Consider the following 72,089-nt stretch of genomic DNA (forward strand, 5'->3'; position numbering starts at 1 on the left):
TGAACATTGTTGAATGCTTTCTTCCATACCTTCAGAAAATATTGATATGTAATAAATCGACCATGTCCCTCGGCACCTTCTGCATATTCTTTGTATAAGTTGTAGATTTTTCGTCTTAAGAAATTATCTGGAATATGTATTGTCTCTCTATTTGGCATACACTCTCCATGCTTTGAAAATAAATCCTTCATCCATGACATTGCAGTATTTGATAATGGCCCAAAATGTCGTTTATGACGTACCTCTGAATAAAATGTGGGATCTTTTTCCAATTTTTCTTGGATTCTTGAGAGACGGAAAATACCCATTGAATGAAACATTTTGAAAGCCTTTCTACAGATAAATAAAGACCCAATATGATAATCATAACCTGACAATGTAGATTGCATGCACCCCACTAAATATGAATTTTGCATGCTTTTATTCATTGACAAATATCTCTTCCTTTTCTCTAATGCAAACTTGAAATCCATATGTTTCAAGCAATCTTTTCAACAATATTCACTTGAAATGAGAGTGTTGATAGAACTTCTTCTCGTTAGATATTCTGCTCTACCCCTTGTATAACTAGAACATCTTGGATTGATACGAAAAGGTCTGCTCCTACTCCTCGATATAATATTTCTTGGAAACATCTCCATCATTGGATCATCATTTGTATACGAATTTTCATCATCATTCTAGGAATGTTATCCTCACTATGATCATCTGTGCTTTTGAAATGCTGACTTGGAGGATATTTTTCATCTTCCCCTTCTTCAGTGCTACTGTCATAGTCCTTAGAATTAGGACTAAATGGAAAATTTGACTCGATGTTTATTGGATATTCTTCATCATGTGCATTGTCAGTGCTGCTCTCATAGTCCATAGGATTAGGACTACGTCGAAAATGTGACTGTTTACTTACTGAAAATTCTACATCATTCCCTTTGTCACTGCTACTCTCATAGTCCTTAGGATTAAGACTAAGTGCTTCATCCAGTCCTTCGTCACTACTGATCTCATAGTCCTTAGGATTAGGACTAAGTGGAAACTGCAACTCTTTAGTTATTTGAAAATCTCCATCATGGTCTTCATCATTACTACTCTCATAGTCCATAGGATTAGGACTAAGTGGACACCATGATACTCTATTCATTTGAAATTCTTCATCATGTTCTTCATCACTGCTGCTTTCATAGTCCATAGGATTAGGACTAAGTGGGCACTGTGACACTCTATTTATTTGAAATTCTTCATCACTACTGCTCTCATAGTCCATAGAATTTGGACTAAGTGGACACCGTGACACTTCATTCTTTTGAAATTCTTCATCATGCTCTTTATCACTGCTGCTTTCCCAGTCCATAGGATTAGGACTAAGTGGACACTGTGACACTCTATTCATTTGAAATTCTTCATCATTGCTGCTCTCATAGTCCATAGGATTAGAACTAAGTGGACACCGTGACACTCCATTCTTTTGAAATTCTTCATCATGCTCTTCATCACTGCTGCTATCATAGTCCATAGGATTAGGACTAAGTGGACACCATGACACTCCATTCTTTTGAAATTATTCATCACTGCTACTCTCATAGTCCATAGGATTAGGACTAAGTGGACACCGTGACACTCCATTCTTTTGAAATTCTTCATCATGCTCTTTATCACTGCTCCTCTCATAGTCCATAGGATTAAGACTAAGTGGACACCGTGACACTCCATTCTTTTGAAATTCTTCATCATGCTCTTTATCACTGCTGCTCTCATAATCCATAGGATTAGGACTGACTGGAAACTATGACTCTTTATTTATTTGAAATTATTCATCCTGTCTTTCATTAGTGTTGCTCTCATAGTCCTTAGGATTAGGACTAAGTGGAAGATTTGACTCTCTATTCATAGTGGAAGAATTTCTGTTATATTCATCAATATGAATAGAGTCGTTACGTGACGAAGATGTTGAGACTTCATAAAGAGAAACTTCACTATCAGAAGAATCTATGCCTTTCAAACAAAAGCGGTTGAATGATACAAATGCAAACTCTCCTAATGATAATATATAGCTTAAAGAATGAAAATTTCCCTCAAAATTTTCCCTCCAAAAATTTTATTTCATGTATTTCCCTCCATAATTTTCTTCTACAATTTATTGAAAAATTTTAACTAATTTTTTTTATGAAATAAATCTTTTAAATTAAAATTGTAAACTAAATCTTTTACCTAAATTAATTTATTACTTAAAATTTATAATAATTACTATACAATTGAATGGTTTTATTATTATTATTGTTATACCTTCTAAAACAAATTAATCCCACATTCATCGTGCTATTAAACAATTTCGTAATGTTCGCTTTATCATATTTCCCTATATCGCAATAACAAAATTTACATGTTAAAATTTTTATAAAAACAGATTAATCCCACATTAACTGTATGGTAAAACAATTCCATAATTTTTGCTATATAGTAAATTTCATTTTCACTATTCCTCACATCACATCAAGGTTTTTCAAGGTTTGTTAAAAGACTTGAAGAAAATTTGTGGAGAAGCTGCATTGCTATCAACAACATATTCAACGGAGGATTATCACATTGAAAGGTTAGTTTCTTTTTTTCTTGTGTGCAAATTTTAAAATTAAATAAGTTTAATGAATTTACATTTTTTTAGAAATTAAAAATTTCAATGATACAGATTTACCCACTATGTCTGCAGTGGGCGTGATAGCCCGATCATACTCCCAGCAGCCCAATGGGCCTGTGGGGGAGGGGCGGGCGGGTTGGCTACCCAGCCACTCGCCCCACCCCGGCGGCCCAACGACCGGCAGGGCCAGCAGGCCGTTGGGTTGCTGGGGTGGGACGAGGTGGCTATGGGTTGGGTGGGCGGGCAGTCGTTGGGCCGCCGAGGTGGGGTAGGGGGGCTAGCGCCCAACTCCCCACCCACTCCGGCAAGCCGATTTCCAGGGTGGGGTGGCAGGGGGCTGTATTTTTTAAATTTCTTACCTTTTTTTTTAAATTGTTATGTTTTACAAAATTAATTATCATTTATCGTTTTGTTTGTTAATTTAAGCTATTATTTTTTTGTAATTTACTGATTTATATATGTGTCTTTTTTTGCAGGAAAATGGCATCAAAGAATATTTATGTGAATCTTTCTAGACCAAAGACTATTAAAGGTGGATCGCCAAGAAGCCTTGTTTAATGAACCAAACCTGAGCTAATAGCTACAAATATTTCAAGTGCCTCAAATGATAAGAAGACGATTTCATACTGGAACAAATCAAAAGAAGTGAAACTTCTAGAAAATATATGGTATGTGAAAGAAAGAGAAAGCGGAGATGTGCAGATATATCTATATGTTGATATACCTGACGATAGTGGAATTTATGAGGTGTTGGGAAAGGTCATAGACATGTGTTCGGTACTGGACACTGAAGTTGTTTATATACTTACAAAACCGCCCAAGTCACATGAAGGGATTAAATCTCAATTATTATATTCATTGTATGACACGAGAGGGGTATATACAAAGTTGTGTAAACAAATCGTAAATGAGATTACACAAAATATCGTAAGTATTGTTATTTATATTTGTATTTTGCGTTATTGTAACTGTCTCATTATATTTTTATAACTTAGTTTTTATTGACATATGATATTTTTTTGAAAGTGTTTTAATTATGTTAGGAGGCATTCATTTCATAGAACATGATATTATGAATGTTTTCAGCAATTTCTACTCAGTGTTATAAGAAGAGATGGAAAACAAGCAAAAGGTAGTAATTCATGATGCTACAAAAATACATCCAAGGGATCAGGAAAAGAAATGCCTCTAGTGGATAAATCTAGCAAAGGTAGACAGGTTACTTTTGAAGATGACGAAGTTGAAACTGACACTGAAGAATATGTTGTCATTACTGAGGATGACATTGGAACTGATGTTAGAAATGAGAAGAGTCATAAAAGACCAAAAGTAACAATTTCCAAGAATAAATCTGTTCTAGTTAATGATGAGAATGTTATGAGGAAGAAAAGTAAAGTTGAACTTTCTCAAGTAGTCATTACCAATAGTGAAGATCATAGTGAAACTTCAAAAGAAAGCAGAGAAATCATTACACCGGGAGATGATTTAGAGGATGGAATTATTAAAACAAACAAAATGCCATTCGACAGAACTTGACAAAGATAAACTTAATTGAGGGTGGTCGTACATTTCAGCTTAATGTGAGACAAATCTATAAGGCAAGTGAAGGACAATGTAAATATCAAAATCAGAAAGCCACACCACCTGCATGTTCACAAATTGAATATATTGATGAGGTACAATCCATATGCTCATGTGGTTAATTATGTGATTCTTGTTGATCCAGTTCAAGTTCCTAACAAAGAAGCATTTGATAAGTCAAAATGTTTTGAATATAATTATTATGTGCTTGGGGGGGGGGGAACCATTCTGTATAAGTTCAAAGACAATTGATGGAGGAATATCCCAATAACCCACATTTTGGAACAATGAAATGTATCATTTATGTTGGCTTATTAGATACAGAAGCAAATTTAGTGGCATGGGATCATAATTCAAATAATAAATATAGGATGTCTATGACTTTCATCCAAAGGGTTAGATTTATTCATAGTGAATTTGAAGAAAATTGTGGTGTGGATAAGATAAATGTTATTGTAAATTTCCAAAAGGAATGTTGTATGGAAATAAGCTATCAAATTGAGGAGAAAATCAATTCAAAAGGAAACAGAGTAAATATTGATTTATTTAGAGGTATTGATAACATTTTCTAGTTGGCATTTAGAAATGGAGAGATATGGGAATTGATTAATGATATTTTTAGCATGTGGGAGAACATTGGCATTAAAAACTAGAAGGCCAAAAGGTCTAAACCATTGAAATTTAGCAACAGTAAATCAGGTCCTGAAATGAAGCAACTTCTAGAAGATATGACTATCACACCCTGGAGAGCATTGCAAGGAGTGAAGGATGAAAAACTTGTCAAAGAAATATTATCTCGTGTAAGGTCAGGGGAATTATCATTGGCGGAAATGTCTGAGGAATTTCAAAAGTAAGTTTGTTGAATTATTTTTACCTATTTCTAGATTATAATTTCTTTTTAAATATAACATATTGTTCTTGGTAGTATTTGTTATAAATATCATTATATTAACTTTTTTTACTTTATCTATGCAGTCACAAAGTTTACATGAAAATACAAGAACAAATGGTTAAATTGTTGAATGAAGATAGTTGGGATGATGTTGTACGCAACTATCCAGATTCAAGTTCTACATCAACACTAAATTTTTTTATCTTGCATTTAAAAAGCCATGTTGATTTATACATTCATTTTTATTCATCTGTATACTATTTTTATTTTATAACTTATACATATATTTTTTTTATTTTATTAAAAATGATGAAGGATGCAAATGGAGCACTAGATAGTTTCAGAACCTTTATTGAAAAAATTAAGATCGAAAGACTGAAGAAGCAATGTCTTAGGAATGTTGAACTTGATCCAACTCTTACTCATTTCATTTGGAATGGGCTTGACACTATTCAATATCAAGTAATAAAAGGCGATTGTGAAGACATTGCTAAACTCATACTTAAAAGGGATTATGCCCTAGTTATTGCAAATATTCCCCATGGTTTCAATATCCCAAACATTGACTATGATAGTGACCCTTATACTTATCAAGCTCTTAGTAAAGTGGTTGCGTGATTTCTAGAAGTCACATCATCACCATTATGGATATTTGTGACATTTCATTCAAACACACCATTGGCAATGTTATTGTCAAGCTTCAAGGGGAAAACAAAGTCAAGGATGCAGCTTACATGGTAAGACATTGAAAATGTATATTTGATTAATGTTAAAAAACTCATTTATGTACAAGTTAATTGAACTTTTACTATTTCATGTTACAGGAAAAAGTCAAATCTTCTTAACCGTGAAGATCAACCATTTATAAATGATTGTGAGTTCATCCATATTGATAGTTGGACAAAATATGATAGATATATGTCTATGATTTTTAAGTGGGTAGATGTAAAGATTCATAGCCAAGTATTGGCTTATGATGTTGTTGTGAGAAAACTAACATATGAAGACAAAGAAGCAAAAGGAGAGATAGTTAACATTTATCAAAAACCACAGTTATTGATTAACTATCTTATAGACATATGTTCAAATGAAGGAGATTGCGTTCTGGATTTATTTTCTGGGTCAGGTAAGTTTTATTATATGGAATTGAATTTCAATATCTTCTTTCTTAATTTATAAATCATTATACTAACTTACTTCATTATTTCTTTTGTGCTTGATAATTAGGTACAACACTAGCATGTTGCCTTTAAAAAGGAAGAAATTGCATTGCCATTGAAAAAGATCCAGTACAGTGCAATTTTATTCAACAAAAAATTAATGCTCTTCAATTTCTTCCAGATGCAATGCAAAAAATTGGGTTGAAGAAAGGGGATTTTAGTGAATCACGTGTGGAAAAAAAGGCAAAGGAACCTCAACCACCATTACATGTAATGATTGGAAAGACATACATTGGGAGATTCGCAAACATCAAAGATCCATCAGAAAAGGAAAATGAGCAAAATGAAGCAGAAAATATTGTGGAAGAAGACAATGATGAAACTCTAGAGGATGAAGAGTATGGATTACGTGATATTGTTGATTAAATTTAAGTTATATTTGGAAATCAAGCTCATTTTTTATAACTATTAATTAGTTATACTTGTAATGTTTTGACTTTGACATTTTATGAGAAGAATAAGCATTCAATTAATGTTGTTATGTGTTCAATATTTGTATTATATGATTTTTGCTTTAATTTTTATGTTAATCATTATTTTTTGAAAAAAAAATGATTATTATTATTATTTTACATGAAATTCTTAAAAAGAAAACTGTTATTTAACCATTTTTTGTTAAATTTTTCCTATAAAAATTGTGATTTTGACATGTCATTTCTAACAAAAAATTATCAAAATGTGTAATTTTTTAGTTATATTTATGTTGAAAATGGTTATTTTTATGTCAATTGTTAAAAATTATTGTTTTTTAGAGACAATTATTTGATGTGCATTGAAAAATTAATTAATGATGTATAAATATGTAGAATATCGAAACTTTAAAATATCGACCTTCTTCTTTAAATATGTAAAACAATAAAAAACTCACTACAAAAAAATAAATAAACAAAATATCTATATATATATATATATATATGAAGAAGAAGACCACTTCAAAAATTGTTAAATTTAGAAAATAATTATTTAAATTTCATACATTAGAAAATTTAAAGTAAAAAAAATAGGTCTTTTAAAAGAAGGGCCTGATGCAGAATCACCACTTTTTTAAATCAGCATGAAAATCACTAACATTCTAAAAAGTAATGTACATAGAAAAAATTTAAAGTGCTAAAAACTATGCTTAAAAAAACATGTATATTCTGCATCACCCCTTTTCAAAATCGGGTCACTTTTTTGCTACCTCTATGAAACGGCTAATCGTATCAGTTCTCGTTTCAAAGTTTACATTAATTTGCCAAACATGCCTTTCCTCTTGAGGTTTTCTGTGGTTATAATTTTTTTGTGGAGAAGCAACCAACAAAATATATTAACTTTGGGTGGAGCATTAGAAGACCATAGCTTGTTCCAAAAAGAGGAATTTTGAGGCACCTGTGAGAAAAAGAGAAACTCAGAATAACCTTGAGTAATTGTTTAGGAATAATTCTTCTGACCCAACTTATCCAAATAATTTTGATTGGTAGGAGCATTACCAGCCAGATTTCGAATTTAATCCTTACTCAACCGATTTAGGTGGTGTGGGAGAATGTCGACATTCCACCCCTTCCAAATTTCATCCTCCTTCCAGCTATAAATTTGAGCAAGAGTTGTAATTCCCCTATTTCTCAGAAAATCAATAAGAGGAAGAAGAACCATATACCGAGCTAGGGGTGGGGAGTGGAGGATTGAGTCTTCCCAAACTCTGATTCTCTCTCTATTCCCAATTATCCAACAAATATGTGAGTTAATCAAGGAGGATGTAGTAGAGATAAGCTTCCATATGGGAGAGTAATTCAAAGTATGACAGTCAACCTCAGACTCTTGAGGGTATTTTATTTTAAGATTTGAACCTGTCGGGCATTAGGCTGAGTCTTTATTTTCCATTTTAATTTAGTGTTGGTTTCTATATTAATCAACTCTAAATCTCCGATACCAAGCCCACCATGAATTTTTGGAGCTCTCATTATTGCCCATTTGATGTCATCTTATTTAATATAATCTTTGGAGCCAACAAAGCAGAGAATTGAAACAAAGGAATGGTTGTCAATATTGCTTTAGAGATAATTGTTCTTCTTGCAAGATTGAGCGAAAAAACACCGCAATTTTCCATTCTTATCTTGAATTTATCCAGGATTCCTTGCCAGGATCGACCTAAGGGTTTTTTTAAGAAGATATGAATTCCCATATATTTGAAGTCCTCCCATTTCCTTAGTGCGTTGAATCCTAAAACCTCCTCAATTTTCTTCATTCAAACTAGGCTAATATTCCAAGAGTAGATTTGGGATTTGACCTCATTAATCCCCCCCCCAAGGGAGCTAGAAAAATGTCCAAGACATTTTTATATCTCTTAGCTATTGTCACAGAGGTTCTCTTCCTAAAAGGATTGTATCATCATCAAATTTCCCATGGCTAATGCTTTTAATATTCTCGTAGAAGCAGATTCTAGGAAGACACCCCACCTTCCTTTCAAAGTCCAATATCCTACTCAAGGAATTTTCCCATTATGATATATATGAAAGGTGACAAAGGACACCCTTGCTTGAGCCCCCTAAATGCTTTGAAGAATTGAGAGCCTCTCCCATTAATTAAAGGGGTGATCAATGGAGAGCCAATACAAAGAGCTATCCACTAGATGAATTTTTCATGAAATCCCATTTTCTTCATAACTTGAAATAGAAATTTGTGCCTTACCCTATTAAACAAATTCACCATATCGAGCTTTATGATCATTCCTTGATCTCCCCTTCACCAACTAGAGTCAATTTCCTCATGTATCATAATCACATTGTTGAAAAAATTCCTTCCAGGAGTTAATCCACCCTGGTTGTCATTAATAATATTGGGGAGGAAATTTTTAAGTCTGAGGGCCAAAATTTTAGCAATAATTTTATATGAGACATTGCATATGGATACTGGACAAAATTTGGAAAAGGATGATAGGTTATTTTCTTTTGAGATAAGGGCAAGAAAATAAGAGTTGATCTCATCCCCCGCGCAAATATTCTTGAGTGAATAGAAAACCATTATGATAAGGTCTCTATGAATGAGGTTCCAAAAGTGTTGGAAGAACAATGTTGGGAATCCATAAGGCCAAGGGGCCTTGTTAGGGTGAAAGGAAAAAGTAACCTTTTTTATTTCTTCACTTAAGGGAGAAACTATTAAACTCCCATTCATTTTTTCAGTTACCAATTCAGGAACCTGCTCCAACATACACATATCCTCCTCAACTATTTGTTGATCCAAATCATGATACATGTCACTAAAGTGAGCAATTGTTTCCTCTTGGATAAGTTCGAAGTCTTCAATTCAATGCCCGTGATAGTGGATTTATGCAATGTTGTTCTTTCTCTCTTTGTTTTTAGCTTTATTGTGAAATAACTTCGTATTTCTATCCCCTACTTTCAGCCATATGCTCGTAGAGTTCAATATCCATATTTCTTCTTCTTGACGAAGGATTGAGCGATATGATTGGAAGGTGTTGAATTCCTGGCAAAAAAGCTCCTTTATTATCGGGTTTGACTCCATTTGAGATTGAGTTTTCTCTACTCTACTCCCTAGAGAGTGGAGAGAGGATTTATTGAATGTTTCCTCCTTCTTCAACCACTGCTTTATATCTTGCTTGAGCCTCTTGATTTTCGATTCCCATATACTGATAGGGATGCCTTCCACCCACTGGTTCCAGGATGAAGTTATTAACTCATGAGAACCAGGATTATGGAGGTAAAGAGTAGAGAATCTAAAGCGAATAGGTCCATAATTTTGCAGGGTGCTCATTTTGAGCATGATTGTAACATCCCCTGGTTGATTTTCCATGTAAAAAAATATAATACCAAGGTCATGGGACACATATTCCAAAATGAATGGTGGGAAAACATCACATTGGGGGTTACTTTAGGTTTGTTTATGGCTATGGAAATTGGAAAATGAAAAGTGGCATTAATTGCTATTTTATTTATGAAATAAAGAAAAATAGGAGAGAAGGAAGGTGAAGAGACATAGATTTGCATGAGAGGGAAATTAAAGGAAAAATTAAGGAAAATGAAGAAAAAGGGAGACATAAATGATAAAAAGGCACTTAAGGATTAGTTGAAAAAATTTACCCAATTTTAGAGCAAGTGTAGCAAAGGAAAGAGAACAAGCACTTGGACAAGCACACAAAGGAAAGGGAAAGCAAGGGAAAGAAAAGGAAATCAAGGAGAAGGTTGGATCAACAACTTCAGCGGGTATATTTTGTAGATAACATGTTGCATGTTTGATTTCCTTGCTGAGGTGTGAATGCATGGTAAATGAATTCAATTATCTAGTTCATTAGTTTTCATTGGCATCAGTTTTGCCTAGTTTGACAGTGCTTTCAACCTTGCCTTGCCATTTCTTGGATAGCCATGGTGTGATGGGGTTCATTCTTGGTTGAGATTTGGATTTCCAAAAGGTTTTGGAACCAGGTGAGGTGGTCTCAAGAAAATTCTGAAGGTTTGTGGGTGGAGATAAACTTCTCCAGGAAGCCCTCGACAGGTGGGTGGAGACAAGTAAATTCCTCAAGTTATGGTGAAGAAATTCCGAGGCATCCAAGATTGGTTTTTTTTGTGATCTCTTAACTAGATTTGGAGAGATCGTTGTAGTTTGAGGGTGGAGGTGGTTTAACCTCTGGATTCCATTGGTTTTTTATGCCTTGTTTTATCCCATGATATCCCACATTCATTCTTGGAATATGGCACGAGGGTGATTGGCTAAAATTAAGATTTGGTTCAACCCAATTTACGGTCGAGTGGTACGTGGAATTCCCTGACTTGGTTTTCTTTTGCATAAGTTAATAAGAGTTATTTTCCTATTGTGATTCATGAGAATTTATACTTCTTATTATGTGTCTTTGATGGTTGTTTTATCAAGGTTAATATTATGGTTATATGTTGGTTATAAGAATGGTTTATGATGTGCTCTGACTATGGCTCTTGTTATGATTTGATAAGTTAATGAATGGTTGATGAATGCATGGGATAAAAAGTGTTATTGTAGCTACTTGATAGGGAATTAGACCTTCTCGGCGATTTCCAGATGAAGTTCACAGATTTAAAATCAGATATGCATTCATGACCTCTATTTCTTATGTTAGCAGCGTGTTTGACGACATGTATGTTATGGATTAGGCATGTCCTGAGTCATTTTTTGTTCAAGTTTTGTATGAGTAGCCTTTTCATTATGTCATTTATCATTATAAGAATTTATAGGCAGTTCTGAGCAGTGGTTTTCAGTCTTACCTGGAAAGGTGACTCAAATCTTGGGATCACACCCTCTGAATTGGAGATTTTGCGCTGCAACCACATGGAGGTAGTGTCGTGCATGTGGTTGAATGGTCATAACCACACCCTTGAAAGCATGTGCATGTTGTTGGGCATCAGGTTAAATAAAAATAGCTTCAACTTAGGGTTTGGTCACCTAGGGTGGTTCTTTGGCCCTTGAGTGCCATGTAAGCCTTGAGGGATGTCTTTGAGTTTTCAATTGTCACCCCCATTTCCATAAATGAAGCTTGGAGGTTGGGTCATGTCGTAATGACACTCCACTTCCAATTTAACTTGAAGGCTTGTAAAAGCGGGTAAATTTCAGGGAGGATGTGTTACAGATTGGAATCAGAGATTCTAGGTTCAAACTCTTGGACTAGGTGGGATAAATGTATATGTTTATGCATGCATAGTAGGTGAGGCATGCATTGTGGTGGTCATTATGCAGTTTTTGTCATCGTGATTTTGATGGTTTGTTTTGATGTTGATATGTTGGCTGAGATGGAGCAGGAGATGACCATTATTAGAGTGAGGTTGTAGCACTAGACCTCAAGGTTGCAGCACTAGACCTCGGGGTAAGAGTATATCGTCATACATGTGTGTATGTTGAGCATGCAAGTACGATGGTCAATGGTTGTTATATACATTATGTTTATGTATATTCCTGCCATTCTATCATTGTTGTGGTTACATGCATGATAGATGTTAGTTGTTTAGTGTGGTGATATGTGCATGTGTCGGTTAATCGTGCCTCTTAATTGACTTAAGTTATATGCATTGTTGTCATACACATGATGATTATGGTCATTGCATTTAATATCTTGATGTTATATGTATCATGTTAATATGGATTGGCCTGTGCAAACGGTTATGGTTATGATATTTAGGTATGAGTCGATATACTTGTGATATTGCATCGTACTAATCTGGACTGAATTATGTGGATGTGATAGCCTCTCCTGAGATAAATTGAGGTATGTGTTTGAATATGCCATCTATTTGGTTTATCTAACAAGGTATTTTTGTAGGAGATCAAATATTAGGGATGAATAGAAAAATAGTGAACTACGGTTCACATGACTCCCCTTACAAGCATGACATGAAATATTCAAAATGGAAAAGTGGTATGTTTTGAAGTACACAATGTATGAGAAATGAAAATTAGGTTTTGGAAAGTGTGGTTAAACTTAGTAGATATTTGGAGATCCCATTTCAATAGTTGGACATTAGAGATCAGGCCATTATAGTAGCTTCCTCCTTCTATCTTAGTGTGGACAATGGATAGTAAGGGGTTATGCTTACAAGTTGTTTGAATGTTTGATTAATTTCATGACATGAGTGACTTCTATAAGATTTCATAAACAAATGATCTTGTTTTAAGATGATTGTGCTAACATAATATGTGTTTAGACAACTGATATCCACTTGAGTGTAAGTGGGTGCTAGTTGTAGTATTATGACTAATGACTATGAATTGATTATGACATAGTTGTTAGTCTTGTTAAAGGTTGATTTCAAATTAATAGATATGATATCTTGATATTTGGAACATGTGATTGACATGTGTGAATAGTTGTAGGGAAACATGCTTGGTATTAGCGTGGTAAGGTAAAAATTGATTTGTTTATAGAACTAATGTTGAGTGGTGTAGGCATAATAACTAGTTTCTAGTTATAGATAGATTCGTCAAGAGAATTGGAGTCCCTTGAGAGATGATATATGTACATGTTCAGTTACAGGTCAACATGTTGGGTACAACAAGGTAAGGTAACTGATACGTTGTTATGTTTATTTATGCATTGATAGTTGTGTGTTTATGGCAGTATGATCTAGAGGATTGCATGGAGAAAGAGACTTCCATGAAATCTTAAAGAAGGATTAGGTTAAGCTTTCCTTTGGAAGCATTGGGAACCATGAGGATTGGGTCATGGTGTATGTTAAAATTAGTTTTGTGCTTTTAGTGCTTTGTGATTTTTTTGCGCTTGATTTGCGGTTTTGTTTATGTCTGGTGCATGGCCATGCCACTTTGTTTGTGGTGTCATATTGCTATTGGTTTTTCATGGTTTTCTTCTTGTTTGATTTTTCACTTTCCTTTTATGTTTTGAGTGTCTTGCGAATTGGTTGGGGAAAGAGAAAGTTAATGGAGCTTAGGAAGAGCTGAATGAAACCCAACAGGTAATGTAAGACCCAGATGAAGCTCAGTGCATGAGTAAAGGGTAGTTGAAGGCAAGGGTATGATAGCCAGTTGGATTGGTTGGGTCCATCTGGATAAATGGATGATGTAGGAAAATCATAAGAAAGGTAACATGAGAAGTAAAGTAAATGTATTTGAGGCATGAGATGCCTTGGCTATGTTGGGAACTATTATACTCAATGTTGTGCATGTGTTGCACAAGTAAAGGGAGTTCTCTTAACCTTGACCTTATGATATCTGGTAATTATGTTGTGATCATGATTTTTTATATGTATACATGTATGTATGTATGTCGTTGTTTGACAGGGTCGTCAAGGATCGTTCTTGTGGAGGAATGATTGCTTATGTAGGGGAATGGATTGAATAGGTTCCTGGTTTATGAGGAATTAAGTGGGCAGAGTAGCGCTGACAGATCTATGAGGTCAATATCATGTGGATATGATTTGATATTATTTTCTTATACTATGTCTATGTTTATCTTATGGATAGGTAATGTTGAAGGATATAACAACGGAATGAAAGTAATGTGATCTGCAACATGCTGGAACATGCATGGAAAGTGGAAAGACACTAGAAATAAGGTTTCCTGGTGTAGACAATGTGGTATTTGGATGTGCAATATTGTGTTGCATACATATGGTGTTGTGTACACGTTGTGAAGGTGGTGTTGTGTACATGTGGTGTTGTGTACACATTGTGTAGGTGGTGTTGTGTACATGTGGTTTTGTGTACATGTTGTGCAGGTGGTGTTGTGTACATGTTGTATATGTGGTGTTGTGCACATGTTGTGCAACTGGTGTTGCATACATGTGGTGTTGTGTACATGTTGTACATGTGGAAATGTGCACATATTATACATGTGGTATTATGTACATGACGTTCTTGGGATGAGACCAATATTGAGTTGTTGATATTGAGGGTTGAGGCGGTTTAGTTTCTAGATGCCCTTGTTGTTAATATTGAGGGTTGAGGTGGTTTAGTCTCTAGAATCCCTTGTTGTTGATATTGAGAGTTCAAGTAGTTTAGTCTCTAGATGCCTTGTTTTTTATATTGAGGGTTGAGGCGGTTTCACCTTTACATGTCCTTATTGCTGATATTGAGGGAGGAGGCTGTATAGTCTTTGGATTCCCTTGTTTCTTTGAAGAGAAGAGAAGGATTTGGATGCTTACTGGGTTTGGCAACCGATCCAGTGTGTGTACAAGATTGAAGAGAAGAGAAGGCACTGGGTGCTTTCCGGGTTTGGCAACCGATCCGATGTGTGTACGGACATAAGAAAGAACAAAGGCAGCAACAAAAGAATCATTAAAAGATAAGTATCATTATTTTATTTTAGTTTTTAATTATGCATGTGATTTATGATTATGATTTATGATGGTTGTGTTTTGAGCTAACCAGATGTGATATGTTTATACATGATGATTTGATCAAAGAGCTAGTGTGACTTGTTGTGACAAGAAGTAAACATAATTGCAATTGTGCCTTATTGTTGGGCCACCAATGAGGCATGATTTGAATTTATTACAATTCCTTTTTAGTCTAATGAAAATTATGTGTTTGGTATTAGAAAGCAGGGAAATGCCTAGTTTGGGTGGTTGAAATAGATTGCAAGAATTAGAAGCAATGACAAAAGGAAATGGAACAGGAAATAGTATGTTGGTAGAGCACTTCAGGAGTAGGGTCATTGTGGGACACTGGTATCCAATAAAGTCCATTGATTTCCATGAACATGCTATGACCAGTATGATGGTTTTGAGTTAGGGATATGCCTTGGTTTTTGGACCTTTCGATGTGAGGAAACCTTGCCAAGGGATGGACCCCTAAGGGACTATTTAGAAGAGAAGGGGATGCAAGAGAACTTGGAAGGTGAGTGACTGCACAGAAGGGGGTGGTTGAATTTCCCAAGGGATTGTGTAGCAGAGAAGGGAAGGTTGGGGAATGAATTTTTTTGGTCATTAGCATTTCTAGATGGAATCAGAAGCACATTTGGCGTGTGCCCTGTAACAATGAGCCAGTAATTGTTCATCGAGGGAACATGTAGTGCAAGGATCATAGCATTGGATATTGGATGCAGACTTTAACTTTAGCAATGGATTCTGGACTTCCTTGGAAAGAGGTGAATCCTGGTATTACTTTGAGGGTGGAGGTGTGAGCCTTTGTATTCCCCTTTTGCTGATGTAGGCATCACATATTTTTATTTGTTGGTTAGAGAAAATGTGTATATATATGTGTGTGTGTGTGTGTGTGTGTGTGTGTGTTATTGTAAATATTATGTCAATCTGGATTAATAAAGCTCCATATACAATATGTATGTTGGTTGGTTGAAGCAAATGTGCATAAGTATATGTGGTTTTTATTGTAAATACTACAACGAGTTTTGTTATAAAGGTCCATAGGCAGTATGTTTTGTTTTCTAGTTGTTTGTTTGTCATAGGTGTCATAGAATACCAAGGATGATGTTCCCGTATGGGGGAGGGGTTTGTAACAACCCCTCGTTGATTTTCCATGTAAAAACATCTAAGACCAAAGTCATGGGACATGAATATTCCAAGTTGAATGGTGGGAAAACATCACATTAGGGGTCACTTTCAGTTTGTTTATGGCTATGGAAATTGGAAAAGACATTGAAAAATGAAAAGTGACATTAATTGGTATTGTATTTATGAAATAAAGGAAAATAGGAGAAACGTAAGGTGAAGAGACACAAATTTGAATTAGAGGGAAATTAGAGGAAAAAAATAAGGAAAATGAAGAAAAAGAGAGACATCAATGATAAAAAGGCACCTGAGATTCACTTGACATATTTTACCCAATTTTAGAGTAGGTGTAGAAATGGAAAGAGAACAAGCACTTGGATAAGCATGCAAGGGAAGGAAAAAGGGAAAGCAAGGGAAAGCAAAGGAAAGAAAAGGAAAGAAAGGAGAAGGTTTGATCAACGACTTCAATAGGAAGATTTTTCAGGTAACAGGTTGCATGTGTGATTTCCTAGCTAAGGTGTGAATGCATGGTACATGCATTCGGTTATTTGGTTCATTTGATGTAATTGGAATATGTTTTTCCTAGTTTGATAGTGGTTTTAACCTTGCCTTTCCATTTCACGGATAGCCATGGTGTGATGGGATTCATTCTTGGTTTATTTTTGGATTGCTGGAAGGTTTTGGAACTGGGTGAGGTGGTCTCATGAAAATTCCCGAGGTTTGGGGGTGGAGATGGTTTTTTTCAGGAAGCCCTCAATATGTGGGTGGAGACATGAAAATTCCTCAAGTTATGGTGAGGAAATTCTAAGGCATCCAAACTTGGTTTGGTTTTGTGATCTCTTGGTCTATTTTGGCGATATCGTGATAGTTTGAGGGTGGATGTGCTTTAACCGTTGAATTCCATTTTTTGTTTATGTCTTGTTTTATCCCATGATATCCCACATTCATGCTTGGAATATGGGACAGGGGTGATTGGCTGAAAGAAAGATTTGGTTCAGCCCAATTTATGGTCGGGTGTTACATGGAGGTCCCTGACTTGGTTGGATTTTTCATAAGTTAATAAGAGATATTTTCCTATTGTGATTCATGAGTATTTATACTTGTTATTATGTGGCTTTGATGGATGTTCTATCATGGTTAATATTCTAGCTATATGTTGGTTATAAGTATGGCTTATGATGTGCTCTGGCTATGGCTCTTGTTATGCTTTGATAAGTTAATGAATGGTTGATGAATACATGGGCTAATAAGTGTTGTTGTAGCTACTTGAGAGGGAATTATACCTTCTTGTTGATTTCCAGATGAAGTTCAGAGATTTAATATTAGATATGCTTTCATGACCTGTAACTCTTATGTTAGCCATGTGTTTGACAAAATGTCTGATGTGGATTAGACATGTCCTGAGTCAGATTTTGTTCGAGTTTTATATGAGTATCCTTGTCATTATATCATTTATCATTCTAAGAAGTTACTGGTAGTTTTGGGAAATGGTCTGGAGGCTGGCCTAGAAAGGTGGCTTAGATCTAAGGACCGTACCCTCTGAACTAGAGATTTCGGGTTGCAACCACATGGAGGCGGCATTGTGCATATTTGTGGAGGGTCATAACCACACCTTGCAGGCTTGTGCATGTTGTTGGGGGTTAGTTCAGATAATAATAGCTTCAACTTAGGGTTTGGTCACATGGGGTGGTTCTTTGGCCCCTGAGTGTCCTGTAAGCCTTGAGGGATGTCTGTGAGTTGTCATTTTTCAGCTCCACTTCAATAACTTAATCTTGGAGGCCAGTTCATGTCATAGTGGCACTCTACTTCACATTTACTTGGAGGGCTTGTAAAAGCAGATAAATTTCAGGGACAAGGTGTTACAATGATAGGTCTATGATCCTAACCATTCCAAGGGAGAGTGGAAGATTGAAACTTGAGGTCCAGTGATAAGAGGTTGTCTGATATCAAGAACTTGTCTAAATGAGTAGAAATGTGACCAAGGATGGTCCTCCTATTATTCCAGGTATATCTTAGCTTCATAGGCTCAATGTCAATCAAATTAAGGGAACTGATTAAATCTTCCATAGCTTCTTGTTGCGGGTCCCTAACCAACGATCCTCTCCTTTTTTCATTTGGTCTAGCACTATATAAAATCTCCCCCATTGATACAATTTATATCGAATGAAATGTCTTTAAGATCCATTAAAGAGCACCAACATTCCTGCTTTTCATGATATTGCATATGCATATACAAGTTTATAATTGTGCATACCTAATTACAAGCCAATATTTTGAAAGTGGTCACGATCCAAAGCTATGCCTTCTTGAAGTCTAAAATTTTTAACTGATCAAGGTGCCATAACGTACTTAGGCCTCCTGACGCCCATGGAGAGTTGATCACAAGGTGATGGATTTTGTTCCATATCATGGTGTGCTTTGAAATAAAATATTTCTAATTTACTTTCATTTGTTGGAAGAGGGATATTACATTTTTTTTCTTTCAGAAGCAAAGGTTTTGCTTCCAATATTCTTTTATTTGATCCCAAACCTCTACAGTTCTAGGAAATAATATCCATGACATACTTTTAGGTTGAGGAACCCCCTTTATGGGGCCTATTGATGTGCCTTTATTTCCTTCTTTGTTTCCCAGGTCAGCTAAATAATGTGAGATCATGCTCTGGAAACCCATCTCCTCATCCTTCTCTGCTTCAGCTCTACAAATTTCTTTATTAGTTTTTCTTTCAGTGCATCTTGCCCTTCATTCCATATCTTTGACTTTTTTTGCCTCCAATTTTTCATTTACAGAGCTAGCCGCTCTCGAAGGACTTGTGGCTTCTTTTGTAAAGAGATTTTTCTTTTGTTTCCTAAGTTGGGGGAGGATTGATCACTGGGGTTGGCTCAGATTTATGAGATGCAACTTCTTCTTCATGTAAGTTTGACAACATCTCAAACTTATTCTGATTTCCTAGATCTCCACTCGATTGACTAGTGCCTTCATTATCTTGATTGGGTTTGCTAGGGTTTGCATTGTCTTTAGTTTTCTAGGAGGGTTTCCCCTGTTGTAGAGGTTGTTGGTTATTAGGGGAATTTCTCATTTCAGATTGCCCCCACTAATCCCCCTGTTCTCCCTGATTTTCTTGACTAGCTGTAGTTTTGGAGCAATTTCTAGAAAAATGGCCATAATCATGGCAAGCTCGGCACTTAAATCGAAGTTTATCACAATCAAATTCCAAAATGTGAGTCTAGCCATCCATACACAAGTTTATTGCGGTTGGGAATACATATTATGGCACAATGAAATAATCCTTCGTTCGGTACAACACAATTAATGTATCTTTCGAGGGAATTCCCAATGATTCTGAAGGTAGCGTCGGTTCAGCAGTGCAACGGTAGGTAAGGAAGTTTAAACTAGACTGGAACTACCATAGTCATGTCACAATCTGGGTTAAATTTGGGGTTCCATTTGTCCAAATAAAGCTCTTGAGGCCCCATAAAATAAGGTCTGCTTTTGAAAAATTAGGTCCCTGTCCTCTTTGTGCTCAAAGAAAAAGGTGAAGAAACCCTTTTCGATCCATGTTCTTACTGATCTTAGAGAGGGCAACAAACAAGAAAATTGGCCAATCCATCCTCGATTTGCAAGTTGAAGAGCCTAGGACCGAGCTTAAGGAGCAGAGATTACCACTTTAGGGATATCATCCAATTTGTTTAACAAACTTGGAGGATGGAACCTTCTGAAATTTGGTCCCATTGGAGACTAGGCTTTTGAAAGCAGAAACCTCCTACGTGAGAGGATCTTGGATCAGACTAGCCATGATGGGACACTCGACCAAAAGAAAATAAAGAAAGGCCGACCACAAATGGCTTACTAGGAGAGAAGACTCACAAAGATGTTTGAACATATTGAGGGGCCTTGCTTTGAGCTTAGAGAGAAAAAGCCAAAAAAAGTAAAAAGACAAAAGTTTCTAAAAGATAATCAGCCTAATAAATTATTTCATTGCAAATTGGTCATTAAACTATGATAAAAAATTTCCATCTTCGAAAATATATATTTACTAAACTTTAATTTAAAATTATCTTCAATTATATTTAATTATTTTTAAATTATATTTATTAAAAGTATATATTTAGTGAACTTTAATTTAAATTTTCAATTATATTTAATTATTTTTAAATTATATTTATTAAAAGTTTTATTTACTTGTTAATATTAAGGCGATGTCTTCTATCATTGCCATACCATGAAAATTGTCTATTTAATAATAAAATATTAAAGATGAAAGGCATGGTTGGTAAAGATGGTATTGCTTAGGTTGAAATTGATTAGAATTGATCAAATATTTAAGAAATCTCTTCTATCATCTTTACATTAAAAAATTTATATATTTATTAATAAAATATTAATGATAGTAAATATTATTGTTAAAATAATATTGTTTTTATAAAAATGATTATCATTTAAATTTTTCTTATAAAATCACTTAAATTTTTTTATTTCTAAATAAAATATTAAAAATAAATTAATTGTTAAGATAATATTCTTTTATCATAACTTATTATAATTTAAGAAATATTTATAGGATATCTTTTATCATTGTGTGTAAGAATAATTTCAGCAAAATCATATAAAAAAATTCATTTATCTAATCATGAGAGGGAAATTCTTATTTATCAATAAACTTATATATATATGAATGATGGCTTTTATTGAATTTTTTCCCATTATTGTCATCTTACAACTATATATAAGGTATTATTTCTTATTACTATATTACAAAAAAAATATTTATTAATAAAGATTTAAAAATAGTATTTATTACTATGTTATTTGTTTTTATCAAAATTTATTATAACTCAAAAAATATTTATAAAAGTTTTTTTTATTATTATCAAATTATGAAAAAATCTTATTTATTATTAGAATATGAAAAATGGAAAAAATTATTTACTTGTATTTCTTTTAAATTATTAATTTTTTTTATTTAATATTACATATGTGATATTTATGGTATAACGTTTTTAGCTTTGTTTTGATAATGTATTAATTTTTTTACCAAAAATTTATAACACTTATGTTGTTTATTGATAATTTAATATTAGAAATTTAATTTTTAATTTATTATTATTATTTAAATTTATTTATTTATAAGGTAGCTCATTAAAGTCTTATTATGAGCTCTTTAGTAACTTCCATTTTTGCAACTTACTAATTTTTTGTTTTTTGTTTTATTTCTTTTTATTTAACCTTTTTTCTTCCATTTTTCTATTAAAGTAACTTATTATTATATTAAAAACATAATTATATATGCTAATCATATTTCTTAAATTTTATTTGTATTATTCTTTTAATTTAATTAAATTATATTTAAACTAAACAAAAAAATATTAGCTATTTTAATTTAAAAAATATTTATAAAATATCTTCACGCCCTGGAATTCTCTATTTATCGATGAATAATTAAAAACAAAAGATATTATTCTTAAATAGGGAGTCCATACAGGTGAAGATGGTTTTAGATAGAGGAGGAATGACCTGTTGAAGAGTTTTGTGAACCCAACGTTTCGGACTGCCAAGTGAGTCCATCATCAGGGGAGCGACAATAGATAATCTTTAATCAATGATGTATCCATTTATGATAAATCATTTATCATCACCATATGACTAAAATTATTTGTTTATAAATAAATATTAAATATTGAAAACATTATTTTATTAAAATGGTATTGTCTTTTTCAAAATTTATTGATTTAAGAAATATGTGTGAGATATCTTTTATCGTTGCCCTATAACAAAAATAAAATATTAGAGATAGAAGGCATTATTTGTTAAGAGATGTATGTGATGCCCGTAGAATATTTATTAGAGTTTGGAAAATATTTATGAGATAAGACAATATCCAATATGTGCAATGTCACTTTTTCTTCAGAGACAAAGCTGATGGTTAAAATTGATTTTACAATTAGGATTTATAGATCAGTTATTAAGATATACATAGAAAACTATTCTTTTATGAACATTTTTAAAGGAAATGGGCAAAGAAACTAGGAAAAGTAATTCCATTTTTGAAGGGCAAAGAAACCAGGAAAAGTAATGAACTCAGATTTTAAAGTTCATAATCCAAGATTACTATATTAAAGTTCATTATATGAATTTAAAGATTTAAATTTGAGTGGAAGAAATTCAACCAATTCATCTAATCACCCAACATAAATTTAATTGATATTTTTATTTCTATTTTTATATATATTTGGTTAATATATAGCTCCAAGGATTAGCTCAAGTGGTCTAGAGCCAGACATGAAGTTCTTTGATATTGTTGCTAGTTGTTGCTGATCACAAGTTCAACTCTCTTTGATTCCCTTGGGGTGAGGCCCTGTAGTTAAGGTTGACGATTTCCCTAGTTTACAGTCGGCCACAAAATGTGGGGAAGTACTCCAGGGTTTCCCATGCTTTCATTCCAAGTAAAATAACATATATATATATATATATATATATATATATATATATATATATATATATATATATATATATCCAACAAAGGAACTGGTAGGGGGTTTTAATATTAAAATAAAAAACTGGAATGAGGTCAGATTCTCCAGCGGTCATATCCTTCTGCGGTCTGATTCCTTCTCTTTTGAAGTCGTTTTCCCCAGTGGATTCGGATCGTTTTCGTCGAAATGGATATGTGAAGCAGTGCTTGAGCTATAGGAGAATTTCAGACAAGTTACGTCGACGATTCGGGGTTTTCTCTGTCTGCTTTCCGGGACTAAAGTAGCGGCGCTCTGTCCTGTCAGCCAATTGGACTTAGCCGGGATTTGGGTACTGGCTAGATTTGGCACCTTTTTCAGAGGGAAACTTGCAGGTTCAATAATTCTGATCCGCACTCACTGATATGCATCTGAAAAATTTGAGTGAACAAGTTTGTTTGTACATTTTTGGTTCTAGATCTAATCTTCTGCAGCTAGATTCAGATCTAGGTGGCTAGGTTTTAGATCTAATCTTTTACGGTTAGATCTAGATCTAATCTTATCTTCTGCCTTATTTATCTGCCGCTCAGTTCTACGGGCAAGTAAAATATGGCTCCTAGCTTTGCGAAAATCGCTGCTGGCCCATCTGTTTCTGGAGGGCAAGCTCCTGCTCATATCGTCAGTGAAGCCCTAGCTCCCACTGTCTAGGTGGTCTAGGCCTCACTCGATGAGGCTTTGAAGTTTTCTGAAAGTGCCCTAATCTGCCGGTTCAATGGTTTTTGGCCGCGGCTGACAGCTCTCCACAATTGGATCTCGGAGATATGGAAGCCTGTCATTTCTGATGAAATTAATATCTACCCTTGTGCTAGGGGTTTCTTTATAGTAGATTTTGAAAATCCCGAAAGCAGACAATGTATTCTAGATTCCGGCCCTTGGTTTTGGGAAAAATCAGGCCTATTCATGAAGCCATGGAACCCATCATTTGATCCCTCTACAACAGTCATAAATTCCGCACCAGTTTGGGTGAGATTGCCAAGCCTACCCTTGCATCTCTGGAATCTCTTCTCACTAAAAGCCATTGGAAATGCAATTGGGAAATTTTACTGCAGGTGCCCAGAAACATAGGAGTATGTCAGAACCACCTATGCATGCATTTGTGTTGAAATGGACTTCAGCGCCAGATTCCCAGCTGAAATAAACCTAACAAGTAAAGACTATGTGTGGAACCAGAAACTCGATTATGAAAGTGTCCTCTTTAGATGTCGATCCTGCTTTGAAACAGGCCATATAGCCAAAAATTGCCCAAAAGCCTCCCAGAAAAATTCTGCTAGAAAAAACCACCACAGATCTACATGGTGGGAAGGAGCACAAAAAGAACACTACACTGTCATCAAAGAAGAATACTCTAGAGGAAACTCTGAATCACAAGAAATCGGGCAAGAAAGAAACAACTCTCAAGACAAGCAAGGAGAAAGTCCCGCTCACAAATCAACAGTTATGAAGATTCGAATACCGCACAAAATAAATCTTCATTTAATAGCGAAGCAAATCTCCTAAACCAAACTTCTTCTCTGACTATCTTCAAAAGGACGAACACAATAGATCGCGAAGCTAAGACACCAATGTCCCAAGAACCAGAAGAGATGAAGGAGATGCAAGATAAAGGAAGTTGGAAGACCGTAGAGAAAAAAAAGAAAGCTATAGCACCAATCTCGCCAAGAAAGACGAGGAGCCAGATAATTAAAAACTAAGAAAATTATAGGTCCGATAGACCAATTTGGTCTCAGTGGACGTTAACCATCATCATCATCATCATCATCATCATCATCATCATCATCATATATATATATATATATATATATATATATATATATATATATATATATATATATATATATATATATATATATATATCCAACAAAGGAACCGGTAGGGGGTTTTAATATTAAAATAAAAAACTGGAATCGGGTCTAGAACCCATACAAAATGTAATTAGTTTTAAGCCTTGACAAACTAGGCATTATAAAAATCAAACTTCTTACATATGTATAAACTTTTAACTTAAGATCTAATAACACTTATTCTATCATACATATAAAATACCCCCAACAAAAGCGCATATATGTCGTACATTAACAAAATGAAAGAGACATAGCCATATAATCAGCGAGCCAAAGCTCCACCTCCCATTACCGCTTTCCACGCTTTGACTTCGTCCTCTCTACTTTCCTTCCCATCTCCTGTTATGCAACCAACTCACAAAATAGAAGAAAGAGATAGATCAACAATTTAAAAAGTAGCCTCTTCGAGGGGGCAACCTCCTTTACATTACACAAATGAACAATTATTGAATGATACAAATGACAATACCTCCTTTCTATATATAGGAGTCTAAGGGGTCACAATATAATCAGAGCCAACATAACAATAATAATGTAAGGGCACAACAATAACAATAGTGGGATTCTATGGAGCACAATAATAACAGTACTGGACAACATGCGCACAACAATAACAATAAAGGGCTACAATGACAATAATAATAAGGGAATATAGTAGTATTATAGGGACTTAACATGCCCCTCTCCTTCAAAAAAGTGTTGTCCTCAACGTTTAAGTAGTTATGGATGCTTCTATATACAATCTTCATCCTCCCACGTGGAATCTTCAGCGAGTAAGTTCTTCTACTTGATGAGATACTTTGAAATTGATCAATTTTGTAGCTATCGAGTTCTTGTTTTTGTGACTGCTTCAGGTTCCAATATGGTTTTTCCTTGTCAAGTTCTGGCAATATTGTTTGACCTGGGAGCTTGTCACCTATAACCTTCTTTAAGCATGAAACATGGAAAACTAGGTGCGCTCGGGAAGATGCAGGAAGTTCCAATTTGTATGTCATAGTACCAATCTTTCGCAACACCTTGTACGGACCATAATACTTTGGTGATAATTTATTATCCCTCTTAGCTTGCTTGAGGGACATTTGTTTGTATGGTTGTAGTTGTAGAAATACCCAGTCACCTACATCAAAACTTCTTTCGCTGCGATGTTGATATGTTTGTTGTTTCATTCTATTCTGCACCAAAGTGAGGTTATCCTTTAAGAGTTGGAGAACTTCTTTTTGATGCTCAATGTGATCTTCCACTGCTTGAACCTTAGAGTTTTCTCTTAAATATTATGTTATGGACAGTGGATGATATCCATAAAGTTCCATAAATGGGGTCATTTTTGTTGCAGTATGGAAGGTTGTTTTCACTAATCATCATGGTCTTGTTGTCACTAGTACAACGACGCCCTATTTTTGAATATTTTTAATAAAATAATGGGGACTCTCTTTAATTTTTATTATGTTTTTCTTTAATAAATCGCGTATAAATATTTCTATAAATTTCTCTTATTACTAACTTATTAGGTTAATCTTTGTGTTTTGTTTCATACACATTGTAAGTTCAAATTCATGAGAAACAACAAAATTATAGTCTTAGCAATAATAACTTTCAAAATTCATATACCTTGAAACCTCTATATTCCTTTATTCCAACATTATTAAATGATTTCATGATATGTAACGACAAAATTTCCAATAACTAACGTTCCTTATTAGGTTTCATTAGTGACAGGGTTACATAGGATAGTGTTAATTGAATACTTGACGCTTCGACTCCCCAAAATCCAAATAGATTGCAACAATAAATCTTATGATGTGTGATGGAAATTTGTTTAACAATTAACAACTTTGTTGGGTTTTGTTTGCATCATATATCATACAAAAATATTTAAAGTATTAGCACCCAACACCATGGAACTCCAAAATCCAACAAAAGAGTCCAACAAAAAACAATATTTTTTATTTATATTTCTATTGGATATCATACAATGATGTATTAAAGTCTAAATCTTGATACCCTCACTCTCCAACATTTTAATAAGTTGATTAATGGGAACATAGGATTTCCCATATAAATTTCAAATTATGTAAATTGTCATGTATACATTAAATGATAAAAAGTGTTAAGACGCCTAATCCTTAAAGATTGGGTGAATAAATTGTAAATAAAGGAAAATGAACAATTAGAATAGGAAGCAACCTTGAAAGATGAATCCCAAAGGTCACACCTAAAATTTCTATAATTACATTCATATTAATGCAAGATGATCAATTCAGGAGTTATTTTCCTTGGCCTTTTATGGTATCAGAGCCAAAAATCCCAAATTTAGGTACTTTTGTGTGAACACCCATTCATTATCTACCCACTTTCACTGGCTTGTCAAGGTAAACATGAGTTGAGGGCTACTATAACATGAATCAACCTCCTAAGTATAGTTAAGGAAGTGGAATCGACAAACTGAAACTTTACTTACCTTCCTCAGGAGCTACAAGACCCCCATGAGGTAAGCATCCATTCTAGGTGCCCAAATCCTTAGCCAAATTGCTTTTTCACTAACATGGACTCCTAGTCACATACATAAGATTGCATCCATGTGATTGTAGGCCTCCAGTCACATGCATAATCATGCAAGCCAACGACTGCAGTCCCAAGTTCCCAGTTTGTGCCTGCAACCACGAAATTTATGCCACCTTTTAAGGGTTAGACTCCAGGTAATTGCCCATAAATTGATGAAACTTTCTAAAACAATAAATGACATAAAGACAAATACTCTAATGCAAAACTTGATCAAGGAGTTGAACTAACCAAGCCTAGCCATGCCAAACATATCATCAAAGACATTGTGAACATGTAATCTACATGTCATGAATGCATATCTGAACATAGGGGTCAATAGATTTCTAAGCCCTTGGGAATTTTCTTGAGACCACCTCACCCAGTTCCAAAACCATCCATCAATCCAAGCTCAACCAAAGAGATAACTCCATCACACTATGACTTTCATAAAATGGCAAGGCAAAGTTGAAATCATTGTCACACCTGGAAAAATTGATGTCAATGATAGCAACCGAATACACGCATGCATGTACCATGCATGCCAAAACTAACAAGGAAATCATACATGTAACTCTACCTGCAAGTAATGTCGATGTAGTCGCTTGATCCAACTCTTCCTCGATTTTTCTTTCCTTTACTTTCTTGGCCTTCCTTTTCCTTCCTCTTTCCAATGCTAGAGTGCTCCAAGAATGCTCTAAGTGTGCAAGGGTATGAGAGAATAGATAGAATAGAGAGAGAGCTCAAAACTGAACTGAAAAAAAAGCGACAAATGATAAAAATCCATGAATTGATCCTCATAAGCTTTTTTATCATTGATGCCTCTGTTTTCTTTAATTTCAGCTAATTTTCCTTCAATTTCTTCCTCACATGCAACCTGTGACCTTTCACCTTCATTTTCTCGTATTTTCCATTATGTTCATAAATAAATGACAATTAATGCCTCTTTTCATGTTCAAAGCCTTTGCCAATTTCCTTAGCCATAATAAACCAAATGAACACCCACTAGCATGTTTTTCCCAACATTCAAATTGGAATACATGTCCCATCACCTTGGTATTATTTTTTCTTCATTAACTTTATTACATGAACTTTTAACCTGGAGCTATTATAGACCCCCCCCCCCCCCACCCCACTTAGGGGAACACCGTCCTCAGTGTTCTATTACACATATGACCAGCAAACCACTGAAAAAAAAAATCATATTGCCTATGGAGCTTCATAACCGATATTGTTACAATATTTACAATGACATCCTACTAAAAACATGACACTTTTTATTTCTTAGAGAAAACCATGGTTGTAAGGGAAAAACTCTAAGGTAACCTCTAACCAAACTTTTGAATTAAAAGTTATCCCTCTCAATCCGAAGGGGGGACCCTTTTATAACTCAGCCAAAAGGATTGGTTATGTACTTAGCATAATGACTAGATCAGATTTGGATCATACAAAATTGGTTTGGAAAGGCAAAGTAAAACCAGTGGGCATGGAGTCTTTTTGACAACAAACTTCTCGTTACTGGTTATATGAAAAAACTATGGAGGCAAGGTAGCAGCAGATTTCTTAGACAAACCCTCATTTAGTTACAATGGAAGCATAAAAAAATAAATATCACAAACATAGCAACTAGTTGAATTCTGTGAATGATGTTCAAGTCGAAAAACATATAATAAATTTGGAAATTCTAAATCTAAGTTGATAAATAGAATTTAGATTTAATCACTCAATTCCAAACTTAAAAGATATATGGATCATATTGTGAAAAAAAAGAAATGACATGTAGGTTTTCACCTTGTACAAAAATTACCTACAAATGAATCCTTAAAAACAGAAAATATATAATGGTGAGAAACACAAAACAGATACACATAGGGTTTCCCCTGGATCCCAAAATCAGGACTACCAGATTGATTTTTCATTATATTTCTTTTAATGTTACAATGCATATATATACATGTCTAAGAACTCATAAACCTTAATCCATTAACCTTGATTAGAACATAATCGTAGTTCCCTTGACCGTATCTACAAAATACCATGGTTATAAAACCATCATGCCAAAAAATCATGTGCAAAACCTATGCACAAAATCATAGGTAGGTCCACCCACCTAATATAGGGTTCAAAAAAAAAATCTGGGGCACTGCCCCAAACCTCGTATAAGGAGGCTACCACCCCCCTAAAACCCCCCGACAAGGGGGACTATACCCCCCCTGTTGCACCCAATGTAACGAACAGGTGAGGCTTTCGCCCCTCCGCGTGTGCGACTAGTCGTGGAAAGAATATAACACTAACCCAACATGACATGCACTAGAAAGCAGATAGAAAACCCATCACATAGGAATCTCTGTAAATCTGAGCAAATAACATTGAACAGAGTAATTTATATTAATGTCAAAAGTATACACACTATACCAAGCTTTTTCAAGAAGTTTCCGACCCTTATTCATTCTACAGAGTTTGTCTTTATAGAAAAGGTTACAAACTAAGCAAGTTTCTTGTTCATACTTAATTACAAATTGCTAAATATAAAAGAGTGTATATCTAATCCAAACTAAATACATTACATTCGTTCCATCATAAAAAATAAAAGAAAATTGTATCTGGAGATCTTGTTGTTGTTGGAGTCATGGCTGAAGCTAAGGATCCCCAAATCGAATTTGATGAGGTGGCTCTCCAACTGAAAAAATAAGATTCAAATATCAATTTGAATATCTTAAACCGTGATAGATATGCAAAATCTAAGAGAGGTTTTTGTTAATGGGCCCGTTGTCAACAAAAATATCCTTAGGTTTTCAAAAATTTGTTTCCAGCTATTCATAAACTATGCCCAAAGTTATTGCCTTTTACAATAAAAAGAAAAGTTTTAACTAACCATTTTTACAAAAATGTGTTGCTACTCTGGTTGTTAGCGCTTTAACCTTGTCATTTTTTTACAAATCGACGTTGACACTGTCGCTGTCAGCGCTTTAAATTTTTTTGACTAAAATTGTGATAACAACAACATACCGCTCACTGGAGCTTTCTAACACGGCTCATTACGGTATTTACAATAAAAACCATACATAAATAAGTACATATACCAAAACTCTTTTACCTCAACCTGCAAATAATGAAGGATACATAGCTCAAATCAGTAACAAGGAAATCTAGAGGCTCACACCTCCACCTTCAAAGTAATACCAAGATTCACCTCCTTCCCAGGAAGTCTAGAATCCATTACCAAAGTCAAATTCCACATCCAATATCCAATGCTATGATCCTTGCACTACTTGTTCTCTCAATGAATAGTTACCACCTCATTGTTTCAGGTCACACTCCAAATGTGCATTTGGTTCTATCTGGAAATGCTGATGACCAAAACAAGTTCATCCCCCGGCCTTCCCTTCCCTGCTACACAGTCACTCAGGCAACCTAATAACCCCCTTCCGTGCAATCGATTGCCTTCCAAGTTCCTCGGCATCCCCTTTCCCAAGAATTCCATCCCTTGACAAGGTTTCCTCGCATATCCCTACCTCAAAACATTCATACAAGTCATAGCATGCACATAAAAATCAATGGAAACTATTGGGTACCAATGTCCCACAATCGCCCTGCTCCTGAAGTGCTTTACCAACATATTGTTTCATGTTCCAATTCCTTTTGTTGTTGTTACTAATTCTTTAACGGCCAATTGCAACCAGCCAAACTAGTCATTTCCATACTTTCCTGTACCAAGCACATAACTCCCATTAGAGTCAAAATAAATTTAAAGTTTACCTCATTGATGACCCATCAATAAGGTACACTTGCAATTTTGTTTACTTCCTGTCACAACAAGTCAAACTAGCCCTTCGATCAAATCATCATGTATAAGCATATCACATCCTGTTATCTCAAAACTCAACCATCATAAATCAGAATCATAGATCACATGCAACCATCATAAATCAGAGTCATGGATCACATGCATAATAAAAATGAAATACAATACCAATACTTATCCTTCAATTAGTCCTTTGCTTCTACCTGAGTTCTTTGTCCTTAAACACATCGAATCAGTTGCCACACTTAGCTATAACCTAGTGCATTCGTTTATCTTCAATCATGTACACATACACATAGTGTACACCACATGAAAACAACCACACACGTCATACAACACCACGCAATGCAGGAACCTACACCCAACATATAACACATACATCTACACCCAGAGTACAACACAACACATACACCTACATCTGGTGTACAATACAATACATACACCTACATCCACATACAACATAACACATACACATACACCCAGTGTATAACACCACACAATACATATACCACTAGTACAAAATCACCAATTAGTTACTAAAAATCAACTAAAATTTGCATATAAACGACCATTTTTCAGTCGGTGACTAATAGTAGCTAATTTATAGTATCTTATAACGTGACCAAATTTTAGTCATTTTTAGCTTCGTCATTAATTGGCTTCTTCAATTTTACCATCTAGTAGTATATTTAGTCATAAATTTTGCCATTAATTTTTCATTGGTTTAGTCATTAATTGTTGCAATTAATGACCAAATATACAACAAAATATATTATTATATGAATTCTCGAGAAAACCAATTAATGACCAAATAAATATGACTAAAATGTTGGTCATGTTATGAGATAATGTAAATTAGCTACCAATAGTCATGTATATGCAAATTTTAGTCATCGTTTAAAACCAATTAATGACCAAAGAGATATGACTAAATTTTAGTCGTGTTATAAGATATTGTAAATTAGCTACTAATAGTCATATATATGCAAAATTTAGTCATCATTTTAATCAAAAAATTATCATTTGCAGTAGTCATTTATATTTTTTTGGTATTTTCATATTCATTATATAAATGAATGATTTAGTAGTTTCTATTCATTTTATTTAATTTCATTTATAATCATTATAAACGACTAATTCAATCATATATCCATTTTATTCATGCTCATCATTAATTAATATAAACTACTAATTTAGTAGTTTTAGATTGATTTTATGTGTTTATTATTAATCAACATAAATTAATTAGTATGATTTTGCAACTAAATTTTAAAAAAATGTCATACAATGTGCATGTTTATCTAATATGATAACGCAAAGTTACATATGTTAATTACAAGACTAATTAACATCAAGTGCAAATAAAAATAATTTCAACCATATAAATGTTATTATATAAAATATCAAGTATTACAATATGATTTTCCAACTTAATATCGGTTGGACTACAATTTACATATGAAATATTGTTTTATCATTTCACAACGTTATCACTGTGTTGCCAAAGCATTGCAAGTGAATTCACCAAATCTGAAGGCTTGACCATCAATCTCTATGAGTATGTCTTATGCAAGATATTGGCTCTAAAGGTATCACTAGACAAAATTCTCTTCTCTCTCTCATTTTTCATTTGTCGTTCCAGTGTTATTGTTCTCCTCTTTCTTCAAGCGCTGCTTCTTACCATCAATATTGAATTCCTATCCTGAAAATGAAAGAATATACAATGCAGAGTATAAGACATGAAAGATGATGAATACTTGAAAATAAAATAAAGTATACTATAAAAAATTTATACAACATATACCTCAACATTTGATAGTGGCCATTATGCGGCTAGATGAACTGTATAAACAAAACAAATAAAATGTCACCATAGAAAATAACACCTTAAGAACTTAGTATTCAACCTTCAACAAAACCTTAGGCACAATCATACCAACTAAGTTACATGTTAAAAATATCACGCAATAGATAACTTGTGAAAACAAATGGAAAAAAAAAAAATATCAGTGTAAAAAATATCCTTATTGCTTGTTCTAAAAGAGTCATGTTCCTTAAATTTGGATATTCTTTTGCCCACAGTAAAAGTTCATTGCTATTATGACCTATGTTTTTAGGATCATGAGATTGATCCAACATCATATTGGATTGTGGAGACAAAATGATTCAACTTTCCAAGATGAGTACCTCACTTGGTTGAATGAAGGTGCTAGTTGTGAGTAGTGTCAAAACCTTAGGGAAGAAGAAGAGTAAGGCATAAGAAAATATATCACCACATTTCTGATGAAAGAAAAAATTTCAATCCCATAATGGCCTCTTGGAGTACATTTTTTTGGATGGATATCACACTCTGAGAGATGATTGTCTAATACAATGAGAAGTGTACATATATTGTCACAATGCCCCTCACAGTCGGACCCTATAGTTGTGTCCAATAATATTAATCATATTATACTATTTAATTATAAATTATGACTATCAGATAATTATTAGTTTTAATAATTAGTCTGAAATTGTGTTTTTAGTATTTATGTATACATGAAAATATTTGGAAAAAAAGATACTTTTTGTGACTAGTTAATTTTGAGTGAATCTAAATACACAAGAAATTATGGTGCCTCGGTGTTTCTCTAGCATTATCCGCTCATTGTACTAATTTCTCCCATGTCCTCTACTGATTTTGGTGAATTCCTCTTTGATGATGTCCAATGTCAATGCAATGGACATTTATCCTCGATGTTTTTCTGAGCCAAAGGGAAGCTCCACAAGTAACAACCAAAAAGTAGCCTCAAATATATTATTGGGGGCCAAAATGCAGTAATTATATGACAAGCCAAGAAACATTGGATGTTAATCATCTTCCCTTTAATATTGATTAATAATTTCTTTGCATGATCATGTAATACTAAAGTGTCAAGTAGGGTCATTTAAAGTCAGTCATCCATCAATATCACCTTTGAGAGTGCTTAGTATTTAATACTTCCTATTACACACACAATAGATCACCAACTTCAAGGATAGCAATATAAACACAACAAAAATGAAATTAAAAGAAATGCTAGGAAGTCAAATGCGACTAATCTTGAGTCAAGAAAATACCAAGCCCTTCACATTAGCAAGGCATTCTTAGGCACTAAAACAAAAAATCCTTCCATTGCATCATTTTCACCTTTTCTTTAATTTCTTTAATTGAGAACATAACTTTCAAAAAAAAATCATTGAAAAATGTCTCAAAATCCTAACAAATTCTCGAGTGATTGTCATATCAATTAAACAAAAAGGCAATCGTTCTATATGCTTTTAACTTGCAGAATATATTAAAAAATATGAAGCTTTCTCATCCCTTGCTCCTAATCAAATTTTAATATGTGGGTTCCAATCAAGTAATCAATTTCCCTCCAAGATAGTTAAGGGATTACTTTGGAGAAGGACTTCTAGAAGCATTGGGATAGTAGAAATGGAATTAACTAGGAGTAAATTGAAGCACTTTAGTGGGTGCTCCAAAATATTTGAACACAACTGAAAATGATTTTATACTCCCTCCACACATTTTAAAACATAAACCATTCAGTTGCATCTCATTTATTTTCCACCTTTCTGTAATATGTAATTCTTTGAGCAAGAATAGAGCATTCATAAATATTGTCATGAAAGAGGACTCTTCATAATCCTAATAAGTTGGGCTCTAACAAATAAAAAATTTCATGTAGTCATTAAATTTTACATGGTATATTTTAGTGATTAAAATGACAACTTTATTCTTAATCTGATTACAACAAAAATAAATTCAACCCTAACTAGTTGGGATCTAACAAATCAAGAATTCCATGTAGTAAAGTAAACTTACATGGTAGATCCAAATTATTTGCAATGACAACTTTATTCTTGATCTTATTACAACATAGATAAATTCAAGAGTACATACATATTTCCGTATTGAACACATTCCGAGATTTCATAGAAATATAATGATACGATTTACCTGTAGGATTTGTCTCCATCACACAAACCTCTTTTCGTAATAAAATTATAAATCCCACATCTTCATTCCTCGTCCTCGGCATACCAATTATTTACAGTGGAATAATTTATCGTTGCTCCCTCAGTGGAATAGAGATCCACTACTATGGCATGGAGATGACTGGTGTCATAAAATGGTGCAGTACATCCTTCAATATATGCCACAGAACTCCTCTCACCTCACAAAACTCCTCTCATCTACAACAATAAGAGTCCTCTCAAAGTGTCTGGTCTCCATCTCATTCATCCTTAAATAAGTGGATATTTCCATGGGTGACAAAGTGTGCTTGGAGATTTAATAGAAGGATTTATCACTAAAAAAAAAGATACAATGCAACATAGTAGTTATCAGTAGGAGGAACAACCCTGCCAAGCTACTTCCTAACTACATAAAGGTACTCTCGAATTACCTCTTGTAATGAAAAAAAGATAGCATCAACTGCCTATAGAGTCTACCTATGCATGGTAGCAATGAAAACACTGTCAAAAACAACATCTACAACAACGTTGGTCAATCTCTTCTTCTAGTCAAGGGCATGCCCAACTTTTGAAAAGTATCAAGCAGGTCAGGGTCCACCTCATCTAGGTTCCTCTTCTTCTACTACTATCTCTATTTAGGTTCATAATAATAGGAAAGGTCTTGGAAATTGATGGGTGGGTAAAAGTTATCATACCATTTGGGTTCTTCCATTTTTAATCATTGTCTGTAAGCATTGAATCTAAATTGTAAAAGCCATTCAGGTTCATTCTTTTTAGCTGAAATTAACCTAAGCCTTGGAGAGTTGTAAGGTTTAATGGATCTAAGTATATTCTACTTAAAATATAGTAACATGGTTTAAAATTGTAGGCATTGATATCGGAATCTAAGGATGAAACATAAAATATTTTATGTTCATTATTACAAGAAACTTTAATTTCATGTAACAAAGTTTGAGGAAGGTCTAGCATTTGCATCCTACTAAAAAAAATTCTTGCATCACTCGAGCCCTTTGAATTTGGGCATGGTAGATTCCATAACACAAACAATCGAATACTAAAAAAAGATGAAAAGAGAAAATAAAATTTCATGCATTCTGACCCTAGAAAAGTTAGGGAGGAGCGAATTAATCTGTACAATAAAGGGATGCAAAATGCTTACTTGTCCATTGTCCTTTGATGAATTGTTGGCCGCAATCAAGATCTGCATTATCATAAGCATTAAACCCTTTGAACAATAAGGACATGCAAAATGCTTACTTGTGCACTGTCTTTTGATGAATTGTTGGCCACAATCAAGATTTGCATTATCATAATCATTAAACCTTCAACTCTAGATAAAATTTATGCTTTGATCAGAAATTGTTTACCCATAAGAACAAAAATCATCTTTAGTAAAAAGGAGAACAAAAATCATCTTTAGTAAAAAGGAAGAACTGTCCATAGTCCAAATTCATACCCATGTAAAAATTACCAAAATCTCAATAAGGACATGCAAAATTCTTACTTGTGCATTGTCTTTTGATGAATTGTTGGCCAGAATCAAGATTTGCATTATCATAATCATTAAACCCTCAACTCTAGATAAAATTTATGCTTTGATCATATAAACCCTAGAAATTGTTTACCCATAAGAACAAAAATTATCTTTAGTAAAAAGGAAGAACTAAATTCATACTCATGTAAAAATTACCAAAATTTTCAAGATCTACATTATCATAATCATTAAACCCTCAACTCTAGATAAAATTTATGTTTTGATCATATAAACCCTCGAAATTGTTTACCCATAAGAACAAAAATCATCTTTAGTAAAAAGGAAGAACTCTCCAAAGTCCAAATTCATACCCATGTAAAAATTACCTAAAATTTCAACATCTTCATTATCATAATAATTAAACCCTCAACTCTAGATAAAATTTATGCTATGATCATATAAACCCTCAAAATTGTTTACCCATAAGAACAAAAATCATCTTTAGTAAAAAGGAAGAACTCTCTAAAGTCCAAATTCATACCCATGTAAAAATTACCAAAATCTCCATGCCGAAATACCTTGCCCTTCCTCCATCTAATCATTGATGCACTCTCAGGTATTTCCCATGCAAACTCCATCTGGGGTTCGAATCCCATGAAATTCATGGATCGCGTTGATGGTATTAAATTCATGGCTCGCATTGATGGTATTCCTTCTTCCAGCATTTCCACATAGATATAGACAAGGCAGAGAAAAATGTAGTGCTACATGCAAACTCCATCTGGGGTTCGAATCCCAGCATTTCCACATAGATATAGACAAGGCAGAGAAAAATGTAGTGCTACATGCAAACTCCATCTGGGGTTCGAATCCCATGAAATTCATGGATCGCGGTGATGGTATTCCTTATTCCAGCATTTCCACATAGATATAGACAAGGCAGAGAAAAATGCAGTGCTACAATGTGATGTTGTAATCTGTGAATATTTTATTTGAACCCAACACTAAACTAGAAATGATAAACTGGAAATGAAAAAGAAAAGAAATATTTATAATGGAAAAAATAAAAGAAACATTTATAATATAAAATAAAATATACAAATTGAAATTGGGTTAAATGATTTATTTTTAATAAGAATTTGTTATTTTTGCGTAAGATGCTAAGTTAAAAAGAAGAAGAATTAGTTAAAAATGATATTGGGATGAAAGTAAACATTTAAATATGACCTCAATTAATAATAAAAAGTTAAATTAATAAAAATAATAAAATTCAATTTGTTATATTTTGATCTTGTTATTAACTTGTGAATAGGCTTTGTTACAATACCATGGGCCAATACCATGACTTATCAATACTACAAGTCCAAAAACCATAACTTATTTCACAACCAAAATATTTTATAACAATATGACAACATTGTTAACCATGGATATTCACCCCCACATTAAGGTAGATATTATTAACTACTAAAAAATAGCACTTGTTACAATACCATGAGAAAATACCATGGATTATCAATACCACATGCCCAAAAGACATAAATTATTTCACAATCAAAATATTTTATAACAATATGACAAGATTGTTAACTATTGATATTCACTCTCACTTTACCATGGATATTAACTTGTAAATAGGCTTTGTTACAATACCATGAGCCAATACCATGGCTTATCAATACCACATGCCAAAAAACCATAACTTATTTCATAGTAAAGTTATTTTATTTTAATTTAATTTTACAACATTTTTTTAATTGAATCTAAAAGGGAAAATGTTACAATTTGAGATATATCTAAACACTCTATCCTCACGAGTACTAAACATATTCCCATAGAAATTAAATTAAGGTTTTAATCAAATTAAGCTAAGATGGATCTATGTGTGTTCTTTATATATATATAAGGATCCAAGGGATGAGAGCAACCAAATTGACTAATTATCATAGATTAAATATAGTGCATGACTTTTTAAAGTTTTTCATTATTTTATTTTCTTTAACATGAGCGATCCAAAATATAGGTTTAATATTTTACAACCAATTAAGTCTTTTTAATTTAGATAATTTCTTAAACACAATACAATGTGATCAAATTTAAGAGAGAGTTGGGGAGGGGGCGGAGAGAGGGAGGGAGATAGTGAAAAAGTTGGAGGAGAGAGAGAGAGAAAGAGAGAGTGATGGGGAGGGGAGAGAGTGAGGTGGGAGAGAGGGAGTGAGAGGAAGGAAGAGAGAGGAGAGAGAGAGAGAAATGGATTTGGAGTGGGGGAGAGAGGGAGGAAAGAAAAAATACATAGAGAGATAGAGGTGGAGAGAGAGAGGAGTGAGAAGGGAGAGATGGAGAGAGAGTGAGGGAGAGAGAAGAGGAGGGAAGAGAAAGAAGAGGAGAGGATAGAGGTAGGGAGAGAAAGGGATGGAGACATAGAGATGGAGAAGGACAGGAGTGGGGGAGATAGTGATAGAGTTGGAAGGAAGAGAGAGAGAGAGGGAGAGTGATTTGGGGGGAGAGATAGAGGGAGGTGGGAGATAAGGGATAGAGAGGAAGCAAGATAGAGATGAGGAGAGAGAGATGGAATTGGAGGGGGTAGGAGAGGGAGGGAACAAAAAAAACATAGAGGAAGAAAGGTGGAGAGAGAGAGGGGGTGAAAATGGAGTCATGGAAAGAGAGAGAGGGAGAGAGGAGAGGAGGAGGGAATAGAGAGAAGGATATAGATAGATAGGGAGAGAGTGTGTGTGTATGTTTGGGGGGTGATATAGAGAGAGAGAATAACAAAGAGACACAAATACAAATATAGATATTATATAACTAACCCAGATCCATATTAACCCTATAACTATCAAGTGTCGAGAGATACCCAATCTCTCGAGGTGAAAACATTTCCTCAAGTTTTGCACTAGAAAAAAAAAGTTTGCACCTCGAGAGATTGGAACCCTCTCGGTACTTGATAGATCAGGGGTTAAGATGGATCTAGGTCAGTTAATATGAAATTAAAGTACTTTTTATTTGATATTGTAGTCTTAAAAAATAAAATTTCCCTTCAAATTAATTTCAAATTGGAACTAGATCCAATTAGATTCAATGAATATATTTTGAAAAGACATAAAATAATTTTTTTATTAAAAAAAATATTTTTAAAATTACAAATTATTAGAGACAAATAATGCAAAGTTGGCTCACCTATACACCATGTGAGGATGAAGAAGTGTTTAAGGAAGGATAACCTTTCAACCAATCTTTAACAACCTTTCAATCCCCTATCGCTTGTAAGTTTAGATTGTTTGACACGATTAATATGACTAACATAAAAAACTGATTCATATTAGTGTAGTATGTGTTAGGTAGTTGTATTTTTGTTCTTAGACTAAATTAGTCATTCACGTTAGTCATTTTTAGTTGTATTACTTATTAGCTAGTCACATATTTTAACCCACGACTAAATTAGTGATTTTTGTTAGTCGTTTTTAGTTCGGTCACTTAATATTGCTCATTTTTGGTAGTATTTCACTTGGAAAAGCTGTGGTGACTAACTTTATTAGTCACCTAGTCACGAATTGCTCATTTTCTACTAGTGTACATACACAGAGTACAACACTACGAATGTACATGACATAATACAATGATTACATAGTGTACATAACACAACACACCATGTACACAACTCAGCATGTATGACATGTACACAATACCACATGTACATAACACCACCTACACAATGTGTACACAACACCACATGTACACGGCAACACCTGCACAACGTGTACACAGAACCACATGTACACAACACCACTTGCACAACATGTACATAAAATCACATGTACACAACACCACCTGCACAATTTGTACACATCACCACCTACACACAGCACCACATGATCAGGTGTTCATGTCCTAAGTGTCGTAAAAATGCTCAAAATTCAAAGTGCTCAGAACTGGTTCAAAGCTAAACGACTGGAAAGTGCTCGTCCTCCCGATTCTGGCGCCACAAACGGTTCGGAAAACGGTCACCATATGAGGAAGATATGGCCAAAAGAATATTTTGCCCAAAACATTAAAAATTTGAATTTAAAAAAAAAAAAAAAAAAAAAAAAAAAAAAAAAAAAAGAATATTCTGCAAAATATTCCTTGGAATATTCCCTTTTCAAGGGCCAATTAGAAGCCACCACGTGGCAAGCCTGGAGGGCGCCACGTGGCCATGGGTGACGTCAGCAAACCTCATTGGCGCATTTCAAAAATTTGTTTGGGCATCGGCGAGTTTTGAACACGAGATCTCCCGGTTATGAACAAACAGTCTTACCGTTAGCCCATGGCCTTGTACGTTGATGGATGGGCGGAACATTTGTTTGATATGGTTTAAAACTGGATTGAGCGGGAAAAAAAGGGGGCCAGCCCCCATCCATAGAACCTACGCCCATAACCCGGGGCTTAAGCCCATCACCGCCAGCCGTTAATTGCGTGGAGTTCCAAACCACGTGGTCACATGCCGAGAAGTTGGGGACAAACCGTTAGACCAACCGTTAGTCATAAAGCCTTGGCGCGAAATTCAATGCAGCCTAACCGCCAAGTATTTCCGGTCACATGCAGAAGGCTAACAACAGTTAACACGTGGTTAAGATGGCGGCGGAATTGGCAGAGCACCAAATTTGGCGGTCCCGCCATATTTGGCGGGCCTAACTGGCCGTCACTAAATGTAACTGGGGTTTTGTTAGGCCAAACTGGCAGTCAGGAGTAAATGGCCATAACTTTGGCTAGGAAAGTCGGTTTTGGACGATTTTTTTTTTTTTTTTTGGGTATTTTCGACCTTCTGAAGCCATTGGTGCAGGTCTTACAGCCATCAGAGGTCATTTGCATACGTTTTGAAGCCATGAAAGTTCTAGGAGCCACAAGGGGCCAGTATTGGGAAGACTGTACAGGGTTGCAGGTATCCATTGGAGGTGATCCAATAGTCAATCCTGAAGGATTCAAATGTTCTGAATCCATTTATACCATCTATTTCTCCTGTAGATGCTTCTATTCAGCTGTATTTTCAATTTGAGCATTTTATAAAAACAAGGACAAGCCCATTTGGGGGCTTTGGACCCAGCAGACGTAGCCCTGGAGGGGGTGAACTGCTTTATCAACTTCTTTTGCATATGTGGTTGGTTTATTTTGCAGAACAAATTCGTTTTAATGTGTTAAACAGTAAAAGGAAAGAATTCTGCTATGCTTAGATGGGTCATAAACAGCTAAAAATTTCATGTGTTTCCTTTCTGCAAGACATGGAAGTCTTTTAAACATGTTTATTTCTGAATTGAATACCTTGCAAACAAATTTCAAGTAGTTTCAAATTCAGATCAAGTTGGTATCAGAGCTAGATTGTTGCTTCTTTGTATCAAAATCAGTCAAATAAGCTATAGACAGAGCCTGAAATGAGCCAGGAAGCCTTCAAAATGCTCTTGTTATACAATTGCAAAGTAGATAAATGCTCTTTTCAGTCAATCTCTGGTGTAGTTGTTTTTTCATTGTTTTTGTGCAAAGATCTTCTAATTGTCTTGCAAGTATTGATGCTTACCAGGTTGAAACTTAAAAGAGGGGAAGGACAGTTGACTAGAGAACGAGAGAATCCTCAGTCAAGGAAGGCCAGAGAGTCGTCACCTCCACCTTCAATTTCACCCTCAAGAGTCTCAGCAGAAGCTTCAAGGATGTCTGAACATGAAGGAGAAATTCCTATAGAGACAGATCCAAGAGAAGAAGAAAGAGTCTTCAGAAAGGCTTTATTAGATCTCACTGAAATGGTGAGGATATTGTACCAAGAAAGAAATGAGAAATTGGCTGAAGAAGGGTCCAAACATCCACATGAAGGAGAGGGCTCTTCAGGAGGTAAGAAGGATGATGATCATTCCAAGAAAGGACATGGAGGTAATGGTGATCCACCACCCCCATCTTCACCTTCTTCTTCTTCATCCTCGTCTTCTTCTGTTCATAAGCATAAATCCTCTGGAAAAAGTCCTTTTTTGAAGCTTGATGTAAAATTCGAATTACCTATGTTTAATGGTGAAGTGAATGCAGAAAAGCTTGACAACTGGATTAGGCAGTTGGAAGTTTACTTGAGGATCCAGAATATGCATGATGATGCCACAAAGATTCAGTTGGCTTCTTTGAGAATGGATGGAGCAGCCTTGGTCTAGTGGGAGGCCAAGACTAAAGAGGAGATCAAGAAATTTGGTAAGGTTACCTTAACATGGCCTGAATTTCTGTTAGCCATTAAAAAACATTTTTATCCTCTTGCTCACATGCAGAAAGCCATTATGAACTGGCAAAATTTCAGACAACTTAAGGGTCAGAGTGTCCAAGGCTACACCCAAGAATTCAGGAGAAGAGCTCTCTTGTTAGGGGTAGATTTACAGACCCAAGAAACCTTGCTGAAATATATTGGAGGCTTGCATAGCTACCTTAGACACACCATCTTGATGTTTAACCCTACTAGCCTGGACGAGGTTTGTGTCCAAGCTACCCATTTAGAGGCAAGGGGAAAAAACACATTTGAAGAGGGTAGAAACAAGCCCCCCAAGGGGAAAAGCAAAGAGAAAACCTCCAAGGGAAAGGGTAAAAAGAATGCATCTGTCAAACAGGAGAGTGAGAAAGTGATATGTAAACACTGTTCTAAACCAGGCCATGAGGAGAAAAACTGTTGGAAATTACATCCTGAAAAAAGACCTCAATCTAACAAATCCAAAGGGAAACAAAAAACTACTACTACTACATCTACACCACAAGATTTAGGGGAAGATTCAGGTGATGAAACCAAAATTACAGCCATGGGTTTGAAAAACTTGAAGGGAAAAGAAGTTGAAACTCAAACCAGCACTAGTACCTCAAACTGCCATGTACAAGCTCCTAACGAGGAAGAAAGAATTGAACTGTTTCATGTGAGGGTGATTTCAAAACATACTAAGATTGACACACTTTTTGATAGTGGGTCACAAGCAAACCTTATATCAGAGGACTTGGTCAAGCAGCTTAAACTTGAGACCATTCCACATCTGAAGCCATATCCACTTGGATGGATTTGCAAGGATGCAAATTTACAAGTTTCAAGAAAGTGCACATTGCGCTTTGCAATTACTGCACATTTTATTGACACAGTTGAACTTGATGTGGTACCTTTTGATATAGAAGGAATTGTTTTGGGAAGTCCTTACTTGTTTGACAGGAAAGCTATCTTTCATCGCCATGAAAACAAATATCATTTGTTCAAAGATGGCAAGGAGTTCATTGTTAGAGCTCATCGCAAGAAGACAAATATAGCGATGGTGAATGCAGGACAGGTAAAAAGGCTGGTCAATTCAAGTAAGAATTTTGTTCTTCTTATGATTAAGCCCAAGGTTGATGTGAATCATGAGTCATTTGAAAATTGTGATCCAAAACTTAAATCAGATCTATATGATGTAGTTGATGCATATCATGAGATGTTTCAGGAGCCAACAGGTTTGCCTCCTAAGAGGGAGATTCAGCATGAAATCCATTTACATCCAGATTGTCCTCTTCCAAACATAGGCATGTACCGCATGTCTATTATGGAGAATGCTGAAATAAAGAAGCAAATCAAGGACTTGTTGGACAAGGGTTTCATAAGGCCAAGTACTTCGCCATGTGGGTCACCGATTGTATTGATTCCAAAGAAAGATGGCACTTGGCGTATGTGTGTTGATTTCAGGGCCTTGAACAAGATAACGGTAAAGAATCGTTACCCACTCCCAAGGATAGATGATTTGCTAGACCAGCTGAAAGATGCTCGATATTTCACTAAGCTAGACTTGCGTAGTGGATATCATCAAGTAAGAATTGAAGAAAGTGACATTTGGAAGATAGCCTTTAAAACCAAACAAGGACTCTTTGAGTGGCTTGTGATGCCATTTGGTTTGTGCAATGCACCTGCAACTTTCATGCGGGTAATGGATGATGTCTTGCGTCCTTTTCTTGATGATTTTGTTATTGTCTACTTAGATGATATCTTAATTTTCAGCAAGTCTAGAGAAGATCATGTCATGCATGTTAGAAAAGTACTTGATGTTTTGAAGAAGAATCAGTTATTTCTTAAAATGTCAAAGTGTGAATTTGGAAAGACTTCTTTGGTTTATTTGGGACACATAGTAGGAGGAGGTGCTTTGAGAATTGATCCTGCTAAGATTGAGGCTATTGTGAAGTGGCCTACCCCCAAATCCATAACAGAGGTAAGAAGTTTTTTGGGTGCAGCTCAATATTGGAGGAAGTTCATCTCTAACTTCTCTTCTATAGCAGCTCCTATGCATGCAGTGACAAGTGTGAAGCATGCTTTCCAATGGGGAGGCAAGCAGCAAAAAGCTTTCCAATCTTTGAAAGAGAAGATTAGTTCAGCTCCAGTCCTTGCATTACCGGATTTGAGACAGCCATTTGAGATACAAATTGATGCTAGTGATTATGCTATGGGTGCAGTTCTTCTACAGCATGGTAAGCCTATTGCTTTTCATTCTGAAACTTTTAATGGTGCTGTTGTAAATTATCCTACATTTGATAAGGAGTTGTATGCGTTGGTACAAAGCGTCAAAAAGTGGAAACACTATTTTATGGGCAAAGAAACTGTTATACATACCGACCATCAGCCCTTACAGTACTTGCAATCACAAAGCAAGTTACAATAGTCATGACACTTCAAATGGATGGGCTTCTTACAACAGTTCCATTTGGTAATAAGGTACAAGAAAGGTACTTTGAATAAGGTTGATGATATGCTTTCGAGGCCTATTATTGGTGCTGTTACTTTACTTAAGAATGATTCCATTGTACATGATAGTTACATAGAACAATATGCATATGATGATGACTTTAAAGATGTGTATGCTAACTTGAGTAAAGGGAATCATGTAGAGGAAAATGATTATCACATGCATAACAATTTGCTGTTTCATTTGGGCAAGTTGTGTATACCACAGGGGGAGAGGATAAATGTCATAAGAGAAGCTCATTCTTCTCTTATTGCTGGCCATTTTGGTGTGAGCAAAACAGTTGCACATCTACAGAGGTATTTCTATTGGCCTCGCATGGTAGATTCGGTTTCAAAGTTCATAAGAGGTTGTTCATTATGTGCTACAAGCAAGCCTAGCAATAGGAAGCTTGGTTTGTATACTCCTTTGCCGGTACCTTCTAGACCATGGGAGAGCATCTCTATGGATTTTGTAGGAGGTTTGCCAAAATCTAGAAAGCAGCATGATTATTTATATGTAGTAGTTGATCGTTTCAGCAAAATGTGTATACTTATGCCTTGTAAGAAAACTATAACTGCTGAACAAACTGCTGAATTATTTTTTCATCATGTATGGATTCACTTTGGTTTGCCTAGTTCCATTATTAGTGACAGGGATTCCAGATTTGTGGGGAATTTTTGGTCCAACCTCTGGGAGATGATGGACACAAAATTGAAGAAAAGTACTGCTTTCCATCCGCAAACAGATGGACAAACCGAAGTTGTGAACAGAACCATTGTGCACCTTTTGAGAGGTTATTGCAGCAAGCATCCCAAGCTTTGGGATGAACATTTACACTACATACAGCATGCTTACAACCGTGCCAAGCACTCTTCCACAAACACCTCACCGTTTGAAGCTTGTTTTGGTTACTTGCCAAAATCACCTCTTGATTTCATTCTTGAGAAAGATGTCGCCATTGAGGGACATAGTGATATTGACAAAGCTCGTGCATTCATTGAAAGAATTCAGCAAATTCAAGAACAGCTTGAGAAGAGTCAAGGCAAGTACAAGGAAAGACACGACAAGCATAGAGTCGATCACAAGTTTCAAGAAGGGGATGAGGTATGGTTGTACATTAGTAAGGAAAGGATGCAAGGAGAAGGTAAAAAGTTGAAGCCTATTTGTTATGGTCCATTCAAAATCCTCAAGAAGGTTGGAAATAATGTTTTTCAATTAGATTTGCCTTCCTACATGCAAATGTATTCTGTTGTCAATGTGGAGAACTTACGTTTGTATGAACCTCCTTTGATTGCTGATCATGAAAGTGTTGTTTAGCTGCCATCTATAGAAGATTTCTCGCCAGAATTCTTAGATGAGATGAAAGAAGATACAATCCTTGACAGAAGGACACGCACTTCAAGAAGGGGCAGTGTAGATTATGTTCGGGTTGGTTTCAAAGGCAGCAAACCGAACAAGGCAAAGTGGATGGAGGTGGACAGAGTGAGGGAGCTGTACCCTCACCTCTTTAACAGGTAGTTGAAGGATTTTGGGGTCCAAAAGCTTCCCAATGGGGAGGTGTGATCAGGTGTTCATGTCCTAAGTGTCGTAAAAATTCTCAAAATTCAAAGTGCTCAGAACTGGTTCAAAGCTGAATGACTGGAAATTGCTCGTCCTCCCGATTTCGGCGCCGCAAACGGTTCGAAAAACGGTCGCTGTATGAGGAAGATATGGCCAAAAGAATATTTTGCCCAAAACATTAGAAATTTGATTTTTTTTTTTAAATTAAAAAAAGAATATTTCGCAGAATATTCCTTGGAATATTCCCTTTTCAAGGGCCAATCAGAAGTCGCCACGTGCCAAGCCTGGAGAGCGCCACGTGGCCATGGGTGACGTCAGCAAACCTCATTGGCGCATTTCAAAACTTTGTTTGGGCATCAGCGGATTTTGAACACGAGACCTCCCGGTTATGAACAAACAGTCTTACCGTTAGCCCACGGCCTTGTACGTTGATGGATGGGCGGAACATTTGTTTGATATGGTTTAAAATTGGATTGAGCGGGAAAAAAACTGGGCCAGCCCCCATCCATAGAACCTACGCCCATAACCCGGGGCTTAAGCCCATCACCGCCAGCCGTTAATTGCGTGGAGTTCCAAACCACGTGGTCACATGCCGAGAAGTTGGGGACAAACCGTTAGACCAACCGTTAGTCATAAAGCCTTGGCGCGAAATTCAATGCAGCCTAACCGCCAAGTATTTCCGGTCACATGCAGAAGGCTAACAACAGTTAACACGTGGTTAAGATGGCGGCGGAATTGGCGGAGCGCCAAATTTGGCGGTCCCGCCATATTTGGCGGGCCTAACTGGCCGTCACTAAATGTAACTGGGGTTTTGTTAGGCCAAACTGGCAGTCAGGAGTAAATGGCCATAACTTTGGCTAGGAAAGTCGGTTTTGGACGAATTTTTTTTTTTTATTTTGGGTATTTTCGACCTTCTGAAGCCATTGGTGCAGGTCTTACAGCCATCAGAGGTCATTTTCATACGTTTTGAAGCCGTGAAAGTTCTAGGAGCCACCAGGGGCCAGTATTGGGAAGACTGTACAGGGTTGCAGGTATCCATTGGAGGTGATCCAATAGTCAATCCTGAAGGATTCAAGTGTTCTGAATCCATTTCTACCATATATTTCTCCTGCAGATGCTTCTATTCATCTGTATTTTCAATTTGAGAATTTTATAAAAACAAGGACAAGCCCATTTGGGGGCTTTGGACCCAGCAGACGTAGCCCTGGAGGGGGTGAACTGCTTTATCAACTTCTTTTTCATATGTGGTTGGTTTATTTTGCAGAACAAATTCGTTTTAATGTGTTAAACAGTAAAAGGAAAGAATTCTGATATGCTTAGATGGGTCATAAACAGCTGAAAATTTCATGTGTTTCCTTTCTGCAAGACATGGAAGTCTTTTAAACATGTTTATTTCTGAATTGAATACCTTGCAAACAAATTTCAATTAGTTTCAAATTCAGATCACCACATGTACATAGCACCACATGCACACAACACCACATGTACAGCATGTACATAGAACCACATGTACACAGCACAGCATGTACAACATGCACAAAGCACCATATATACACAAAATCGTATGTACAATGTGTATACAACACCACATGTACACAGCGTAACATATACAACATGTACACAACACCATTTTTACAAAGCACCACATATACCACACGTACACAGAACCGCATATACCATATGTACATAACACCATCTGTACATAGCACCACATATACAACATGCACACCGTACCACATGTATGCAACACCATAGGTACAACATATACACAATAGTAGTATTGCACATCTAGAGACCACACACTGACTCTACCAAGCAACATTTCCTCTAGTATCTTCCCATTGTTTGTACTTATCCCAACATGCCTGAGATCACAATGCTTTCATTATGTTTATGTATCCCTCATTATTACCTACCATGGCATAAACATAGACATAGCATAAACACATAATATCAATTCATAACCACATGATACTAACCTCATAGATCTGTCATGTCTACTCTTCACACTTGATTGCTCATAAACCATGAACCTCTTCATTTCATTCACTTGCATAAGCAATCTTTCCTCCACAAGAATGATTCCTGACGACCCTATCAGGCAATGACATACCTACATATATACATATAAACATCAGCATAAAACAATCATGATCCCTGACGACCATGACATACAATGGAATACATTCATAGATATATATATACATATAAAAACATCAGCATAATCATTATCACAACATAATTACCAGATATCATAAGATATAGGTTAAGAGAACTTCCTTTATTCGTGCACAGCATGCACAACATTGAGAACAAAAATTCCCAACTTAGCCAAGGCATCTAATGCCTCACATCCATTCACTTTACCTTTCTCATTACTATCTTGCCATCATCCATTTCACCAATGGACCCAACCAATCCAACTAGCTGTCATATTCTTACCTTTAGTTGCCCCTTACTCATGCACCGAGCTTCATCTGGGTCTTACGTCACTTATTGGGTAGCACACAGCTCTCCTCGAGCTCCATTGACTTCCTCCTTCCCAACCAATTCCTAATACCCTCGAAACATAAAAGGAAAGAACCAAAAGAAATCAAGAAGAAAACCATGAAAGACCAATAGAAATACGACACCACAAACAAAGGGTATGGCCATGCACTAGACATAAACAAACTACAAATCAAGCGCAAATAATTCACAAAGCACTGAAAGCACAAAACTAGTAACAAATACCATGAATCAACCCCATGGGTTACCACACCTTTGAGAGAAAGCTCAACCAGATCCTTATTCAAGATTTCATTGCAGCCTCTTTTTCCATGCAATCCCCTACATCATACTTCCAAAAAAACATAATGGTCAGTACATAAATCAACATAGAAATATATCGATTACCTTACCTTTTTGTGTCAAACACACTACCTTGTAACTGAACACATACATATATCAACTCTCAAGGGACTCCAATTCCTTGACAAATCCAGCCATCATTGGAAACCAGTTATTATACCTGTCAAATACATGTTCATGAATATAGCACATATCCACATAATGTCAGACGAAATCAAGATTAAGAAGACTTCATTCAAGAACTCGTTCATTTGGAATTGCAGTTTTCAAACATATCCAAAGGAATCCTCACCCAATTCCTTTCTTTTACCCTTTCCTCGGTGCAATTGAGTCTTGTTATTTTTTATCACATCACCCAATTTTTAGTTAGGTAAACAAATTAATTGTTACCTTGCCATGATAATACCAAGCCTTGTAACTTGTTCACACGTGTTAGACACATGTTTCAAAGAAAAATATATTATATCTATTAATTTGAAATCAACATTTACCAAGATTAACCACCATGTCATAATCAACTAACAGCCACAAATCATAATACTACAACTAGCACCCACTTACACTCAGGTACATATCAGTTGTCTCAACACATAATGTGTTAGTACAACCATCTTAAAAAAATATCATTCCTTCATTCAATATTATAAACACATACTCATATCATGCAATTAATCAAACATTCATACAACCTACAAACATACCATGTTAGATAAACCAAATAGATGACATAATTAAACTCATACCTCAATGTATCTCAGGGGAGGCTATTGCATCTGCACAAGTCAGCCCATATTAGTGCAACACAATATCACAAGAATGTTGAATCATACCTGAATGCCATGACCATAACCATCTGCACAGGCCAATCCAAATTACAAAAATACATATAACATCAAGATATTAATTGCAATGACCATAATCATCATGTGTATGACCGCAATGCATATAACAACAAGTTACTATCATGCAGGACTATACGACACATGTGCATATGACCGCACTAGTCAATTAACATATATCATGCATGTAACCATAATATCAGTAGCATGATAGGCATGTACATAACCATAATTCTTATAACAACCATTAACCAACATACCTGCATGCCCAACATACAAACTTGTATGTCAATCTACTCTTACCCTGAGGTCCAGTGTTGCAACCTCACTCTGATTATCTGCTTCTCCTGCTCTATCTTAGCCAACACATTAGCATCATGAGGACACAACTGCAACAATGACTATCACGATGCATGTGTAACAAGCACATCAAAAACCAAGATACCACCCTATAACCACCCTTCCCACATTTTCCCACTTTCAATGACCTTCAAGGGTAAACATTATATGAGGGATACTATGACATGACTCAACCTCCTAATTATAGTTAAGAAAGTGGAATCGAAAAACTGAAACTTTACTTACCTTCCTCAGGAGCTACAGGGCCCCCAGGAGCTAAACAACCACTCAAGGTGCCCAAATCCTTAGTCAACTAGATTTTCACTAACATGGACTCCCCATCGCATGCATAATCTACCATCCATGCAACTATAGGCCTCCAGTCACATGCTTAATCTTGCAAGCCAGTGACAGCAATCCCCATTTCCTGGCTTTGTGCCTGCAAACGCGAAATCTCTACTACCTTTTCAGGGATAGACTCCATATCACTGCCCAAAACTTGATGAAACTTTCCAAAACAATAAATGATACAAATACAAGCCTCTAACACAAAACTTGATCAAGGACTTGATCCAACCAAGCCTAACCATGATAGACATTTCATCAAATACATTTTGAACATGTAATCTACAGGTCATGAATGCATATCTGAACATAGGGGTCTCACACTTATCTGAAAATCATCAAGAAGGTATAATGTCCTCTCATTGTAGCTAAAATAACATCCATTAGGTCATGGATTCAATAACCATTCATTTACTAATCAAAACATGATGAGAGCCATAACTAAACTATGTCATAAAACCATGCTCATAACCAGAATAATAACAATGATAGAACAACCATCAAAGCCACATCATAACAAGTACAAATACTCATGAAATACAAGAGTAAAAGAGCTCTTATTAACATATGCAAAAGACAACCAAGTCAGGGACTTCCACATACCACTCAACCATAGATTGGGTTGAACCAAATCTTTCTTTCTACCAATCACCCCTATGCTATATTCCAAACGTGAATGTGGGACTCATAATAAAACAACAAGGGCTTCCTCAAGATTTATCGCATATCCCTCCATTACTGGTCAATGGATTTCTAGGCCTGAAATTCTCACCTATACAACTAGGATTTATCGAATCCCACCACTACCGGTCAAGGGATTCGTAGACCCAAACAAAGAAACATACACTATCAAGATTTACCGCAATCCCACCAAAATTGTTCAAGGGATCACTAGGCCCTAAACAAGCATGGATGCCTTTGGATTTCTTCACCAATACCTTGAGGAATTTTCACATCTTCACCCTCACGATTTACCGTGTATCCTTCCATTACCGATCAAGGGATTTCTAGGCCCTTTGGAATTTTCCTGAGACCACCTCACCCAATTCCAAAACCATCTAGCAATCCAAGCTCAACCAAAGAGATAACTCCATCACACTATGGCTGTTAGGAAAAGCTGAAACAATTTTCACACCTTGCAAAACCCATGTCAATGATAGCAAGAGAATTGAATACACACATGTATGCCAAATCTAGCAAGAAAATCATACATGCAACTCGATGCCTGCAAGTAGTCCCCTTGTAGCCACTTGATCCAACTCTTCCTTACTTGATCTTTAATTCCCTTTGCTTTCTTTTCCTTCCTTTTCCTTCCTTTCTCCAATGCTAGAGTGCTTCAAGAATGCTCTAAATGTGCAAGAGTATGAGCCTAATAGAGAGAATAGAGAGAGAGCTCAAAACTGAAATGGAAAAATCTACAACTAACATAAAGCCATGAACTGATCCTCATAAGCCTTTTTATCATCTAGGCATCTATTTTCTTCAATTTCCATTATTTTTCCTTCAATGTTCTCCTCACATGCAACCTGTGACCTTTCACCTTCATTTTCTCCTATTTTCCATTATTTTTGTAAATAAATGTCAATAAATGCCTCTTTTCCTTTTCAAAGCCTTTTCTAATTTCCTTACCCATAATAAACCAAAAGAAAACCCACTAGGATGTTTTCCCAACATTTATCTTGGAATATGTGTCCCATGACCTTGGTCTTATTTTTTTCCTTTATTAACATTATTATATGAAATTTTAACCCAAGGTTGTTACTTTTTTCCCCGCTCAATCCTTCCCTCTATCAAGCCTCCAAGATATATTGAAGTTTTGTTACTCTATTGTCTGTTGGCATTATCCACTCTATTATTCTAGGCATTTTTCTGCCATCCTATCAGACTTTTTTTATTCTACTTATCAAACATCATCAACCCTTATCATGCATATTTCTCTACATCTAAATTACTCTCTACATTTTGTATGCATGTTTTCCTAGAAGATCCAAACCTCGCATCCACCACATAGTCCATTTATCACTAAATATCAGTGTCGAGTGGTGTTACGAGGTCATGACAACTTCTTCCACCTCTGTGAAGGAGTGTTTTTTTCATGGTGTGTAAAAACTTTGTAAGTGGTTGAGAATGCGAATTCTAGTCTATTCTCAATGAGGGAACACATGGGGATAACCTGAAAGGATGTTCCTCATTTCCTTGAGTATACTTGGCTCAATTATTCTTTGTAGACACAACAAAGGTTCTCATGCCATGTGTGCATTTTTCCTTTAAGAGTCATTCCTTCCTATGCTTGCACAAACCCAAGCTTATGATTATGATTGGATTTAGAGTATGAATTTGTCCTATAGGCAGAAAATTGATGTATGTGTGGTTGAGTGGAATGTGAGGAAAATGGGAATGAAAATGGAGAGATGAGATTTAGGGTTCAGATCACAGTGAACTAAATTGTGGTATGCCAAACTGGGTGCTTGAAATTCCTTGTTATTTCCAAATTTATTGTGATTCCTAGCTCCATATTTGGTTGAGCAGGTTTTGCGATTGAGTCCATAGACTTCTTTTGAATTAATTTAGATGAGCTATAAGATGGGTTTCCTCAGCCCTTATCATGTATATTCTCTACATCTAAATTAATCTCTACATTTTGTATGCATGTTTTCCTAAAAGATCCAAACATCACATCGACCACATAGTCCATTTATCACTAACGAAAAGTGTTTAGTGGTGTTAGAAAGTCATGACAACTTCTTCTACCTCTGTGAAGGAGTGTTTTTTTCATGGTGTGTAAAAATTTAGTAAGTGGTTGAGAATGGGAATTCTAGAATATTCTCAATGATAGAACACCTAAGGATAAACTGAAAGGATGTTCCTCGTTTCCTTGAGTATACTTGGCTCAATTATTCTTTGTAGACATAACGAAGGTTCTCATGCCATGTGTGCATTTTCCTTTAAGAGTCATTCCTTCCTATGCTTGCACAAACTCGATCTTATGATTATGATTGGATTTAGAGTATGCATAAAATTGACGTTTGTGTAGTTGACTAGAATGTGAGGAAAACGGGAATGCAAATGGAGAGATGAGATTTAGGGTTCAGATCATAGTGAACTAAAATATGGTATGCCAAACTAGGTGCTTGAAATTCCATGTTATTTCCAAATTTATTGTGCTTCCTAGCTCCATATTTGGTTGAGTAGGTTTTGTGATTGAGTCCATAGACTTATTTTGAATTAATTTAGATGAGCTATCAGATGGGTTCTATTTTGAAGGTTTATTCTCTTGTCGAGGTCTCTAAGCACAATTATAGCATGGACTATGGATAGAATAGTGTACCTTGTAGAATGTTTTTCCTTCTTGTGGGATAACCTAAATAATATTCTCCCTTGCGCATATTTTATTTTAATATATGTCCATTGATATTTATAAAATGGTTCTCTCTCTTTCAAATCATATATTTTAGCATAAGCTTTAATATTTCATTTTTCTACTATATAGAATGGGAGAAATATTACCTTGTAAACATTTGAAGAAAAATATATTATTATTGCATCAACCTCAGCTCAAAGCTCTGATAAAGATGCATTATATCATCTCCATTATTGGAATTTTACTCACTATCAAGGAGAACTACCAAGAATGTTCTAGAAAGATTAGGCACGCCCTCATCTTTAATTACTTATGGAAATGTGTCTATGAAGGAAAATGTGACAATTCATTTGTCAAATCCACATTAGACAAAGAACTAGTTATTTGGGAGAACAAGGACAACAAAGACTATGCCCTAATTGTTGTTTTTATAAAGTAAGAGGTGGGTAATCATATTATTCCAATTACAAATTCTTATGCTGTGTTGAAGAAAAAATATTTGTATGACACGCACTCAAAATTAGAATTTTTTCAATTGATGATCAAACTCTTCAATGTTGATTGGAAAGACAATGACCCCTTGGCCCTTTCCTATGAAATTAAATCCATCATGCATGATGTAAATACCACTGGATTTCATATAGACATTCCTCTTACATCCTTTTTCAAGGCTCTCTATCCCAAATACTCGCACTATTTTGAATCCATACAAACTAGTATGCAACTCAAAAATATTACTTTTGACTCTCTTTTGGAGAAATTTGCATAATGGGAGAAGGATTTTGAGAAGAGGAAGAAAAAATCTTAGTCCCTTGAAGAAGAAATGTGCCTTGCACAAAAACAGAATAATTAATCACGTGATTCTCCTAAAGTAAGAGGCAATAGAAGAGGATGTGAAAGGAAGAATCACATGGGTAGGGGGTTAAACATCATTAAGGAGAAATCTCAGATCTCCACAGCATTTGTTGTGATAGAAATGGACATGATGTATCCACATGCAGAATCCCTTGGGAGAGAATCTAGAAATAATGCAAAGAATACGAAGGTAAAACACCAAATCCAGCAAAACCTAAAGCACCTAAATCTTCTCATTACATCATTGCCCATTGCAATATTGGAGTCACTAAGATTTGTTTCATACTTCATTTGCTTCTTGGAAAGATGCATGGTTGTTTGATATAGGTACAAACTACCATATGACCTTTCAGAAAGTGCAAAAAAAAAATCCTTTGAAGATATCAATGACAATGTAGATGGAGTAGTTTACTTTGCATACAGTTCAAGTCTCAACCCATCCAAACTTCGCACCATTGGGCTTAAATTTCCTAGACTTCATGACCTTTTTCTGCATGATGTACTCTACCTTCTATAAATTCATATAAACTTGTTGTCCCTTGTTCACATTCGCCAATAAGGAAAATACGCTCATATGTTTAATGAAAAAGTAGAGGTAAGAAAATCATTAGACAATATAATTTTCATGACGGGAATAGAGGAGGAAATGTTGCTAAAGCTAAAAGGAACATCTGCTTCTACACAGAACTTTGCATACCTTTCTTAGTTAAATAAAGGTACATTTCCATACAATCCTTATGGCATTAAATATTCGGGCATCTCAACTATGACAACCTTCATTTATTGAAAAGGAATGGTTTTTTTGGTTTTCCAACTATTCCAAGGAAACTGAAGCACAGTTATGCTATTATCCTAAGAAAACATAGCAAATGGCCATTTCATGATTCTGCTTCTAGAGCACATAGAAAGCTTGCATTGATTCATTGTAATTTGTGTGGACATATTCCAATTCCTTCTACAAATAGAAATAGATATATGATGAATTTTATTGATGATTACACCAAGATGTGTTGGGTATACTTGTTAAAAAATAAATCAAAATCTTTTGTAACTTTTAGAAATTTTCATGCATGGACTGAAAATGACGCACAATCACATATTGCACCCTTCCTACTGATAATGGAAAAGAATATACTTCTAATTAATTTGAAAATTATGTTCCTAAACATGGGATTCAACTTCAAACTAATGTTCCATACAATCCTCAACAAGATGGTGTTACTTGGAAGAATGAACATGACTATTTTAAATATGGTTTTCTCCATGATGTTTTTCAAAAATGTAAAGTTGATGTTTTGGGATGATGCAGTTCTATGTGCAGTATATGTAATAAAAAGATGTCCTTCACATGCTCATAGAAATAAGACTCCTTATGAAATGTGGTATGGCCACATTCCTTCGTTAAGGCATCTCAGTGTCTTTGGTTCCACCTATTACACCTCGATTCATAAGGAACAAAGAAGCAAGCTTGATGCAAGGAGTCAAAATTGCATCTTATTGGAGTATTCAAATACCACTAAAGCATGTCATCTTTACAATGAGGTAACAATATGTTCATATTGTCTAGAGATGTGATCTTTCTCAAATCTTTGAAGACTGACAACATTGTTGAGTGGTAGCTTGATTGTTTGGATAGATTCAATTATAAAAAAATTTATCATGAATTTGATAATAAGATTCCATGTCTTGAAGGGCGAGGGGGGGACTAACTTGGATGTATCTATGGAATCTCCTTCTAAAGAACTATCTCCCCCTCACGAAGTTTTGGTCATTCCTTCAAATCAGGAAGACCCTTTAAGTAATGATTAAGAGAATTGGAAGCTTGAAGGCTCCAGGTGCAACTCCACCTCAATTGATGGAGAAAATTGGACCATATCATAAAGGTATTCTAAAACATCCCACTAAAAAACTTGAAATTGTTCATCTTAATGAAGTCAAAAAGACAATAACTATAATTTCCACCAGACAAGATGGAGGTGATGTAGATAATTTTGATATAGTTGGTGATATGGATGTTTCATATGATTGTGAATTGAAATTAGAGAAATTTTGAGGTCTAAAATGGGCCTCCTAAGGAATATTATAAAATAATAGTGGAAATAATAAAATAATATTATATTACATCATTATATTTTAGAGGAAAAAAAAAAACATTATTTTTTCAACTCGTATTTTCAACTTATCTCCCTATGGTTTTACTCAAATTTTGAGCAGGAGCACTCGTTGGATGGAGAATTTAATTCTTCATCCAAGGAGTACCCATGTTACTTACTTTCAATGGACCTTGCTACACAAAACATGGAAATACATGAAAAACATGATTACAATCATGTTTTTTCATGTATTCCTCAATTTTCATCTAGCAGGGTTCATCGAAAGTATGCAACATGGGTATTCATTTGATGAGGAATTAAATTTTGCATCCAATGAGGGCTCTCGCTTGAAATTTGAGTAAAATCGTATAGAGATAAGTTGAAATACGAGTCGGAAAAGTAGTTTTTTTTTATCTTTTTTTTTTCCTCCGAAAATGGTGATTCGCCCCCATGGTTGACATCATCATCTTGAATCCTATCGGATCTTATAAATTTGATTTTGGTTGTACATTTTTGTTTTGATGCCCATTTTAGACCTCGAAATTTCTCTAATGATTGTTTACTAATTTCAAACCAACTTCTTTTAAAGAAGCTACTTCTTATGACGAATGGAAAGAAGCAATGCAAAAGGACTATGACACTCTCATAAAGAATAGAACATGGAAGCTAGTGAACCCTCCATTTGCAACCAAACCAATTGGTTGCAATTGGGTCTACAAGAACAAGTATAAATCAAATGGCTCACTTGGCAAGCACAAATCAAGGCTCATGGAAAAAGGATTTGCGCATAAAGAAGGTGTCAATTATGAAGATACCTTCACCCCCATAAAAAATGAACCACCATTCAGACTCTCTTTGCGTTGGAAACTTAAAATGGATGGAAGCCTTATCAGATGGATGTGAAGACTACTTTGTTGAATGGATACCTTAAATAAATTGTCTTCATTTGTCATCCAAAACTATTTTTTGTGAATGGAAAAGAACGAAAAATATACAAACGCATCAAATCTTTATACAACCTAAAACAACCATTGTGAGCTTGGTATGAAAAAATTGACTGAGCATATTTTGCAATTGAACTTCAAACATTTTAATCTTGATGATGCAACTCTATTTGCTAATAAATTTGGAAATTTTGGTTTCTATATCGTGGTATATGTAGATGATTTGTTGATAAGACGGAACATTGAAAACTATATTTCATCCATAAAGAAAGAGTTGAAGAAAGGATTTAAGATGGTAGACTTGGGACACCTTCACTACTACTTAGGCATTTAAGTGACCCAAAATCCAATGTATATATTCCTTTCTCAAAAAAAGTACATTGGATAATTGTTGAATAATTTTGGCATGGTTAAATGCAATTCTTTATCCAATCCAATGGAACAAAATATAAAGTTAACATCTGAAGAAAGAAATGAATTTGAGGATGCAACTAAGTATAAACAGCTTATGGGAACTACTAGACCAAATATTTCATTTGTCATTAGAATTATTTCTAGGTTTATGCAAAAGGCTTGTGAAGGACATTGATCTATTACAAAAAGAGTTCTAAAATACTTGAAAAGAACTCAAGCATCTGGACTCAAATATCCACAAGTGGATAACTTCAACATAATTGGATATTCTAATTTAGACTTTGATGGAGATAATAAAAATGGAGTTTCTATTGAATTTTTTTGGTATTTGTGGGAGGTATTCCCCAGCTACACAAGTTAAAAGAAAGAAAAAATAAATTTTAAATTAGAATAAAGGAAATTAAATTTAAATTTAAATTTAATTTGCAAAGAAACGTGCCTCTTGGGTAACCTAAAATCACTATTTTTCTTGAACTTCTATATTTTTAACTTAGCCATCACTAACATTTTTCTCTCTCTCTCTCTCACGTGGGCAGTAATATGAGGAAGATACATAAAGTTTCTGAGTCGAATTTTTGAGACAGTATGTTTGACCAATTGAATTTTGTAAGTGTAATTACTAAAGGATGTTCTGGAGTGTGTTAAAGTAATATCGTATATCATTGAAATTAATTATCAGTTGCAAAAAATGTGCTTTTATAATTAGCACTAGAAATCAACATGGTATCATAGCTTTGGTGGAGAAAGGCCTCAACAGAGTACTAAATTTTCGGTTTGTTACAATATTTATGTACAACATATTTACTTTTACTGGACCTACTTAAATGTTGGCATTTATGTTAACAAGCTCTTAATGTTACTAGTCATATGCATGTGTGATGAGCGCTTGTTGGTGGATGATTGGTTGATGGTCTTGTTAGTTGGCATTGATGTCAACATCCTGATGACTAGACCTAGTGGAGGGATGTTGTGGCTGATGACTTGCATATGGATCCAAATGTGATGAGGTTGGAATTCTATGTTGGTTGGAGATGTTGTTATTGCAGGAGGTTGGAGAGTTTCTCATGTTGTTGATTGGAGATGCTGCTACTGTAGGTTGTTTGGAGAGATTCTTTAGATGTTTCATATATCTCTACATGTCTTGGAGACATTAGATTGCTACTACATGTGATGAGATGTGGTTGATTGTGTTGAAGGTGCTTCTACCAGTGATGGAGGAAGTTGTATGCCTTGATGCTACTGCTGAAAATGACAAAGATGATGCTACAGGTCCTGGAGGTGTTTAGAGATGTTGTGATTGTTGCTGAGGAGATGGAGGTGCCGGTCTTGGTCCTAAGATTGTAAGAATAGGTCCATCATGTCATAGACTTGTCCTTAGCCTATTTCATCAGATGCATACTTGTTGCAAAGGCTTGGAGGAGTGTTCAGAGGTTGAAGAAGATGGATAAATAGGTGGTGTAGGTTCTGGGCTAAAGAGCTTATGTTTTCACTGAGTTTTATCCCCAATTGCAGGGATGCTAATCAAGGGAGCAGTTGAGATGCTAAATTCGCATGGAGGCAGGCTTAAAGGAGAATTTATAACTCCAGGAGGCTAAATTTTCTTACACGACAATGCTAAGGGAGTGACTATTGGATTTCACAAGAAAATCTTCTGATTCCTCGCATTGCTTGAGCTAATTTTTGGCTTGTAGCGACTTCCTTGATCGGAAATTTTTAGTTTATGGTCGAAAAAGTTCGTGGGACCTCCAAAAGTTGATTAAAGTTGAAAATATCAAAAAGTCTAGTGGAGTTAGTTGTTGATTGACTCAATGAGCTGAATATGGATCCAAATCAAGCATATGAACAGGATTGTTGACCTCAGTAGTTATGAGTAATTATTGATTTGAGCAATTGAGTTAATATTTACGTTGGAGATACATCATTTGTTAGTATGGTTGATAACACTAGAGTGTGAAGTGGGTGTGATTTTGGAGAAGACCCTGCAAACTGTGTGAGCTTCATTATGCATAATTTCTTAAGCAGATTATAGTTGTAGCAGCAGTGAGCTGAAGTATCTTTCAGCCATATGTTTATGCAGTGAATGATTTGTTGGTGTTTTATTGGAGTAGAGTTTTAGGAGATTGTGTTGCTCCTTGTATGGATATTTTTGTATGGAGTTTTTTATGGCACCTAGAGCTGCAAATTTATTTGAGCTTTGATGTTATGTTGTTGCAGTGTTCATGTTGAGCAATTTTTAGGAGTCTGGTTTGAAAATATATCAAAGGAGGCTCGCATGGAGGTAGTAAATACGTGGAGGATTTGATTAGACAGTGACTTGGTAGATTCAATAGATGGAAGATTTTTTTTCTAGCCAATAGTAATTGGATAGTCCAATGGTAGTTGGGCGAGGATCATTGATTGTGGTAGCCTTCTATGGATGGTAGTCTATAGATCCGAGAGAGAAATAGATTACTGTCTAAAACGACCAAAATAATATGAAACATTTTTAGTCTTCAAGGCTCATGGGATTGAGTTGATCCATGTATAATTTGTTAAAATATTAATAAAATAGTTGAGCAACGCAACAGCAGCAAGGTGGTCTTTTTCCTGGGATGGGTTTTCCATCATAAACACTTGTGTTCATTGTGTGATTGCTTTCATGGTTTCTAATTTATGTTTGATGCTCTGATTTTGTTTATTTGTTTCAGTTTGTGAATGGATTAAAGATTAATCAATTGGAGAAATATTGTATAAGTGCCTCACTATTGATTCACTCCCCCCCCCCCCCCCCCAAGTAGTGATCTAGTTTCCATAATTAAATTTATGAAAAGAATTACATAAATTATGGTGGGTAGTAATTCTTAGTAAATATGTTTAATTCCTAGAATATAAAGAATGTACTACATATTTACCTTTTACTTCTACTAAATTTATGCATAGAATTGCACAAATTATGGAGGAACAATTTTAAAAAGTCAAACAATATGTGGGTGGATTAGAGCCTAATTCCAATGGAGTAAAATACAAATTTCAATGTGAGGAGATACTTAACCTCATAGCACTAATGAGTAAATGATTAGAGAATATGTGTGGGGTGAATAGCGATATAGATCCACTAGTGTTCATAAGAAATTAACATAGGAGATTTAAAGGGAATCTCAAAGGAATCTCACAGGATCGAGCATAAACTCAGCAAGAGTGATTTTTTTTCAAGAGGGAGAAATTGTACAAACATCTAGAACCATGGTAGATGATTGGTAGAGATTCTAGTTCAAAGGGAGCATACTGTTAGGAAGAGTGGAAGCATGCAGCCTACTAGAGATCCAAAGGGCCTCTCATGATGATGAGGACTAATACCCAAGGATATGGGTTCAAGTCATTTTGTACATGTGGAACATCCTTTATATCATCAAGATACCATTGAGATAATGGATTCTCTTAGGGTCATTGTTCCATAATCCAAGAAGAGGTTGGAATGGCTTCAAAGTACATTGAAGGATGCAGAGGGACTTGCAACCTTGTGCCATATTCAGGGAAAGAAATCATCTTAAGAAGTACTCAAGGTATGCAGCACTGATGAGTAACATCATTGATTTTGAGCCATCCAAATATAAGGAGCCAGCAGGCTAGAAAGTTTGGAAGGATGCCATGATGGAGGAATAATGGTCCATCATAAAGAATGATGTAAGGGAAATTGTGTCGATACCTGAGGAGAAGTCAATAGTGACTTCCAAGTGGATCTATAAGATCAAGATTGTAGCAGACAACAGCGTTGAGAAGTACAAAGTGAGAATCATGGCAATACGGTTCTCCAAAAAAGAGGGAGAGGACTATGAAGAGACATTTTCTCCAGTCACCAAATACACTTCTATTAGAACTATTATTTCTATTGTTTCTATTATGGGTTGGAAATTTCACCTGGTGGGATGTGAAATTCTCTTTCCTCAATGGAGTGATTGAGGAAGAAGTGTGCATAGAGCAACCTCAGGACTTTGAGGTACATGAGAAGGAGTCTCATGTCTGCAAACTGAAGAAGGATTTGTAAGGACTCAAGAAGGCACCTCAAGCTCAGTATTCTCATATTGATGGATACCTAATGAGTCTTAGTTTCATCAACAACAATTTCAATCCCAATATTTACTACAAAGTTGTTAAAGGTGACCCAGTGATCTTGTCATTATATATTGATCAGTTATTCTTGATAAGAGCAGAAAATCTCATTGATTAGTGTAAGAGGGAGTTGACCTCTAAGTTCAAGATGAAGGATATAGGTTTGATGCATTACTTCTTGGGATTAGAATTGTGGTAGAATTTGAGTGAGATATTCCTTGTTAAAGGGAAGTATATTATTATAATCCTTCGGATATTTGGGATGATGTATTGCAAGTCCATGGCCACTCCCATGGTGACCAATCTGAAGAAGTTCAGAGGCACTAACTTAGATTTGGTGGATCCCAAAGTATCAACAGTTGATCGGATATTTGATGTATTTGGTTAATTCAAAACCTGATATTTACTTTATAAAGAACACTCTGAGCCAATCCATGATGGAACCTAGGCATGTACATTGGATTGCAGAAAAGCATGTGGTAACTGTGAATGTGTTTTATGTCTAAGGAGGTGAAGTAAGGTTGCAAGAATATACAAATTGTATCGTAGCCAATACCATGAGTTGTGAAGAAACGTGGCTTTGGAAGCTGCTCGCAGGATTTTTTAATCAAGTGTTGAGACAATCGTGATACATTATGACAATCAAATTTGTGTGAATATTTTGGAAAATCCAATTTTACATGACATGTTAAAGCACAATGAGATCAAGTACCACTACATCTGATTCATGGTACAAAAGGGAGCAATGAAGCTCCAATACATTTTTATGGATGAGAAAGTTGATGACATTCTCACAAGGCCTTTATCCCAGATGAAGTTTGTATACTTTAGGGACAAGCTTGGAATGGTTAAGAATGCCTACCTAATTTTGAGAGAGGGTTGATGTTGTAGCATGAGAGCATAAATTCTCCCTAGGTCAAGGGTATTGACCAGGTGCCATATAATGTGGCTAGGGAGGATGGCCCATATAGCATCAAGGCCTGGAGTGCTCCTTCGATCAGAAGGTTCTGACCATATTTACAAGGTTTACTTGGATAGTGGGTAGAGTGAGTTCCTCAAAGAATCAGGAATGTATTTTCACCATTCAAGTGTTACGTGACGACATGGAGGAATGGTAAGTGGGCCCAGCTTTTCACCATTAGTCAAGGAAAATTAACCTGGTTCTAAGTGACGACTCAGTTAGTTGGTGACCTATGACTAGTTTTTCTTTTACCCTAGTTAGGGTGTACCTGACCATATCGCCAAAGGGTATTTGGCAAGTGGGTGGCTAGATCCCTTGCATGATGGTTATGTTGGATTCTTTCCATGTGGTTTTGTAATGGAACATGAAGTGGATAGATATATTAACATAGTGGGCTCATTCAATATTTACTTAAAATGGAGAAATTTTTCAACTAAGTGGAAATCTTAAGGAAATCAATGTGAATACCTCCCTGGCTAAGAGGGAGTGTTAAATTTTTTTGGTATTTGTGGTAGGTATTCCCCAAATACACAGGTTAAAATAAAGAAAGAAAAAAAATAGAATAAAGAAAAATTAATTTAAATTTAAATTTAATTTGCAAAGAGATGTGCCTCTTGGAACCCTAAAATCATTATAAAAGGACATTTGAACTTCTCATTTTTTAATTCACTCATCACTCACATTTTTATGTCTCTCACACTCATGGGAAGTAATTTGAGGAAGAGGTCAAATTTTCTAAAGAGTTGAATTTCTGAGACGGTAAATGTTTGAACCGCTAAATTTTCTAAGTGTAATTACTTAATGGTTTTCTTGAGAGTTGTTGTAGTGTTTTCTTCTCAAATATGTACGAAAATAACCCACTTAAGATTGTGGATGACAAACAATCTCAACAATATAAATGGTTTCTAAACATTGTAGATCTACAACAACTAATAGAAACAAAACCTGCCAAAATTCTGACCTATGCCACATTCACAATTAAACAACAAAAAGCAACAGCAATAAGTCTAATCATCCAATGGAAACAAGATATACAAAGAATAGATTTTATTATAACACATGTTAAGGGAACAAATAAATGTTGCTAGTCCCCCTCTATGGGATGGGTTCTTGGCTATCCTCAAACTTCTTCATTTTTTGATAGAGACTCTCTTCTCTATAATGTGTAAACCCAGCGAAAATATGGTGTGCGACAATGAAAATAATCAGAGTTACAAAAATGAGTGAAATAATGAAAATAATCAAAAGTGAATAATGAATTGAAAACTCTTCTATTTATAACAAAATATTGAGTTATCCTCGAATAATGAGCAATAATAAAATATTATTGATCCCATTCTTGGAATAACCACTTGGAATATTTTATTATATTTAGTTAGGAGGGAAAAAGTATTTAAACTTTTATTTAGAAATAATAAATAAATAAATAATTTATTTATCATCTCAAGGAATTAGTTAAGGAATAATACACAAATAAGGATTTATTTAATTATTCCTAAGGGATTTAGTAAAATTTGACAAACAATAATAATTAATTAATGATTAATTAATTATTCTTAGAGAAAAATAAGATTTATCTGTTTATTTTTCATGATTGGGTCAAATATGACAAGGAATAATAATTGAACAATGGTTTAATTAATTATTCCTAGAAGAAAATCAAATAAATAGTGATTTATTTAATTATTTTTCATGGGTTTAACTATAAATTACTTAACAAATGTGGTTTATTAAGTAATTTCTCACAGTGAAAGAAATTTTACTATGGTAAAATTGGCTTTACATGGTGTACATCGATCGATCTAGTGAATTAGGCTAGATGATCAATTTTCTGGTGATAACAGATTTCCCCCCAATGTACGAGTGTTAGGATCAAAACGTATGACCGAAGTACATTGTAAAGGCACAATCACTAGACAACACAGAGAGAGAGAGAGAGAGAGAGAGAGAGAGAGAGACCAATAAAGTTGAAGTGAAAGAGGATAGGGACAGAGGTGGCGAGACTAATGCAAGTCTCCTTTTATGTTGTGGTACCAGAACTCAATGAGGCAGGGGAGGCATACCCAGACCTGCCGAGATAACTTAGTACAAAAATAATGGTTCGCCCAGAAACATAAAACTGAGAAATGCAGTACATGATAAATGGTACATGACATGCTGGCATAACAGAGACAGAAAATAATACAATGTGTCCCATATACATAATTCACTTGGAAAAGCATGAGCTAGGACTGAAGAAAATAATATCTAAGTACATGAGATACAATGACCCTTCCCTCAAAAAATGGGTGGGAGGGAGGGTAGAACAACTAGAGAATCCCTGCTAAATAGGGAAGGGCTCTGCAAAACTAAATGGATAATCTAAAGGAGACATACATGCTATGAACATTGCGATCAGTAAGAACCGAACCCATCAAATATGCGGAACTGCATCTGAGGTTGTAGCATAATGGGAATGCAACCGGGCATGTGGGGGGCTACCTGAAGGACCACCCCCTCATGAGGTTTGAAACATCTCACACACACCTGGGAATCACTGGCACAATCTGCTACATCATTAGACCATCAAGTGTAGGAATCACGGACATGAAACGACCAAGTCAAAGGGAAATAATGATACCCTCTACTCAATTTGAGGCATCAAACAAAAATGGAAGATGGAACCAAGATACACCGCCCTCTAGGTCATTCTTATGGAATAAATGAGTTGATGTCGACAGAATAGGGTCCACGATAGGTGAGGCAATGAGGATCCTCAACTAAGGCACGAGGAAAAATACTAATGTGATTGATGGACTGACACCAGGGATAATGGGTAAAGTGGTATTGAGGGGAAAATAGATGACTTCCCTTGTCAGAGCATAAAGTTCATGGTTTACCTGGAAGTGACTGACTCAACTTCGGAGGGGATGGGGACAATATGACTGGAGGCCAAAATGGACAACACAACATGAATGGTAGGAAAATATGGATGGAATAATATGACATGATAGAATGGGACATGAAATAGACTCCATGGATGCAAGGGTGACTCATCACGGATGCTCTGAACAAGGGTGACTCGGTGACGCTGCCACACAGAATAAGTCCAGTGAGAGCTTTCCAATGGTGCTGACGGTTCATTAAATTGAGCTACAGTTTGGTCGTAATGGGCGACTGTAAAATTGTGGATTTTTATATGAAATGATGTTTTCCCTCCAATTTGAATTCATTTTCTAAGTGAGTTGTGGTGAATTTGGAGAGGAGGAAAATTCCCTAAATCTTGTGGAGATCGTAGCATAAAAACTGACCATTGGAATCGGGATCTGCGACTTTCAAGCAAGTCGCCTTACTTGTCTAAAGATAGCCTTAATGCTTCTTGGAACGATGGTTCCTCGTGAAGAATTAAGGGAAGAGGAAAATGAGAATGAACTACTAGAGGAGGTCTAGAATCATCCTCACCCACGAATTCAAACATGGGGACTATGTGGACACAGAGTAGAATATTTGAAGATATGGTATCAAACGTCTACGATATGCAATGTGCATATGGCTCACCGGAGAGGCTGGTAGGACAAACTATCCAAGGAATGGGATGATAATCGACCATACCTAGATCCAGTGGGATCTACGCCGAGACTTATATTAATAAATTTAGAATATGGTCAGGGGAAAACCATCATGCCCCCAAGCATGGGATACTGCCCCCAAACATATGTGATGGAGGGGACTGATCTGGTATGCAAAGGTGGGAATGATGCCCTGAGCAGGAGGAGTTTGTGGAGCACCATTGTGTTCCAAGTGCTCGAAAAAGGGATTCAAGCATCTCGGCCCAATATGGCACAAGATCCTCCAAAGGAGATGTAGGGGCCTATGTGCCCCCCAGTATGTTATGGGCATACTGGATGTATTTAGAGTGGTGGACTCCAAAAACTTGTATGTTTTATGTGATACATAATATGATTATGCATTTTATATGATGATGATGGTTCGCCATGTGTTGTGTTTATGGTTGTCTTCTATGGTATACATGTGATAAATGCCAAGCCATAATGTTGTTTGCAATGGTATCTACATAGTTATTTTGGGCTCTAGGAACATGACTGAAAGTAGTCGTTTCAAATTCACGTACCAACAGCTTAACTCTTAAATATTTTCTAAATAGGACTTGGTTATGCACATGATACACACCATTCAATTTCATGAAAAATAACAAGGAATCTAAATAGACATGAATATGCATCGACTAACAAACCTATCATTGCATCATATGCGGCCTGGTTATTGGTGGCAAATCCAATGCACACATTGTTTGAAAGGACTAACATATGTAAGGGCGTAAAAATAGCCCAAGCTGCCAAAGCTAGATTCCGAGAGAAGCGACTCGCACCGTCGGCATGACCAATATACAGTGTGGATGATGGATCCATCTAAAAGGTGAAAAAGACAACGGATGAGATGATGCAATCTACCTCTCTTCATGCAGAAATAAAGACACGCAAATCAAAGGGATATGCTATGAGAAAAACTTATTTGGGTAGAGTTCATTGGGAGAATTAGGAAGGAGTTGGCCCTCAGAAACCTCCAAAAAATATGCCCCCTTGCCTAAGTATAAGGGTAATCAAGGGTAGACATAGCTTCCATGAGGTCTGTATCAGAATGGAAGATGGGCGGATGGGAGGAAGACTGATTACATGATGCAACGGTGGTACCTAGTGCATCAACCTGAGAAATAAGGTTCACATATGCATCATATTGAATGGTAGATGACTAGCTGGTAGATGGAGGATCTACAGATGTTGAGACATGGGATTCGGTCGAAAGAGGTTCGATAGAAGCACGCGTAAAAACCTCAAAAAGGTTTGCCTGCGAGGAACTCAAGGATGACGACAGGTAAGGGATATGGCCTGTGGTGTCCGTCATCTCGACATCGGGGGGAGAGATCACGATGGTCAGACTAGATTCCCCCTATTTTGGTTGAATAGGGGTACCAAAATCCATGGGTAGAGGAGTAAGGGTTCCACTACGAGTGGCCTCGTATTTGCGAATTGCTTCAAGGCAATTGCGAAATTCATCAAGATGAGATCAACAATGGGAATAGTGACCATGATGATCACACAGGGCACAAGGGTGGTTTGTGCACAATGTTCTAAGTTTCTTGGGTGGACCCAGTAAGTTAACATGGACTTCAGGGATATTTGACTCAGGGAATGTTTCATGAACCAAAGGTTTGAGATGAGGAAGATCGGGACAATTATTGGTGGCGTGCCCAACGACTTTACACAAAGTGCAAGGAGGGGACAGCTTTGAGGCCTTAGGGGCTGGAGGGGCTGGGGGAGCCTTATATTTCGATTCTTTCCTCTTAGCTTTTACCCCCTGTATGGATGCTTTCACAATAGGAATAGGTTCTTGTTGAGGTGGTGATGGAAAGGAAGCAGCAACAGGGGCCATAGGGACCGTTTGAACCAGGGTCAAAGCATGATAAGGTCTTAGCTAACCAGGCAGAATGCTTGCAGGAGGATCGATGTACCATACTAGGATTCCCAAGGTCATGTTAGGAAGGACCAGTGAAGCCATGATAGGGACAGAAAATACTCCATAGGGGGAAATAGGAAAGGTATCTGGCATGCAGGGTAATGTCCTAGCAGAATAGCTCCTGGATGGTTGAGACCTGGAGGAACAGTTCCTGGTGGGAACATAGGAGAGGCACCCATAAATGGAGGAGGTCCTGGGGGGGTTGATCTAGAGGGCTTGGCTAGGATGGTAACCGCAAGGTGCTGAGGAGCCGGTAGCATATCAGATGTACCAGACTGCTTGAGAGTATTCTGTGACACTTGTAACATGCAAACACTCATACTGTTAGGCTCTGATATGGGAGGGGGAGGACTAGGGTAAGCACCCAACAATGAGGTGTCTTTATATACTTTTGGTGAAACACCAGTGAGGGGAGGTGAAGACTGCTTATCTGACATTAAAAAATAATGGACTCGAGGGAGGTCACGGATGCCAGCTCATAATAAGTCAACTAATTGATGGTAATGATCTTCACTTCATGGGGGAAGCACATCTTGTAGAACACCGAAGATGCGACGGCTGACATGGCATATGTGTAACTACGACCTAAGAGAATGTTGTAATCCAAAGGGGCATCAATGACTTCAACGTCGACATGGAAAGTCTTTCCCGCAAGGGTCACTGGACAGTTGTGGTACATGCCAAGGGGCTGGGAGGAGTGTCCTTCCCAAGCATGCAAAGTGATGGTGGAGGGGGACAACTCAAGTGACTTGAGTTGTTTCCAAATGGCAGCGGACATCACACAGGTGGATGTGCCTTCATCAATAATGCATCAAGAGATGCCCGAATTACGGACTCTTACTGGTATCTGGAAAGCAACAGATGAAGGAAATGGGGGATGTTCTGATGTATCAACTGGGAAGACAATCAAACAATCGTTAGAAGGATCTACTGCACCTAAGGCAGTTAGTAGAGATTTATTTTGAGATGGGCACAACTGGAGTACTTCCAGCATCAACATGGCAGTAGGGGATTGTGCCAAGTCATCTATTATACTGTATGTATGGGCAACTCGATTAGAAGCCGCATTACGGTGTAATGGTCCCTTGGAGATCTTAGGAATGGCCTCAACTTTAGGTTGAGGGATCTGTAACAAACCATTTTGTGTCGTAAGAGGCTCAGCAGATGCTTTGGTTTTGGACTCAATGGCAGACGAAGTCGATGGCTTGTCATATTGACGCAACCGAGTTTGCAGGTTGCTATCGAAGGGATTAACCTCATCAGAATTCATCATAAGGATCTGGTAGTCACGAGAACCAGAAGGTTGGGGGGGTGGGTACTTCACTAAGGTTGAGCAACAACAAATCATTACTGAGCGAAAGGATTTGTGAGCACTGCTGGTTGAGTTGGTGCAGGATTCAGAGGCGATTGTTGACCTCTAGAAGCTGCTTGAGCTTCCCACATTTGGCACAACTGGGTTAAGAAAGGAAACTCATGTGTATGATGGCCATGTACACCACAACATGCACAAGGCTTTCTCGTACGAATAGCCTTGTTCTACTTGGGTTGGCCACCCTGTTGCTAGTTGTTGGCATTAGGCTGGTTCCCCTGGGGTTCACTACGTTGATTACCTTGATATTGTTACATTTCCCCTTATTCTTTTTCTTTGAATTTTGGGGATTGGTCACACTTTGCTACACAAACACTTGACCTTGAGGAGGTGGTGGCTTCTGGGGCTAAGGATGCATGGGAGGTTGCGACGCTAATGCTTGAGGGGTTGGAGTGCTCAGCTGTGCATAAGGAGGAGCAACATTTTGGTAGACAGGTTGGGGCCCTGAAAATATGTTGCTAGCAGGAGGGGCATAAGTGTTGGAGGAACTAGTACCCCCCTGCAGATAGCCATAATTTTTTTGAGCATATGGCGAGGGGTGTAAAAGGGTTCCAACAATACCGTCGGCAACGTGAGATGCCCCCGGTGCATTGGCACTTCTAGGATGAGGGAGGTCTAGAATGATGGTATAGACATAAGGGATTGCGCATAAATCAAGTCATATCTTAGAGTGGTTTGGAGAGCTTCTTCCTTAGTATGAGGAAAATGGGACACAACATTTTTTCCAATGGGTGATAAAAGGATCTTAAGAAACCAATCTAGATAGACACGTCTTCGAAAGGCAGGGCACAACATGTGATCCTCCTTCGATGCCACCCTTGAACATGGTCAGAAAGGCAAGTGGTGGAGGACTGATGGAATGAGTTCAATATATTCGTACCAATGTCATACCGAAGGGGTAACTGGAAATATGAAAGGAACGCTTTAGCAAGCATCGCAAAAGCAGAATGAGATGCATAGAGATGGTCTACATACCATTTTGCAATGTCTCCAATGAGTGTGCATTGGAATAGCTGAAGACAAATGGAGTCATCGGTAATGGAGTTGGATGCACACCACATGTGGAAGGATTGGACATGTTTGGTAGGATCCTCTCCAACATTACCCTCAAACCTTGGGATCTTTGAGGGAAGCTTAGTCAGCATAGAAGGCCAACCAGCATCGTGGTGTATGGAGTCGTTTATCAACTAGATAAAACCCAGTAGACTTAACCTAGCCGTAAAAGGGAGCATGGGGGCTAATGGAACGGTTCCCGAGATTGTTCTGCTTGATGTGACTACCGGGATAGAACCAGAGCCAGCGCCAGGTTGGGTTCTTGCACCAGCTATGGGTCCAGACATGGTGAAGATATGTGGTGAAGGAGGCTTGGAATCAGATGAGGAATCAGAAGAATCAGGAGAAGAGTCAGTATGGGGACTCAAAGGGATATG

The sequence above is a fragment of the Pinus tabuliformis genome, chromosome 2_1, assembly GCF_031772625.1.
Source record: "Pinus tabuliformis cultivar Carrire ecotype Pingquan chromosome 2_1, CPIR1, whole genome shotgun sequence".
Taxonomy (NCBI): domain Eukaryota; kingdom Viridiplantae; phylum Streptophyta; class Pinopsida; order Pinales; family Pinaceae; genus Pinus; species Pinus tabuliformis.